A 72,089-nucleotide genomic window follows, 5' to 3' on the forward strand; every position below is an offset into this window, starting at 1 on the left:
CAGAACCAGGGGTAATCTGCAAAGCCAGATCTTCTGAAAACAAACACCAACGGCTTTTCACTGTGGTGCTGCTCTCAACAGCCCCTCACAATGTAGAGAAACTTCTGGTTTAAAAAACCCTTGACAAATTGAGGGAGCATGAAGCAGGTGATTTTATTTTATAGATGGGGAAACTGAAGACCATGATCACCTGCCTAGCAAGTGACAGAACCCAAATCATGTCCAAGTTCTGGAAACAAGGCAAAGGCTAGTTCCTCCACAAAACAATCATCTGCAGTTAGTCCACTTTGTCCCCTGGCACTGATCCAAATTCCATATCTGGAAGCCAAGACCACCAAACAACTTGAAGCCCCCACTTCTCTGCTGTACCTCTGACAGGCCAGGTATGTGAGTTCAATTTACCCCTTTCTCCTGCCCAAAGGAACAAACTCCCTTGCTAACCTGTCTAGCTTTCTGCCATATACCTCAGCAAGGTTACAGACTTCATAGGAAGGTGTTAATAACAGGCAACAGCTAGAGGTGCTATTACACTAGGGTTATTTGTATTTTAAAAGAAGCCCATTTTGGCCTAAGTACTTTCACCTTTTCCTCCCTAATCTGTAGGCGGAAGTGATTACAAGGAGCCTGCAAACCCTGAAGGCTCACATTTCAACCATTTTTCAAATGTACATTGCTGATGTTTAAAATTGTAAATAACATTTTAAAGTGGTACTGAATTTATGGGAGTTCTTATGTTGTAGAGGCAGAAGCTGCTGAAACGTTTAATGGGAAATACTCAAGGAGGGGAACCTAACCCTCACAAAGAGGCAGCGAAGTGTGATTATTTTCATTTTTAAAATGATGAAAATGAAGCAGAGAGGGTATGTAACTTACAAAGATCATCCAGCTACAGAGCCAGGCTTCAAATGTGGTTCCAGGCCTGTGCTCCCAGCCGCTTTTTTATATTGCTTTTAATTTCACCTGATTTTCATTTTCCAAAAGGGTGTGATTTATATGCAGGCTTATAGCAGAAAACACCTCATGCCAACCCTGCTCATCCATAGGAGGGTCCAGCAATAAAGAAAACTTTTGAGGGGTGAAATGCTACTATAGAAAAGCAACCCAGGCTTATGGAGACTGGGAAACATTTGAGAGAGGAAAAGATGGAACTGTATTTTACCAACTGTAACACTTTGACTCTAAGACGTACCATTATTTTATCTATCACTCAGGAAGTAAACTGCCCATTAAACAATGGTCATGCTAATATGCAACTGACTATAAGTAACACCCTGAAAGATTTGTTAAATGCAAAATAAAAATGTACATTTTTAGAATTGATGAAATATGGTAACACACAGGCAGGCAGCCCAGGCCATCGTCTAAGTTTGAGATCCCAGGGGAAGGGAGAGCATCTTTCACGATTTCTCTTGCAGAAACTGACTTGATGTTATTACATTCAACAGTAGGCAGCAGATGTTTTAGCCAGAGAACTGTAAGGGCTCTGGTTTCAGTCTCATGCCAGATCCTGATATGGTGCTACTTAGTATTAAGAGTACAGACTGTCCTCGACTTATAATAGATCAACTTAGGATATTTTTTTTCTTTTGAGACAAAGTCTTGTTCTGTCACCCAGGCTGGAGTGCAGGGACGCTATCTCGGCTCACTGCAACCTCCACCTCCCAAGTTCAAGTGATTCTCCTGCCTCGGCCTCTCGAGTAGCTGGATTATGGGCATGTGCCACCACACTCAGCTAATTTTTGTGTATTCGGTAGAGACAGAGTTTCACCATGCTGGCCAGGCTGGTTTTGAACTCCTGACCTTAAGTGATCCCCCAACCTTGGCCCCTCAAAGTGCTGGGATTACAGGTGTGAGCCACTGTGCCCAGCCTACTTAAGATTTTTCAACTTTGCAAAAGTCAAAATGATGAAGCAAAGTGATATCAATTCAGAATGCTTTTCAACTTACCATGGGACATGTATACTTTATCCATTAACTAATCACGGTGGCCAAGGGAGTGCTGTGGTTCAGAGGCCACAGTCACATGCCACTGTGGTCGAGGAAAATCGTAATTCCACCCCACCCAAATGAGGTGACTGAAATGTAGAAGGAGGTGAACCTGCAGAAAGGTGCCACACAGATCAAAGTGTATGTCCACCATGGTATTATTACCAAAAGAGTGGATTCCAACAGATATTTAGAACTGGACTCAGAGATTGGGGGCCAAACAGTTGATCTGGTAAGAACAACTGAACCCAGGTCTTGTCTTCAAACGCATATTCCTGCTGCTCCAGGTCTTTAAGATTCAGTTTTCCTATCACTGCATACTGCTGAATGTGATAACATCAAATCAGTACCTGCTTACTGGTAGGTGTATCAAATAAGAACCTAAGTTTTAAATGCAAGAGGATTTCTATCTAAAAGGAAAGTCTGTTGTCAAGCATCTGAAAGTCATTTGAAGATATCTAAATTAGTCATTATGTTTAATTATAGTCATCAAGAGCTCAAAGTCAGATGATTCCCATGACCTTAACAGACTCCTCTCAGCTTTCACTCAAGTAGTCATCACATATCAAGCACAACTCAGAGCTAATCATCTCCTCCCAAGGTACAATTAACTCCCTAAGAACAAGAGCACAAAGACCAAAATTTCTCATTCCCATGTTTTTGCAACTCTATCTGTCCACCTACATTCAGCCATGGGCATAAGCCCATGTTTAAAAACTGGATAAAACATTTTGATGAAAAATATTCCAAACACTGTTCTTTTATAGGGTGTAATCTGTGGTATCTTCCAGGGCACTGCTGTGGGTACAAACATACATAGCAATCAGCATCTGTCTGCACACTCTGGAATGCAGAGCAGCCATTTAGTTACCATTCATAAAAGACACACAATCCAAAGAGCATACTGTATCTCCTGGTTAAGCCTATTAAAAAATTTACTAATGCATTTGGGGAAGTTAGAGGACTTAGAGCACTTTGGTGGAGGTGTTTCTAAGTTTAAAAAAGATGAAGATGATCATAAACTTAGTTTCCTTAAGCAATATTAAAAGGTAAGACAAGAGTTCAAGTCTCAAATTTTTATGTTTGTTGAGGTCATTAATTTTGGCTTAGAAATAGTTTGATTATGGGCTCCATGCTAACAGCTGCTGCTTTGAGATCTTGTGTTCTCTTAACCGTTATTCTAAATACATACATCCAAAAATTTGCCAGACTTAAAAGTGACTAATCTGCTAAAATTAAGATGCAACTTTTTCAAAATTACACTGAAATAGAAAGAGAAATGCCATCTCATATTTTCAAGAGTGAATCCTTTGAGTTTGGTAAAGTAGGAAGCCATTTCCTCTGAGGCCTTTATTCTGTTTTGCAAACACTTATTACACCAGACGTTAGTGGAAAATGGGGTTCTCCTTCCTTCTAACAACAGCTGATTCCTAGGAAAAGCAGAGTTTGATGCAAACTGAAAACTAAAACAAGCTGTCTTTTCAAGCAAAAAACTTTCTCAGATCCACTAAGTTCATTCATGGAAAAGATGATCACCATGAAGCCAGGTAGGTTGTTTTGTCTGTTTAAAGCCATTTGTGGATTTCTGCTTAAAAATGGTGTATTGTTGAGTTTATCTCTGTTCCTTCCAGAACGAGTAAGACTAGAAAAATAAAACTGTACAAACTCACAGAAACAAAGTAGACAGTGGGTGATGGCAGCAAGTATGTGGAAGAACAGGAAGCAGTAACGAAGGCAGAGCTGCGAAAGCGGAACCCCTCACGCATGGAGAGAAGCAAGCAGTTCTCACCGTGATAGACCAGAAAATCCCAGCAGCCAGAGGTGCTAGGTACTGGAGAAGGCTGGGGTGAGCCTTGGAATGTAAGACAGGGGGATTGGCCCAAACTGCTTGACTACCACTCCCAACCCTGGCCACAGGCTGAGGATGTGTTTTGTGGACTTATGTTGGCTCATTTTCTCAAGACTAGGGGCCCCAGATATGAGCGCATAAGGGAGAGGCACTGTGCTGAAAGCAGGTAGGTAAATGAAAATCTGCACGCTGACTACTGAGCAACTGAATGCTGGCTGCAGGTGGATTTCTCTCAGAGGCACTGAATGGACCACAGGAAAGGCCTACAGGTACTGACATCTGGAGGGCCCCAGTGAAACAGCAGGATCCACACCTAATCACTGGTAAAGTCAACATGCAAGAACAAGAAAATAATGCCCTCTTTCTCATCATTGTAAGGTGTTAAGTGTCTTAAGTATATAAGAGAGCTAAAGACCTCTCCAGGAAAGTCTCAAACAGAGACCAAAGCAAACAGAAAGAGCACATGACAGAAAAGAAGGCAAGCGAAGTAAAACAAAGCAATCCACCAGTCAACCAGAACACACAATATCCCTAGGAGACATAAGAGACAATGCATAGAAGAAAGAAAAGGACACTTTAATAAAAGGCTGGGAGTGGCAGGCCATGGTAGTTCATGCATTCAGGACTAGCCTTGGCAACATGGTGAAACCCTGTCTCACAAAAAAAAATGCAAAAATTAGCCAGGCATGGTGGTGCATGCCTGTAGTTCCTGACACTTGGGAGGCTGAGGTGGTAGGATCGCTTGAGCCAAGGAGGCAAAGGTTGCAGTGAGTTCAAGTTGCACAGCTACACTCCCGCCCAGGCGACAGAGCAAGACCCTGTCTCAAAAACAAACAAACAAACAAACCCAAAACACAAAAGGCTGGCAGAGAAGGTAGAGAAAACATCTCACTCAGAAAGCAAAGCAAAAAACCAAAAATATTAAAAATAGGGAAAAGAAAGATTAGAGGCTCAAATCATTTCAACTCTTAATAATAGCTCCAAAGAGAAATAATAGAGAAAACAGGGGGTTGGGGGTCCATTTAAAAAAATCAGAGGCCGAGCGCGGTGGCTCACGCCTGTAATCCTAGCACTTTGGGAGGCCGAGGTGGGCGGATCACGAGGTCAAGAGATTGAGACCATCCTGGCCATGGTGAAACCCCGTCTCTACTAAAAATACAAAAATTAGCTGGGTGTGGTGGCATGCGCCTGTGGTCCCAGCTACTCGGGAGGCTGAGGCGGAAGAATCGCTTGAACCCAGGTGGAGATTGCAGTGAGCCGATCGCGCCACTGCACTCCAGCCTGGGGACAGAGTAAGACTCCGTCTCAAAAAAAAAAAAAAAAAAAAGGAAAAACATCTTCCAGGAAGTCAGGCTTTGGCTCTTCTGACTAAAATGGTTCACCAAGTGCCTAGCATAAAAAATAAAAGGAAAACATACATAACACATTCCAATGCACACAATCCTGAAATACGAGAAAGCTGGAGACTCAAAAAAAAAAGCGCCGTAAACTTGCAGATTGAGAGAATAAGGATGGCACTGGACATTAAACTTCTACTACAACTTTGCAGGCTAAAGACAATATTGACCAGCATCTTCAAATTCAGAGGCAAAATTCGTTTTAAACTAGAATCCTATATCCAGCTAAACTAGATATCTGGGTGTGAGAGTAGAATAAAGACACTCAGATTTGCAAGGTCCTTAGAATACATTTTCTCAGGAAGCTATTAGAGGTGGTGCCCCACTGAGAAAAGGGTGTTAAGCAAGAGAGAGATGCATGGGATCTGAGACATGGGCTTTTCACAGGAGAGAAATGAAGGGAAGGCTCAGGATGACGATGGTGGAGGAGTGCAGTTACAGTTCTTCAGGACATCCTGAAAGCCAGGACAGTGTCTCCAGGAAAAGGTGGAAATGCTCACCAACTTGACATGTTGAATAGAGTGGAAATTGGTATTTAGAGACAGTCAGGTTAGCATACTTTTGGCTGCAAATTTCAAAAGATCCAACTCAAAACTGACTTAAAATGGAAAACGGGTTTATTCTCACATAATCAGAAGTCCAGGGCTAGCGCAGCTCCAGGAGTTAGCTGGTTAAGCAGCTTAACATCATCAATGTTCCCTTTTCGCAAACCCTTGCTCAGCCGTCCTTGGTATATTTGCTATTTCCTGTCAGGCTCCTAGCTTACAGGTTGGGCTGAGTCCTGCATACACCAAAGCTGAGGGGAAGGAAGGGGACTTTCTACAACCCAAGAGACCTAAGAAACCTCTCCCAGGAATACCATCTGTCTTCCAATTTTCACTGGCCAGGCTCTTTCCTAAATCCACCACTGATTTAAGAAATAGGCCCTCCGGACTGGTTCATACCAGTGCTCTTCTGCATACAACACACAAGGGAAACAGGTGTACAGCTGGGTGGAGTAATGGATGAAATTGTCAAAAATCTCAACACATTCACAACCCACTCGAGAAATACTAAATTATAACAGTTAGGATAGTTAAGCCACCTGGAAAGGAGTAGACACCAGAATAACATAGGAGCCTTGGTGGGCTAAAAAAAGAGGAAAATGCTGTTGAGTAATTGCTAAGGGTGCCTTCAAAAGAAGAATTTAAGCAATTCTGATGAAAAGTTTAGGAAAAATCAATAGAGATGTAGAAACTAAGCAAATGAAAATAAATGAGGCAATGACTAATTCCAGAAAAATTAGCAATGTAATGGCTGCTCACTGCTTGAATCAATATTTAACAACATTTATGTAGGTATAATAAGGTAAACCCGGAACACTGATTTCATCAAATATGATGCAATTCTATTGGGAAGGGGGAGGGAAGAGGAGTGGGGAACAGTGATGGTAAAGTTCTTAATCTGCATTTCCTGTAATAGGAAGTCAAAAGAAAATACCTGCAACTGATAGATTAAAAAAAATTACACACACTGTATTTAGACATTTAGTAGAGCAAAGCGTAATTAGACGTAGTCTGGAGAGGGCAAGGCAGGGGTGCGGAGGAATGGGGCAGAGGAAGGACTGCTGCTTCTGCTATAAGCTTTATAAAAGTACTCCCCAAATTATGTACACATTATTGTACTTTAGTTTCAAGGATGAAACAAAGAGCATAAGTTCTTTCCTCCTTTCTCTGAATGGCTCCTTTATACAGAGAACACAAATCACAACCTATTAGTCAAACGGAGAACACAAATCACAATGTATTAATCAAACAAATGCAAGTTCTACTGTTGACTTTTCCTCATTCACCTCCTCATCCCATCCCAGTTCCTCCAGCTGTCCACCTACACCCTATTTGGGTGATAGGAGAATCCATGTCGAAAGTTACAGGCATCAGTGCTTTTACTCTTTGGGAAGGATTTGATACATTGTGGCAGGAGGGGTCTTGGTAGTTGGTAGGCTGGAGTAGTCCTGGGACCCCACAGTACGGGCAGCAAAGGCACAGCCAATTCCCCAGCAGGTGTAACTGTAGTGACAGATTTGAATGAGTATCCCGTTACATTAAACTACTTAGAGAAAGCAGCCAGATATTCACAGGCATGACTACATGAGCTTGACTGAGCCAACAATCCTTCTAACCTTTGTTGCTCAGACAACTGCAGTTTTAAAATACAAACATCCTACCTGCAGTTACACTTCTGCACCATCAAAGTTTCCATCTTCTTCCTGCTTATTTAAACTCTATAGGATTTGACATTTCAGGGACAATCTCAAGGGAGAAAGTCTAACCGCAAGGAGCTATTTACTTGGAAGGTCCAAAATCAGAGACAGGGAGAATTTCCCCATGACCCTGATTTTAACACTGCAATCCACTGTGATCCCACAATTCATTTCCTCCTAGGAGCTTAACTTATCTGAGTGGCTTTCAAACAACATCTAGAAGGGAACCTAATCCATAAAACAGCTAGGAAGGCAGCTGTGGTCCCCCATCCCCACCCCAGTACCCGTTAACTTCCACTTTACTGTGCCCACGACTCCTTCTTGCTCTTCTTTTCCACATCCTGCCTTCCTCATGAAAGTCGTCTCAAGTCCCACCTTCTCCAGAAAGCCTTCTCAGACTACGCTCACTAAAGATGTCTTCTTCCCTAAAGTCAACTCATTGAACTATACTTTTTATATTTGGTTGGTCCCACCATATATGAGTGTTAAATCTTCCGCATTATTGCCTCACATAGTGATACGCTTACTATGCAGTGTAACAGAGGAGACAGCTGAGATTTTTTACAAGACCATTTTTTAAAACAATTTATATAAATAGATTCATAAACAAAGAAACACATATACAGAGCACCCCAATTACCAGTATGGTGCACCCTAGCCCTTCTTTTCTGCATTGGCAAACAGAACAGAGAACAGCACAAATGAGTCCATCTTGCTCTTAACTCTTTCCACCTATGTAGTCAGTTTTTCAAGCAGAGCTTCTACTCCTTTGCTGGTGCTTTTGGTTTTTTCTAATGCAGGAATCAAGCTTTTCAGTGCAGCTTTGACTTTGTTTGCAACTTCTGGGTCGCAACTCTGGAGGAGGCTGAAGAGAAGGAAAAAATTAAATTTCATAAGAACTCCTACGTTATCTCCAATACTACCTGTACCCCATAGCATAAGAGTTCGTTAACTGTAACACATGTCTTTTAACTATATACACATGATTTTTCACTCAAAGGATGAATGATGAGGACCAGCAGTCTATATTATAAAACCACAGAAAAAAATGTTTTAGAATCTTGCTGGTGGAGTCATGCAACCAAAGACATTTGTAGGACCCCAACTCCATTCCATACAGTTAGTCCCACCTTCACTTTATCCTAGGACTTACCTACAGCCTGTCTTAAAATGATTCTACATGTATTCTGTCTTCCCTTCTCCATCTCAAGATTGTAAGCTCAACAGCAGGGACTTTATTTATTTCACGGTGCTACATGTATGGAGCAGAGAGCCAAAAAATCCCCACCATGTGGGTGAATGAACATGTGTAAACAGAGGCGCAGAGAAGTCAGAGTTAGCAGACCTTTGCGCTGAACTCTACAGCACTAACGTTTAGTGAAGGGGCAAAGAGCTTCACTGCCTGGGTGTGAAACCTGCCTCTGCCACTAAGTAACAGTACAACCAAGAGCATGCTTTTAAATTCTCTCGAGACTCAGTTTCCTGAACTGTAGAACAGGGTTCACAACAGAGTCCGCTTTCACCTCATAGAGTCGTTTTCTTAGGCCCAAATGACCCTGTAAAGCACCCAGTCAGAGCCTGACACTTAGTAAGCACTCACTAAATGTTAGCCATTCATCAAAATAACTCTGGCCTCTGCATTCTGAAACTCTGCCCAAGTACCCTATTACAAGTGAAGGGAGTCCCAGAGGTTGGTAACAGCAGGCCCACTTCTCTGTGAACAGGACCTACAGCTCTGACTGCAGAGCACAAGGCCTGAATGTTTTCTTCTTTTTTGGGACCATATGTAAAAGTGGACCTCTGAAACACATTCTAGAAATGAGGTACTAGGTATTTTCCAAAGTCCCCGGTCCCAATAACTTCCATTATGTCAATAAAGAGGAGGATAAATTATCAGCACCAAGCAGCATTCTACTGCTTGTGGGAAACAAGCAACACATTCAGCTTCCCACCTGCGATGCTCAAAAAGCTAAAAGGTAAAGTTCCCTTGTAGCCGGGTGTGGTGGTTCACGCCTATAATCCCAGCACTTTGGGAGGTCAAGGCCGGTGGATCAGAAGGTCAAGAGATCGAGACCATCCTGGTCAACATGGTGAAACCCTGTCTCTACTAAAGATACAAAAATTAGCTGGGCATGGTGGCGCACGCCTGTAGTCCCAGCTACTCAGGAGGCTGAGGCAGGAGAATTGCTTGAACCCAGGAGGCAGAGGTTGCGGCGAGCCAAGATCGCACCATTGCACTCCAGCCTGGGAAACAAGCGCCAAACTCTGTCTCAAAAAAAAAAATAAAAAAAAAGCAAAGTTCCCTTGTAATGAATTTGTGACTTACTAGGTGTTATTTCATACATCCTGGCTAAACACAGTTATATAACACATCACAGTCAGTTATTACTGAGGACATGCCACGTATCAGACGTAACGCTAGGCATTTTATACGCATCATCCAATCTAGTTTTCATAACAACCATAGGGTTATTATTAATCTCATTTTACAACCTAGAAAAGCTGAATAATTTTCCCAAGGCTAGACACTTTGCCGGGACTGAGGCAGTCTGTCAAGAATCAATGCTCTCAAATGTTACAATTCTGCTTCTCCAAGTTATTTTTCAGCCAACATACAAGGTTGATTTTCTTTTCACCCAAAATTTACAAAAACAATTTTTTGAATTAATTCTTGTTATATATAGCTCAACTTCCATTTAGAACTTCAAATATCTCCTGTGCTCCTGTTCCAATTCTAAATAGGGCTGCATAATAAACCTATGATGTCCTTCCTGTGTTTGAAATCCACCTAATGGGAGTTCTGATTGATGAGCAACCTTTATAAATTAATTTCATGGCATTGCTGAAATTTCCAGTTAATTGAGTGTAATGAAAGAATATGTCAGTAGGTATTAACACTCCAAATACCTAGTAAATAAACATTCATAACAAAAAAGTTCATGTATCAGTTAATGAATTCTGACTGTTTAACATCAACTGGAAAATTAACTAATTTTAAGCAGAAATGAACAAAATGATCTGTAACACTTATATTTGGAGACACTGACATACCTGAATATATGACTGTTCCTGTGTGTATTTGTGAGCATATGTGTATCAGATCACATATATGTTGAAGAAACATTTAAAATAACATTTACAAACAATATAGATTTACATAGCATGTTGCAAGTGAAATATCTCCAGAAATTCAGACTAGGGTTGGTATCTGTTTTCCCAAACCTTAGTAACATAGCAAGGGAAAATTCAACAGTAATTGTTTCAAAGCAACACACAAATCTTTTTTCAAATGAATGCTCTTAACAGAAGGTTTTCATCTGCACATAGCATGTATGGAAATTTCAATGACTGGTGGATTGATTATAAACTCAACTAAGTCCAGAGAATAGTACAAAAGAGGCCACAGTTCATCACTGTTTTTTTCACACTTTAAGTCAGAAATCAACAATTAGCATACAGACTTCAGCAGCAAATGCTCTTCCGATCCCTTTAGAATCTTTTCACAATAATGAAGGAAATTACACGTAGAATTAGGCATGATTTAAAAAACAACATCGTCATTAAAAAGTACAATTATGTTTTGGTCAAAACCATAATGGGGTGAAGCCCCCTGATACCTTGTGAATGTTATAATTTGTCAAAAAGATGGTAGTTAAAAAAATCCTAAAGGCCAGGTGCAATGGCTCATGCCTATAATCCCTGCACTTTGGGAGGTCAACATGAGAGAACTGCTTGAGCCTAGAAGTCTGAGATCAGCCTGGGCAACATAGGAGACTCCATCTCTACAAAAAATAAAAAAAAATTAGCTGGGTGTGATGGCATGTGCCTGTAGTCTCAGCTACAGAGGCTGAGGTGGGAGGATTACTTGAGCCCAGGAGGTTGAAGCTGAAGGAAGCTGAGATCATGCCATTGCACTCCAGCCTGGGTGACAGAGCAAGACCCTGTCTTTAAAAAAAAAACCTAGGAACTGACTGAAAGAGTGACATTTGCTTTCTAATATTTGGCATGCTTGTCTAGACCATGAGTGACTGGGAGTAATACTAGACTACTGAGGACAAATATTAGAACTGAGAAATGTGAAGGAAGTATGTCTTCTGCATTACCAGGCCCTGCTCCGAGAAAGGCACACATTATACATACCTGGAAAGAATAATGGCACCTCGATTTATGCTAGCCCAAGACTTTAGGCTCTTCATACCGACATGCTCTACAAGTGTTTTTGCAAAACAACCTGTAAAATAGACTGAAACTTAGTGAACATCATATAACAAGATTTATACTCCCTACCCCCTTCTCTGCTGCCATTAAACCTGCAAATATCTTTTTTAAAGAAAGCTAATAAAAGTAGCTTTCACCCAATCTCCCCTTTAACACTAAAAATTCCAGTGCAGGTTTATCTAATGCATTTTTAAAACAGGCATTTCTTTTAACTCTGACCCAAAACTTAAGCTATGTTTAGCAGTAATTACTCAGGATAAAAAAGGAATTCTAATAAAACACTCACTTGGTTATGTCTGCATTTCTTTGGACAATTTAATGATTTAACTTTGACCTGAAAGCTATTCAGGAAATAAATGTTTCACAGTAGCACCTCATGCGTGGTTGAAATCAAGTTCTTCCTTGTAGAGAAATGCTCACCCAGAAGGTGCCATGAACACCACACAGTGTTCACGTGTTCGACAGTGAATAAATGACTGTGCTAGCTTATATTTGGCAATTCTCTTTACCATGCTTACATATTCACAAATCAAAACTACCATTTGTCTCCTGTTATTCTAGTACTTCTGATTCCCGAGGTCTTGGTATTAGCTTATTCACTGTGCAATTAATGCTTGGACAAAGGAGAAATTCTGATAGCTAAGATTTAGTGCAGATGGAGGTAGGGACAACCTATCTTGAAGACAAATGTCATAGTCAGGTAGCATGTACTACATAATTCATTCAAAGACACCTGAATGTGAGGACTCTTTAAAAACCAAGAGGCCTATAGCTATTCAGCCTTTTAGGGTATCTGCTAAAGAGGGACAGGATTCAGCTAGTGAGGTAAATTGTTTTCCAAAGCTGACCACAAGAATATCTCCTGTCCTGTGTGTTCTTCTAGAATGCAGCCACTCCATCTACACGGGGAATCCATGTCTTCTTTTGAATCACAGTGTGCCTCTGTGATTGACTCGGCCAAGACAGCATGGTAAAAGTGGCATTAAATGATGCTAAGGATAAATCATGAAAGTGCCAGTCATTTACTTTGTTCTCTTGGGATGCTCACTCTTAAAAAAGCAACCACCATCTCATGAAGGAGCCCAAGCAGCCTAGAAAGGGAAACTGAGGCTGTTGGTTCCCAGCCAAAAGCCAGTACTCATGGGCCAGCCATGTGAGTGAGTAATTTGAGAAGTGGACACTCCAACCATAAACCAAGCAGCCCTAGATGACTCTGACTCTGAGAAGAGACAAGCTGCACCAGACCCTGATCAAGCCATTGTTTTGAAAATTACTAAGTTTTAAGGTGGCTGCTATACAGCAACAGAAAATCAAAACAGCTAGACATGCAGCAAGACAAACTCATTTGGTGCTGTATGAAAATGCCAAGACAAACACATCAGACCCAAACAGGCTGCTTTTAGGGTTCTCAGCACATTTCAATCAAGAGGGAGAAAAACCACTGGATATTAAGCCAGACAACCTTTCTGGCATAAATTCAACTATACATCAACTTTTTAAATAATGAACAAGATGATTCCATACATTACTTTTTCTTTAATATTTATCACAAAGCTTCTCTTTTACAAAAAACAAATTTACAGTGAAAAATGGCCCCGGGTCCCTATTCCTAAAGGTAAAGTGAGAAGTGACAGCTCTACTGCTATACTGATTGCCTCACTAGCCATTAGACTGCCACTTGACCTAAGACATGAATTCATGATCTGTCACATTTTTCAGACACTGTAATGGAAAGCTCAAACTGTTTTAACTCAGTAGGGGAAAAAAAATCTCTCTAGTGGTTTAAATACTGGATGGAATCTGCATTTCCTATCTCTGGTTGGAGATAGGATGGAGAGAGGAATGACATGCAAATGCTAACGCTATCCTTCTCTAGAGAGCTGAGTTTCTACAGAGCAGCTGTAAGGCTTACAAAATCCAGAAAGTGCCAAAGACTGGCTTACTCTTTGGTGACATGTATTTCAATGCCAAATAAAAAGGCACTAGTCCAAAATGTCCAAAATTCTCTGACGAGGATAATCTTCTTCGCTTATTCTTTCCTCAAACATAGAGATAAACATCGTGCCTTTCTACTGAGGTAATGATACTCAACAATTAGAATAGCATTTTAGGGCATTGACCAAGCCCGGTTAGAAGCCTGCAGTAGCAGAGGAAGGAAAACAGAAAGAGTGAGGGAGGGCGGAAAAAAGAAAATTAAGAGTTCTCGGACACAAATTTCCAGGGAACAAAGCATTACCAGCAACCACGGAATCATTTCTTATCTACAGACATGATTTCCAAACACTTGACAAACTTCATTTGCGCTTAAATGGCTGGTATAAAGTTCAGGGATGCCAGGAATTACTAGAATTCCTTATAAGATACAAGAAAAGGTCAAATGGCACAGCCTACCTTCTCTCCCATTTTCTTTCATCTTTTTATCTTGCTCTATTAACCACTTCAGAACTAGATGTCCTGCAGGGTGTTCTGCAATGTGAAGCTGAGGGGTCAAGAACAGTTCATTTTAAAAGCTGTTTTCATTCATGCAAATACATTTGAATGGATACATACAATTTATGTCACCACATAGAGCCACTTTTAAAGTTCCACAGGCTTAAGAGGTCTTTATCTAAACAACCACCATACTTGGGGGGACCAGAGATCTATTCTAATCCCCAGACTGAAAGATGGTTATGTCAGATAGCACAGCCACTGCATAGCACTTCCGTCTCAGCTTCATGAAACCTGCTCTGAACAGCAGCAGCACAATGCTCACCTTAGTGCTAGTCATGTCTTAGGTTGCAATATGCCATTCTCAGACAGGAATAAACCTACTATGGCACAAACATCAAAACCCAATGCTGCATGCTCTTTAAGTACACATAACTACCTAAGGGAATTATCTGATGAGCAAATCAAGAAAGCATCTCTTCAGCTCAACCTTACTCCTTTTCAAGAGCCATACCAATTGTTCCCTCAATTATTTGGGCCTCTCCTTAGCGAGTATGGGAGGCAACTGGCTCAGTCTCCTTATAGAGAAACTTTGAAAATGCATGCAGCTTTCCAGTTTGTTAATACGGTCAGGAGCCAGGGCTTCTCTAAGATCCCTGGCCCACTTCTCTTCCCCAGTCTTAGGTATCAAAAGCACCTTGGGCACTCAACACTTGGCGTTGATTTCATCCATAACCAAATACGTCTGTAAAACATTCCCAAGTGCCAGGCTTTGACCCAGATGGCTAGAGAAAATTAAAGTTGAATATAATGTAACTGCTGCTGTGAGAGGTTCTTGGTAACAGGCATCTCCCCCGGCCAGCTTTCTTACTGACTGACACCACACCTCCTCCTCCTGCATTTTCTAAAGTTTCCTCCGTGATCAGGATACATCCTCACTGGTTTGAACGAGTTCTGGTAATCCAATCGCTTCTGCCAGATTGGTCCAGAATTAGTTATGGGACTCATTTCTGCCCAGTAAAACGTCAGGGAAGCCTGTTTGGATATTTCCTTACCAGTGCCAGGAGAAAAAGCCTTCTGGCTCTTTTATTCCTGCTTGAGACAGCGATGTGGAGAAGTGGGTGAGCCAGGGAGATGAGATGACACTGAGCTGCTGCACCACACCTGGCACTGTGTACCACTGTTTTTCTTAAAATGGTAATTATGCACCTAACTGCTACCGTGAGACACTGTATTTGCAGCAAAGCATTCCTCGCTAAAACAATCCATAGTACTAATCAGAAGTCCTTAGATTTGGACTAAAATTTGGATGTTACTATTCAGTTCCCATTGCATGCTTAACATAACTCAATGCAACAATACCTTGCTGTACATGTCTTGTCTGCATGGGTCTCTCCAATGGATCCCAGACCCTTTAAGGGCAGAGACCCTGTCATTTCATCTTTGAACACGTTTGCAGGCATTCAATATAGGTTTACTATATTTCTGATAAATGAATGAAATGCATGGAACTTGAATAAATTATGCAGATCTTCAAACTGTAACACTGGGGATTATAATGAAAGGCTGTTAGGAGAATTAAGTGAAAGCAGAGGCCACTGCCCCTACTATATGGGGAAATAGTAGATTCCCCAAAACTGTCTATTTGTCAGGATCTTACAACCCAGCCCAGGAAGAAGGCCCCATGTGACCTGGTATCTGTTTTCCTGTTCCCTTTGCTAACTCACTTCCAACCCCCTGAGCCTTCTGCTCTCAAACATGCCCGGCTCCTTCCCTCCTTAGCACTTCTGCACAGCCTGTTCCCTTAGCCTGGAATTTTCACAGAACTACAAGGCCTTGGGGTCTCAACTTGCTGAGGGAAAAAGTGTCCACAGCAAATTCAAATTTAAACCTAGGAGTTATGTGGAGCAAGCTCCCGAGACAGATGAAGGCTACAACAGGGTTGTGTTGTGAATTCACAATCTCTACATGTACTGTTGGTGTAAGGTGAGTTGAGACAATCACGGTTACAATTCTCTTTATAGTGACTGAAGTTTTTGCGGCCTTTGCAGCATTCCCGCCTGTCCTTTAACAGTACATCACCTCTCCGTCCTTGCCACCAGGATGCAGTTCTGTTGCTGCCAAGCTGGCGATGGCATTCATGGCAGGCTGAACATCTCCAGTGGCAGATCCCAGAATGTCAGACACCAACACACAGGCAGACTTATCTAGCACCACCTCTTGGGTGTGTTCTTGCAGGTAGCTTAACAAAGCTGGAGAAATGGATTCTAGGAGTTCCCGTCTGCGGACCTCTGTGTCTTTCTTACTGTTAAATATATTGAATGAGGTATTAAGGTAAGATAAATGGCAAACAAAATGTGGTGATCTTATTATCACAAAAACCTCTAAAAGCTTATCATAGACTGTATCACACTCCATCATTATTATCTCTTTCTGTTAAGCACAGAGACAATGTGTGATTTGAGGGTGTGTTGTTTTTCATGTTTGGGTCTCCAGGATCTTAATAGTTTCTGGCACAGAACAAGTGCTCAATAAAGAGAGTCTGGCTCGTGTAATACCAAAAAAAAGAAAAAAAAATTCAAAAACCAAATAGCATAACCATGAAACAACACATTTACACTGCTTTATGGATACCACACTCTAAGGTACTTAAATATGTAGTATCGGTAGCATTGAAAATAAATCAAAACAGAAGCCAAACCACACACTTAAATGCCAGGTGCTCAGAGGTGTTCTTTTGGCAGGACACTTCTATTTCCTTTTCAAGATAAAAACTTTAAGAATCTGTCAAAAATACAAGCTTAAAAATGGAATCCACCTTTTGAGCAGTTTTAGAGAGAGGGTATGGACACAGGAGTGGATTTCTGGAAGCATGCGCTACTCAATATCAGCAGACAACTAGAGCAAAGGAATGAAGTCGAGCCATTCTAGTTGCTTTTACCTGTGTGCATTTCCATCTCCTTTTTGCAGAACTTCAATGATTTCTCGAACTGTATGTGCAGGATCTCTGGGGCTTAGTAAGTACAATAGGACCTTCCTTCCATATTTGTCATTTACTATGCTAGGCAATGAACTGATAATTTCCTATAAAATTGTAAACAAAAAGAAGAATCAATATCTGCTTTCTTAAAGTACCACAGGATCTTCCTTCCGTATTTGTCATTTACTATGCTAGGCAACAAACTGATAATTTCCTATAAAATTATAGTATGTGTGGCTGGCTTGATGGCTCACGCCTGTAATCCCAACCTTGGGGAGGTGGAGGTGGGTGGATCACGAGGTCAGGAGTTTGAGACCAGCCTAACCAACATGGTGAAGCCCCGTCTCTATGAAAAAATACAAAAAAATTAGCTGGGCGTGGTGCTGTGCGCCTATAATCCCAGCTACTCAGGAAGCTGGGGCAGGAGAATCCCTTGAATCCAGGAGGCGGAGGCTGCAGTGAGCCGATATTGTTCTACTGCACTCCAGCCTGGGCAACAGAGTGAGACTCTGTCTCAAAAAACCAAAAAATTATAGTATATGTGCTGCTGAAGTAAGCACAGTGTCCTATAAAATTATAAACAAAAAATGGTAGCTACATTCTTAAAGTACGCCTGGAATTTGAATAGTGAAGAATACATATTTAACTAATATTTTTCCCAGCGTACTTCATGGAAAATGTAGAGATAGTTCTGAAATTGTCTCATTAAAGGACATAGAAATTTACATTTAGAACACAGAATCAATTCTCTTTTGTGACTAGCATAAGTGAACAACTCAATTGTATTAAGTGACCAAACCCAAGGACCTAAAAAATATTTAAAGGTGTTACCTTAATTCATTATGGCCAGTATTTCTTGGGCATCTATTACTAGGGACATGACTTGCTGAGGGCACTGAGCAGAGACAGTTAATTTGCAGCTGCATTTAAATGTAGCATCAGCATGAATGAAGAACATTTCTATTAGAATTTCCCTGCTGAGATGTATGTGAAAAGAGGTAAAGAAACTCTGTTGAATCAAACAAGTGGATAAAGGCTTTTAAAGTTAGGTTGCTTATTCATAGCAAATGAAGGCTGTTTAGCTACTGCACTGAAAAACAAAAACAGAGGAGGAGGGGAAGACAAATCCAGAAAGACTCAACTGAGCAGTTACAAATTATACCATGACATTTTCCATCAACATCCCCAAGAACAGTAACCTCCTTTCTAGTTGTTCGAATTTAAGGGACAAAAGCAATGTCATCCCCACCCTAACTAAATTCCTGTATCAATCTGATGTTTTCAAAGACAGAAAAGTCACTTAACATTTAAAAAAAATTCCTTTATTCTTAATAGAGAAGATGCAACAGAACAGTCATCGATTTGTTTCCCCACCTCTAATATTCCTATTTCTTGTAACGAACTTTATAATATTCAAATGCTTATCTGAGCACCCCATATTCGTTAGAACTGGCTGGGCCTCAGAAAGAGTTCTGTCCAGCTGGCCAGGTTTACAGATGAGACATCCAGAAAGAGGAGAGGATCTGCCAGAGGACTCACAGGGGCAGTTTCGGGGCTCACCTAGTTCTGGTCCTCCAACTCCAAAACCACTTCTTTCAAAGAAAATGTAAAACCTCCTCTTAAGGAAAGGAATTCTCTCTGGGATGATATATTCAGATCTGTTCTTCTTAAAAGGGCCTATTTACTAAGATGAGTTTAGTAATTTTAGTGTGAGGAACCGAGCTCAAAATCAAGTCATCAACCATGAGACCAGGAATCTCACTGTGTCATAATCATATTCCCGGCTGATGATGCCACTCCAGGTTCTACACACCATGTTTCTCTCTTTAAAATCCCAACTTTCCCTCATTTTTTGCACAAAAGATAGCACACTTCCAATAATAGTAGCTAACACTCATTAAGTGCTTCCTAGGAGTCAGGCACTACTGAGAGCCGCACACTGCTCATCTTACATAATCTTTTGACCACCATGTCCTGTTTCCACCAATCCAATCCCCACTATGCTCTCCTAACTACTGCTGAAGTTTAAGATCACACTGTAAAGATTCCCATATAAAACATGAAAGTTTTCAGAGAGCAGATTCAATAGCTCTAACCACCTTAAAATAAATATATAATTTTAAACACCCGGGGAAAATGAATTTAAAAATTCAGTAATAAACGGAAAGACACACAAAAAACATACAGAACTTATTACAAGGTAGGGAACTTTCTCAAGGCAAACAAGCTCCAAAGTGAACTCAATCTATGTGTATTTTTTTTTTTTTATTCTCACTCTGTCACCCAGGCTGGAGTGCAGTGGTGCAATCTTGGCTTACTGCTACCTCTGCCTCCTGGGTTCAAGTAATTCTTGTGCTTCAGCCTCTGGAGTAGCTGGGACTATAGGATGCACCATCACACCCAGCTAATTTTTGTATTTTTAGTATAGACAGGGTTTAGTCATGTTGGCCAGGCTGGTCTCCAACTCCTGACCTCGTGATCCACCCACCTTGGCCTTCCAAACTGTTGGGATTACAGGCATGAGCCACCACACCCAACCAATCTATGTGTTTTTGATAATGAAGTATTTAGTGCCCCAAACATGGGGTACCTTGAGTGTGCCTTCAGTGTACCTTTAGGTACATACATTAAGCTTTAATTAACTCACAAAAGAGGACAAATGCTTTAATTGTTGTAAAATTTGTTAATTTGCTGAAAGAAAGAGGTGAGTATAATCTCCTTGTCTCACACCTGGCCTGGCCACTCATTTACCTATCTGGTCAGTGAAGGTCTGCAGGTTTGTGAGGCCTGGGTCAGACCATGATCAACTACTCCAGGAAAGGATGGCAAAGACAAAGACTACAGTAGCTGAGTGGATGGGGAGACCACATCTGACTGGGAGATCACTATCTGATGATTACACTAGAGTTTAGTCTAAACAGAAAACAAGGAGTGATTATTGGGCTATGATATCAACCTGACATTTTGTGAACCCTAGTTACACTCATGGAATGCTTAGCAACACACTAAGCTTTCTTGGCTATTTTCAAAAGCAGTGCGTAAGGCAATAGTTTTGTAATGGCTGAGCAGGAAACAGGAACACATGACTCTATATAAATATATGTGCAGCAGATTTGGCAGTCCAGCAATTCTGCTAAGTGCCTTAGGGAAACTTAACATGTACCCAAGGAGACATATACAAGAATGTTCATGGATTTGGATTAGCAAAAACTAATAAGAATTAAAGATAATTTTTAAAATTGTAAACACCCTAAACATCCATCACCAGGAAACGAAAATAAATCGCAGTATAGTCATATGTAATAAATTACTATTTGGCAGCGAAAAATAAATTATTTAGAATAGGGACGGGTAAACTATGGCCCATTGGTCAAAATCAGCCTATAGCCTGCTTTTGTCCATCCTGCAAACTGATAATGGTTTTTACATTTCAAAAGGGTCCTAAAAAACAAAAACAAAATGAACAAGAATACATGACAGGACCATATATATAGCCCACAAAGGCTAAAATAATTATTATCTGGCCCTTTACAAAAAAGTCTTGCTGACCCCTGATGATAAATCTCACAAACATGACAAAAGAAAAAAAGCAAGATGTTGAAGAATACATGTAAGACATCATTTACACAGACCTTGTAAACATGTAAAATCAGATGCATGTTTTGCAAAATAAAAAATGTTTACAAATAGTGAAAGGATAAGGGAATGCATATGAATAATAAATTCCAAATTTATCATAGCAGATATGGGCCGATGATAGGATATCAGGGATGGGTCCACAAAAGGCTCAAACTTGAACTGTATTTGTCACATTTTATGTCATGTCAGATGCCAGGAGGCTGGGTGTTCACTGTATTATTCATACCTTTCTGTATATTTTAAAGACGATGCCTTTAAAAATATGCATTAATATTTATTCACCCTCAAACAGCAATTGGCTAGTGTACTTATTTACTTTCCAATGAACATTGCTGCCAAACCACCTGCATATCAATGACTGCATGGTAAACTGGATGAAACTTTATGTTTATTTTGGAAAGTAAACTAGGTAAGAAAGAGCTCATAACCATTTTGAAAGGTGAAAGGCTCAACTGACCAGGCTGTGATTTCAACCTGACATTATGGGAAGTCTAGGTGCCCTGAACAGAGTGCTTAGCAACACTTAACTTTTTAGGTTATTTTTAAAAAGCATTGCATACTGCAACCATTATTGTGGTAGACGAGGGGTAGGAAAAATCCAAGAGCAATTAGCATTCCAGAATTTTATCACGAGCTACACAGTTTAATAATACACAGAACCTGTTGAATATTGTCAGTTACAGGCAAGAGAACAGCAAATCAGGCCATTCAGGGAAAGCTGCCCTAAGCATGAGAAAGTCATTAAGAATGTGGGTTAAGCAGTCGTGGGAATCAAAGTGATAAGCATAAGGAATTAAAACTGTTTCAACGGCAACTTTAAGTGGCATACATCTTTGGAAAAAATTAACAGATCATTCTGGCAAATCGTGAAGGAAATTTGGTTTCTCTTGAAATTCATTTGGAACAGTTATGCAAATTTTAGTTGCCATCAAAATATTAAACAAAAGCAAACTTTCAATATCCCAGCCTGTTTCCATTTCTGTGAAACAACTTTATTCATTAGCTAATTCTATGGCCTCACATCTCTGGTCGCAAGAATGAAAAACAATCATTATTGATTGGAGTCAAAAGGGTAATAAAGTCACAAGGAACATGTCAAAATACTCAGTTTGTAACATGAAAGTCTTGCCAACTTGTTTCTTCCCACAATTCTATCCCAAAGAAAGTCATCACAATCTTAAAATAGTCAAGGGTAAAGTTGGAAAATGACAGCAAGGGCATGAGAAATTCACACACACTGGGACCTACAGCTGGCATCTAAGAAAACAATCTTCCCTTCCACTGGCTGGTACGGTTTTTATACTACACCCAGCTCTATTGATCCCGAAAGGCTACAAAGAGACACCACAGCACCACCACCTGACAATAGGTAAATTCTCTTTTTGAATCATCCATATTCTTCCTTCTTGCCGATGTAAAAGTATCACTTGTTGGCACTAAGATTTATCTAAGGGCTCCATTCATGTATATCAAACAGAAAGCCCTGTGTAATTTTCAGATGAATAACCTATATCTATATAGATGTGGTTTTCAAAATGTTTCCAAGTTGGTCACTACTATCAAAGCTTGCATTTTCTTATCCCCACCCTGCTGCAACATCTACCATATACTCAACAGCACTCATACATTAAAAGGAAGGGAAAAGACAATCGTAGAATGAGAAAAAGAGGCTTTCACTGCAGAATGACGAAAACAGAAACAGTTTATAATGCAATTTTTACTTTGGAGTACTTCCTTTAAGAGGAGAATTGGTTTTTCTGAAGGCAAGTTTAGGGATAAATACGCTACATTCAAGTATTACCATTTTATATGGTCATTATACTAGACTAGAAGGAATTGCTGAAGTGAAAAAAGGAAGTTACAATTTTAATTCTAGTAATAACTTTTAATCTGATCCTACAAAATCTCTAAGGAGCATCACAACTGAGAGTTTTGTACACTTTTCTTCTCTATCGGCTCGATCCAGCATATATATATTGATTAACTGGGTAACTGTGCAGAGGTAATTGTTTCTCCACAGGGAGAGAGATAATTTAATAGGTCACAGACATCCTCTGCCTGTATTGGAGTTCTGGAATAACTGAGGAATTCCTATGCTGACTGATTTCTGATCATATCTAAATATCACTTTGCTAATTTTTCATAGTTTATAATTGCATATGATCTAAAGTCCATGTTATCCTAATCTAAAATACAAGTGTTAAATCTTAATTTGACCAGTTTTAAATATTTAAAACAGTATTAATATCAAGTTACAGGGTTAAGATACAGGAACAAAAACAAATCTCCAAAATAAAACATAATTAACTTAAAAGTAAGCAGAAATCCTGATAGAAAGCACAGCTGAAAGTCTTTACACATGCATAGTGAAATCAAGCTTACATCCGCAACTGGTTTATTAATGTAACTTAAATTCAAGACCATCAGAATTACTTACTGATACGATTATCTGCTTCACAAGCTTGGTATCATCAATACAATCAAATGCCGCCAGTAAAACCAAATGGGAGTACTGGCCCTACAAGAATTGGAAGCCAATAGGTTAAAAACAAGTGCATAGGTTTTCCCTCTTATTCCATACACAGAATACCTTCATCAATGTTATCTACAATGACAACTTGTCTAACATAATATAAGCAAAATGAATAAAAGTCATTATAATGAATTTCCTCTCTTATCAAGACCTCATTAATTATATTCTAGAGGCAATGTTGACTTTTTTAAAAGCACATTCTTTATTACCAAATATCCTAAAACTAATACCTGTTAGCTACTTGAAAATTATAGTTAAAAGTTCAAGTTGTAAGATTAAATTAAAAAAACCTACATACAGAAACACATATATAAGATATTCCAACATAAAAATATAAACTCATACAATTTTACATACACACACGATATACATAATACATGTACACAGAAAATCCCGGAAGGCAAAGCATTGTAATAGTCATCTCTGGGTTTACAAATGATTTTTAATTTTCTTTTCTATTGTCTCAATTTCTTTAAAGTGAACTCACAAAATTAGAAAATAAAAATGAAAAAAACTAGTAAGGTATAATTGTATATTGAATGAGATAAAAATCATTACTTAAAGTACAGCTGCATGAGATCACAGAAATACACATGTGGCTTTCACAACACTCATCCTTTGAAATAATAAAATTATTTCCATGATGCTAATACTATTCCAAACATTTAAAGAACACCTACTTTATGTTAAGAACAAAAACACGAAAACAAAAGCCTGATTCCAGAGTGTGTGGCCTTAGTGTCCTGGATGTTGATACAATTGTTTTAAATTTTGGTAGGAATTTGATTTTTGATTATAGCCCACAATCATTCAAAGCCAGATCTGATGAATATCACAGATAATACAATTTCAACCAGAAACAATAACAAAATTGGTAATTGTAAGGTCAAAAAGACAAACTGAAGATAAACAACAAAGGTCCAAAACCCTTACCACACAAAGACCAACAACCAACTAAAAATGGGCAAAGAACACGAAGAGTCAGTTCACAGAAAAGAGAAGTACAAATGTCTTTAAATGTGTGAAATAATGCTGTACTAACTAATTAAGGATAATAATTAAAACAATGAAATGCCATTTGCCGTTTGTCCCATAGGGGATGGTGAAGACCTCTGACAGACTAATTTACCAAAGGTTTAGGGAAAAGCAGGTACACTCGAACGTTGGTGAGAATGTAAAGTAGTTCAACTTCTTTGAAGAGCAATTGACAACACCTATAAAAATTTAAAATGCAGGTATGACCTGATCCAGCAATTCTAGTTCTAAGGATTTATTTCTTGCACAAATGTTTCCATGTAAGTACAAAGACTTTCATATGAGTATATTCACTGGAGTACTAATTGTAATTAAAAAAAAAATCTAGAAACTACCAAAATGCCCCAAAATAGGGACTTATTAAATAAATCATGGCACAGGTGTATGATGAAATATTACAATCACTGAGAAGAGTGAGGTAGACAGATGTATATATACTGAAATAAAATGACCCCTAATATGAATTAAGTGAAGGAAACAAAATAGAGAACAATGTGCCTAGCACAAAATCACTGGTTTCAGTTCTCTGAAGTTGGACACACATAAGCGTAACCAAACATAAAATATTTCTGGATGAATACAACAGAAGCTGGTACCAAATTGAATATAAGTGAGAAACAGACAAATCCACAAGTACAGTTGGAAATTTTAACATGTTTGTCTCAGCAACTGACAGAACTAGAAAATAATAGGTCAGTAAAAACATTGATGGTATAAACACTATCAATTACTTTGGTCTAACTGACATAATACCCCACCAAACAACTCCACAATATATTATTTCAAAAACACTTAGACCAGATGTTAGGCCACAAAACAGGTCTCAATACATTTAAAAGGAACAAGATAATGTAGCCTGTATCAAGAAACCCTCAGTATCTGGAAATTAATAATTCTAAATAATCCATGGATCAAATCCATTGGTAATGTTAGTTTATCACCCCCTTAGAAATAACTCTTAGAGGTTTAAAAAGATATGCATTGTTAATTTCTGTTACCATCATGATGTCATGCTGAGATTAGGTTCTCAAAAAACTTAGTGCTGAACTACCTGACATAACCAAACTGTAGAACTAAAACAATCTAATTTTATTATTTAAAAATGTCATACTACTAATACTCCTGTGAATTTTCTATTAACATTCTAGTTTTTACTCATTTTAATGTAAAGTATTCAAATTAGAATATCAGATTAAAACTTATGCATAAAAATTTACTTAACAATAAATTATGAATCATAAAAAATCACACACTTGAAACAACTCATCAGAGAATGCGATACTTCACTTTGTTATAGGAAAGCTAGCCGCCTTCTGAATTTCTCTAATCTCTATTCCAACAGAAGACAATAGTTACGTACACAATCACACAGCATTAATTTTTAATTGTTTGACTTAGTATTTCAAACAAGTTGAAGTATTCACCAGATGCTAGTAGTTCTCACTGTATTTTTTTCAAAGGACAAAGTAGTTGATTATGAAATAATTTTAGTTCTTCAATAAATTAGAACTTTACTGATGAACTGTTATCCATCAAATATATAAAATTTAACTCAAAAATTAAAATTTTATTTACTACATATATTCTAGTTGTAGTACTCCGCAGTACCAGTATGAAAAATTATTTAATATCTAATTATATATAAACACTATTTATAAAGCAACAAATCTCCCCGATAAAACTTCTTGCCCCCATGAATTTCATTAGGAAAACTGTTATTGCATTTCTAAAGAACTATAAAATTTAACTCAAAATTTCCATAACGACACTGCAAATTTATTCTTAAAAAATAAAAAGATACATTTTAATTTCTTTTATGGTTTTGGTCGTAAGGAAAAACTACTATCAAGTTTCTGAAGTGCAATCTGGCATCATTTACCCAAAGACTAAAATAAAATATGTACCTACCTTATCCAGGCAGTAATTCCCATGTTTAATTAACATGACTGGACAAATTCCCCAAAGATGCTAGTAAATATCAAAGAATATCTAAGAAAGGTAGAGAACTATCACAATACAATGTTAAATTTAAAAAGAAGAAAAGAATGCATGTGGCATGATTCCCATTTTGTGTAAATAAAATATGAAAATACATGAACATGTACAGAAAAATATAATAAGACAACTAATAATTTTCTTCTTGGTAATTTTCTGAATTTTTCAAAATTTTCTCTAATAGATATGAATTCATCTTAAAAATAATTAGAAAAAATATGTAGTTCTATTATACTTACATTAGCCACCTTTTCAATGTAAGTCTTCATTGTTTTCACAATCACTTTCCTGTCCTTAAAAAGTAAAGATTGTCTCACTGAGCTTTCAGTTATGTATTAAGGATATTTCATAAACATTTTAATATAATATTTATTAAGTTTTCATTGGAGTGGCATATTTTTCATTATTAAAATAATAGTTATGTAGCCAGAATGAAAAACTGTAACATACCAAAGAAGTTCTCTTAGAGCTATTATAAGCTTAGATGTGTATATGACAATCCATTCAGACATAAATATAGAATTATTAAGTTGCAAGTTGCAAGGCAAACCCAGTGAAGCCACCTTTCACAGAGGGACCTGACAGATCCCTCTTCCAAGGTCTGAACTGTCCTCAAATGCAGAGTCTAGCATAGTTAGTACTCGTATGCATTTGTTGAACAAAATTAAATTTGCATTAAAAAAGTAGATACAGTACAACTATCTTTTAAAGGCAGAATTATGCTGACCAAGGAAATAATGATCATTTCTGCTAAACTTCTGTGATTAATAAGGATCTTTACCTTTCCCCTCAAGTACTTAACACCCACAGGAGCAAATGTGTGTGGCCAGCTGTTTGTTATCCCTTCCTATTTCCCCCTACCATAGTATGATTATTAAATGAGGAATGAAGAGCCCAATGGGTACCAAAACCTCTACAAACTAAGCTTAAATACATATTATGTTTACTTGCTTGACAGATCTCTTCCCATCCTTAATGAAACTTCAAGGTTTCTACTAAAGCAGAGAAGAAACACTAGGCCTAAAGAAGATGGCTCATTCCCATCAGACCCAGAGGCACAACTTTTAGAAGATAATGTTGCCAAGCACAATATGGCAAAGACCAAAGGGGATTAAAAGTCTCAGGACAGCTAAGTCCAGCCTGAAGATAAAGCATGGCCCTGACTTGTACAGTTTAAACGCACAAGTGCTGTCACACTTACCTTGGGGGTACCGTGCCACAGGCAGTGCATGGCCACTCTGGCGCCATCGTGTGTGTGTGCCAGGTATACCACCGCTTCGCGGATGGCTTCAATCATTTCCTAGGAAACAAATACTGTCAGGAACAGGGCTTTGCTTTATTTTCTTCTTTCTGCTGTTTTAACTGTCTGTCTACAGGGGCGGTTATGCAGAGAGAAGGAAAGGAAGAGAGTGCAGGTAGCAAACAATGTCATTTTAGACAATCAAACAGAAACAACAACCTCTTTCTAGAAACGTTCTTTTCCATCAAGAGCAGTAAATACTGCTGGCAGACAATTTCTATTAAACACAATATCTGACTTTAACCAATGTCTGTTAAAAAAAAAAGTCACAGGCTGTATGTGCAGTATATTTTAAATAATTTTCCTAGAAAAAGATGCCTAGGAGGTGGTGGTGATAAGAAAGCAACTTTTAACAGAATAGCAAGATAAAATGCTCTTCCCTAAAAGAGACACATACACAATAAACAGAGTCAAAACACTCATTTTGACTGAAAAAGTTTCCTGTTTAGTTTATAACTACATTATCACCAAAAATTATATTCTTTACCATCAACCTGCTTACATAACATTTCCTTATGAAAAATTTCTATACTAACATTTAGACTAAGACCTTACCTAAAAATGACCCATTAGTAAAAAATCATTTAATTTCTCATAGGTAGCTTAGCTTAATTTCATCTTTAGCCTTTGTTTTCCATGTCTATAATTTCTTCTTTATATTTTCAAAGTCTAAGCACATAGGATGTAAATGAGTTCCGGCAACTCACAGCAGCAGGGCCCCATTTTAGTCTATTCCCAATTAAAAGATGTATGTTAAATAAATAAATATGAAGCCTTATGAAGGAACAAGAGGGTAGATGCCTAATTTCATCAATAAGGAACAAACAATTTCACCCTAAAGTATCTTACAATCCTTTCCAACATGACTCTTAAGAGCAGTTTCAACTAACATACCTGAACTTAGGAATCTCTTCAAAGCTACCCAGATGGATAGCCACGCATATATTCTAATTATGCTTCAGTTTTCCCCAAAGGTTTTTTTTTTAAGTCTGTTTTGAAAATGCCCCCAGTACCAGAAAAGACAACCTGTCTCATTACTTTACATGCATGCTAAGTTCCAAATGATTTTTTGCTGTGACTAAAACATTCAACACTAAAAAGATACTTTCTACCACTGAATATATTCAAATGATCATTGTGTCATTTCTGAACATACACTCCTGCCTAGTAAATCCAGAACTGTGGGACACTCTGTTTTGCAGGAAATGAAGAGAAATCCTCAGAAGAGAAGGTACTGCTATGGTCACTGAATCATAAGCTTAGGTGGGTGGCTACCGCTGGGAAATTATTTGGCATGCCAATTTTCAGAGGGTCAAAACTCCAATGAATGTATAGTCTGGCATATTTGTTAAGTCAGTCTCATTATTTTCGTTATCCCCGGTGACTGGAAAATGAGGACAAATGGACAATGAGCTCACTGTACGATGAGACAAGCAAAGTTCAGGGAACTAAATGATGAATTCTCATTTTTATTCCCATGACTGACTGGAAGGACAGTGCAATTTACCTTCACTCTCTGTTCTTCTATCACATAAAGCCCAGGTTTTCATGGTCCATTTCGTTTTACAAACGTATCCTCCTCTAACTTTCTAATGTCAACCTATATATATATTTTTTGTATTGCACAGTTGAATTTAAAACTATCCAAATGCTTGAATATTCCTCCACAAGTTAGTTAATTTTCAGATTAGGTCAGCTAGTGGATACTCTCCGGGTTATAATTAAGATAGAAAAATTCAATATGATTAGTAGACAACATACATCAAAGCAGTTTTTCAAATTTCTAGTCCTCTTCCACCATGTTTTTGTTTAAAAACAAAAACCAAGAACTTACTGATCTGAGTTTGGGGGGCGCATAGGTAAAAAAGTCCAAGAATACTTTATGCACCAGAGAGTGCTTAATCACAGCTTCCCTGAAAACAGAAACAAAAAACAAAAACAAGAGATACATCAGATCTGGCACTACAGTCATACAAAGATAGGTAATCTCAGAAGTCCTAAAGTAATCTAAACATGTGAAATGGTTTTATTGAATATAGTTTGTCATAAAATAGACTGCGTCTTTCAGAAATACTAAGATTTAAAAAAACTTTAGATGGTAAAATTGATTCAGTGCCATCTACAACCAAGACCAGAATACAAACTTCTAGGATCTAATCAGCAAACCTTCAAAATACACTCTATTCTGTTAAATGAGGCTACCTACATTTTCTTCCCCAGCACTGGGCATAATGATTAGAAATCCACATGTGGACCTTTTTTTTTTTTTTTTAAATAGTTGTTTTATTTCTGCCAACACTATTCACAATCCACCTGCTTCACAAATAATTTTAGCATTCAAGTTTCATTAAAACTTGAATGAACCAAACATTGTCAGCAATTGCAACAACACCTACTTAATCCAGACCCCTTAGTGCGACACATCCAGGTATACAGTGGAGGCTGACGGTCAAGCATCAAAGACCTAAAGTTCACAGGCCATATCCAAGTAGACAGCAAAAACTAACACTGCCTTCATGGGCAAAGCATTGTTCTGAGTGTTTTGGAACAACTAACCCATTTAATCTTCATAAACATCCTATGAAGTCTATACTATTATTATCCCAATTTTATAGATATGGAAACTGAGGCACAGAGAGGTTAAGTTGCCTGAGGTTACATAGTAATAGTAGGGGGAGTGGAGAACCAAGAGTCATACCCAGGCAGTCTGGTTCCCAAAGCTATGCTCAGCCACTCCACAATGGGAAACATGCCACGAAGGGCACATGCACAGGCTTCTAAGTCTTAAAATTCATTGTTAAATTTTTTTTTATTTTTTTAAGGCAAGGTCTCACTTTGTTGCCTAGGCTGGAATGCAGTGGCTCACTGCAGCCTTGACCTTCTGGGCTCAAGCAAGCCTCCTGTCTCAGCTTCCTGAGTAGCCAAGACTAAAGATGCACACCACCAAGCCTGGCTAATTTTCTTATTTTTTTTTGTAGAGATAGAGCCTTGCTATATTGCCCCAGCTGGTCTTGAACTCTTGGCCTCAAGTGATTCTCCCACCTTGGTCCCCCAAAGTGCTAGGATTATAGGCGTGAGCCACTGCGCCTTGCCTACAACCAAATTTAAATAACAGATTATATTTGCGAAACTGTTTAGTATACATGGTTTCCATGTAACATTTTATTTGGAAAAAGAATGTTTCATTGCTTAAAAAAGCTCATAAATCATGACTGCATGTTAGATACCATTTTATAGGGTATGATAACAGAAAAAGAAATCTTCTTTTGCACCAAGAATGGTTTCAAACCAACGTTTTTGCATTCTTATTTAGGACAGATTAGTAATTGTAAGCAGGAAATATCCATCTCTTCTGGGCAACAGTTACGTAAAAACTTCGTCCTTTGAATGTCATTTATTAAGAAGAAAACAAAAACAACTTTCTTACTTTTGGGCCATTGGAGTTAGAATCTGTTTCATTTCATCCATAATAAGCTCTAATTTTTCTGGCCGTACCTCTAACACTTTGTCCAGAGTTGGGTGATCTGCTGACTGGAACAAAAGAAAAATCAAACCCCAATAAATTTAACGAAGTATTTCACTTCAGGACAAAGAAAAGCAATTATAGTCATTTTAAAGTAAGTTTTAACAAATATAAGATTTTCCATATTTACATAATGAAAGCTCTGCTGTATATCCCTGTGGAGTAACCTGATCAGCTGATTCTCAGTCTGTATATCTATCATTGTATTTAAAGAGCCAGGCTAAACACCAACCAAGTTAACCAGCCCATAGTTACTCGTCAAGCACCTGGCTCTTGCCTAATTATGAGATCAAGTAGTCACCTCATAAATTCTTGCCACAGTATGTTTTATAATTAGTTAGATATTCCTATTAATATAATGAAGTGTTAACAAAATTAGTACAGCAACAAATTCAACCCAAGAATTCCTGACTAATGGAGGCAACCTTCATTCATATTCCTTCAGACCAATGTATGCATTTATGTTCCAAGGTTTGAAACAGATTCTTTAACATCTAGTCCAACTGCTAGCCATTCTCAAATTCAGTCCTTGTATTCTATCCAAGGCTAGGTCTCTCTATTCCCCTTCATCTCCGGATACAATCTGAAGGGCAATGCATGCACATGAAAAAACACAGGAGAAGCTACCAACAGAGAGCCCAATACTCTTCGGCCAGAGCTGGGTGGGGTGGTTACGCGATTCTGATAACTATGAGGAGTCTTCTCCCTCAGTCTGACTGTAAAAACAGACGTACTGAAGCGCTCTACACAGAGCACTCAGGAGGGGAATCAAAGCTTTAATTGACAGGGATTTAAAGCCAATGCTCTGGAGAAAGACAAGCCTCAGTATGATTACTTGCTCACTACACCAGAGACAAAATAAAGCATAAGGGAAAATCAAGGGCATAAGACGGTCTCTTAAAGCACCAGCCAAGGTAAAAATACATTCTAAAAATAGGGCACTGGAAGTTAAGGAAGAACATATCAAAAAAGTAAAAATACTAGAAAAAAACTTCCGGAGATGTCACCTTGTAAAGCTGAAATGTGTTCCCATAGAGCTCTTCCGTCAGCATGTTCCTCTGCTCCAAAATGGCTTTGTCATTGTATGCATACTCCACGATGGCTGACGCTTCCGCATGCCGCAGCATCTTCCTCACGTGGCCTTTAAAACTTCTGATTATCTCTGCAATTTGTGGTTTACTTCTACACGCAACACAATCATGGAAAAAATAAATAACAGAAGGAGAAAGCTGGGTGGCAATAAAACACAACTTCTCCCAAGACCAACTCATCAATCCGTGTGTATGTGAGTCTCCCACAGAGACAGGCTTATCAGTAGAAAAATAAACTGCCTTGTATTTCCACTTCAAACTTTAAGCAGCTCCACAGCCAGCTTGCCTAGGTTTGAAACCTGGTTTTGCTCACCAGCTGAAAGATGCAGGAAGTTATTCAACCTCTGTGCCTCAGCTCCTTCATTCATAAAACAAAAATAAGGTTGCTCTGAGGAGTATATGAGCTAGCATGCATTGAGAAGTATGACTAGCACATAGTAAATGCTCAATAAATGTCAGTTCCTATTAACCTGTTCTGCTTGGAAAAAAAAAGGGCAGGAAAAAAGATAAAAGCCATATATTCAGGGAAATAGAAAATCATATTCTAAGATTCTTTTTGGGAAAATGGGACTTAGTCACAAGTATTTTAACTGTATCCTAAAAGAATCAAACAGCTGGTAATATCAGCTAGGAATACATTTCTGAAAATTTTGTCAACTGCATATATTATACTTTTCTGTTGTTGATTATCATATTCTAGCACATTAGTATACTCAAAAAGATTGGTCAAGACAAGTATTAACTCCATTTAATTTAGGAAATTCTCACATCTTGACATGTTCTAACCTACTGGCCCTGTATTCGTCTACTCACCTGGCCCTCCCCAGTCTCTACCCTCTTAATACTGGTGGCTAATTACAAGTCAATTATTCCATTTTTCCTCTTCCAAAGGTTCAAGATAAACATCCATAAATCATCCATCAAGCAAAATTATTTTTACAATACTACAGTACCAGTCTATTTCAAAAGTGCTTATTTGTTGTTCACTCTGTCTTTAAAACTTTTGAATTCCAACAAATCAGAAGCTGAGGATATACCTCCATCAAAGTCACAAATTACAAGGAGATTTGCAAGACATCTCTGATGTATCTTTTTAGGAATGAAGACAGTACTATAGTTTTAAATTAATTTCAATAATTGTATGTAAGATGATACTCTCTAAAAACAAAACAAGCATCTGCTGAGCACTATTACAACTGCTTATAAAGACCACAGGCATACTATCTCACATCTGAGCACAGTTGGAATTTATGCCTTCAGAAGACAAAGAAGAAATGTATTTTCTAAACACAACAACTTACCCATACATAAGAAATTTCTTAACAATATTTCTGGAATATTTTGCTTTACTTAATTCAATCAAATCACCTGAAAAACAAAAATACATTACAATGACTTGAGATCTCATTTCAGCTCTCTGGAAACAAAGGAAGGAACTACATAAATGCACAATCCTGGAAACACAAATAATTCTCAATTTGTACCAGGCAAGGAAAAAATAAAAACAAAAAAGGATCTGAGAAGACACACCTAAACAAAAATTATTTTCTAGAACACTGTTGAGTATTTCAAGAGAAAACAAATGACTTAATACAAATGATAACACAATCTTCACTATGTAACAAATACCTTGCAATTCTTCAAAAGCCTGTTTTCTCTGTTTGTCATCACCATACTGAATGTAACACTGGATCACACGAGTTGAATCATGTGCGAATGCAATCTGTAGGAATAAGTTTGAGTTAGACTAATTCTCTTTTAAGAGTTATGTTTCTCATTAATTTTTTATTGTGACCTCTTCTGGAATTTCTTTTTAGAAAAATGGTACTCTTCATGGATAAAATCAAACCTACATTACTGAGAACTACTTGTTTCAATTATCAGAACATCACTCCTTTGTTTTGATGCCTACCATATTTAATAGGTACAATTAATAGTGACACTCAGGCAAGGATAAATGTAACCATTTTACAAAACTCCTATCACTATAATTAAAACCAGATCAATCTAAACTATCTGATGATTATACAGATTATACTTCTCATTGCTTTGATAGTTACCATCCCTAAAAGGGAAATATTTCTGTTTAAAAGGTCTATTACACTGTATGATTTTTATGTAACTGACCTAAGAATGTCTGGCTTTGGCAATCAGAAGTATACCTGTAAGATCAATCTAAAAGTCTTCCTATAGAAATAAATATAACCATAGTCGTACTCATTGGCAATTATATAAGTTAATCATCCATTTGTCATATTTTCATTATAATTCCTGCACATATACTCAGTTATATTTCTAGAAGAATTGTTGTGGTTTGAATCTCATTTTCTAACCCATTCCTCCTCATGACTATTGGAAGGATCCACTGATCAATTTTCTAGAGCACCGTCTACAAATCATCTGTCATGCAAAATTATTTTTACTATGCTACAGTACCAGTCCACTTCAAAAGTGCTTATTTGTTGCTCGCTCTGTCTAAAATTTTTGAATTCCAAAAATCAGAAGGTGAGGGTATACTTCCATCAAAGTCATAAATTTCAAGATTTGTAAGACATCTGTGAAGTATCTTTGTAAAAAATAAGTCTGTTTTTGTGCATATATTAAGCACCTATTATATAACTAACATAGGTACCTTAAACATAGTGTTCTCATTCATATCTCAAAGCAACCATAAGAATGAGCTGTTATTATTCCCACTTTACAGATAAGGAAAGTAAGGTTATCAGAAGGAACTTGATCCTTCTGTGACCCCAAGGAAGAACCTTTACTTCTCTGAGTCCTGGACACATTAAATATACAACAGGGATAATGTAGTAAATGACATAATGCATGTGCTAGTTAACACAATTCCCAGCCTATAATAAATAATAAATACATTATTGTTATTGTTCAAAGGCATGCATATTTTAAGCAGCCCCGTCAGGATTTAAATACCAAACTCACTTCTTTTTTTTTTTTTTTGAGACAGAGTTTCGCTCTTGTTACCCAGGCTGGAGTGCAATGGCGCGATCTTGGCTCACTGCAACCTCCGCCTCCTGGGTTCAGGCAATTCTCCTGCCTCAGCCTCCTGAGTAGCTGGGATTACAGGCCAAACTCACTTCTAAGACCATGGTCATACAGCTGTGACCTCGGGGTAGTTGCGGAAGAATCCTGAGTGAAATATTTATAAATTACAAGAGCTGAGAGGGCAGTTCTATCCTAAAAAGATTCTGCTGAATTTATAGGAAAGCAGCAGCTGATGACTTGCTATTTTCCTTCAAACTGTAATATAGGATCTGGTTAAACCTATGCATCTGATTTGGCAAAGGCTGCCCCTTTAGGTGTTGTAAAACTATTAGATCTGTTGTCTTCCAAGCCATTATATATTAATCCAAATATACAAAAGTCACTGGAAATTTATTACAAGACAGGATTAAGCAGCAATAATGAAAACTACTTTAGAATTCTCAAATGATTTTATATATATATATATATATATACACACACACTCTTTTTTTTTTTTTTTTGAGAAGGAGTTTCCCTCGTTACCCAGACTGGAGTGCAACGGCGCGATCTCGGCTCACCGCAACCTCCGCCTCCTGGGTTCAGGCAATTCTCCTGCCTCAGCCTCCTGAGTAGCTGGGATTACAGGCACGCGCCACCATGCCCAGTTAATTTTTTTGTATTTTTAGTAGAGACGGGGTTTCACCATGTTGACCAGGATGGTCTCGATCTCTTGACCTCGTGATCCACCCACCTCGGCCTCCCAAAGTGCTGGGATTACAGGCGTGAGCCACCGTACCCAGCTCTCAAATGATTATATTTTAAAGATCTTTGCATGTTTACAAAAGCATGAAAAAAACAAAGAATATGATTATATTATAAATATTAAAAAGTTGGCAATTGAGAACATAATAAATTATATGGAGTTTAGAGTAAGAGACCTAAACAAATACTATTGAAGTAATAAACTCCACAAGATAACTTTAAGAAAACAATGGTTTATTTTATGTTACTTATTTAAAAACGACACAGCCAACTAATAATCTTTTCAAAACTCCCCAGCAGCAAGGTCCCCCACAATTAAATTTTTATGTAGTCAGTGTTATGGAATGTATTTGAAATTTTTGGCCAAATAAACTGGAAGCAATGACATCACCTGTCATGAATGGTCAGCTACTCCTGAGAGTCAGGCGACCTCAATTGTTTAAAATTGCATCGATGAGTATGTCCTACTTACAGTTTTAATTTTCCCTTGAATCAACTTCTGCAAGTCACTCATTAACTTTACTCTTTTTTCTTTGTCACAGTCTTTTCTACAAATGAGAAGAGGAAGCAAACACAGTTTAAGTAAAAAAAGTTATTTTAAACACACAAAATTAAAAAGCATGCCAGTATATGTTCTCCAAGTTCAGCATGATTTTCTTTTCTAAGGCAGCAAATCTCTGACATTAAAATTACTATTCCAGAGCAGCCAGACAAAAGTAATTTTCTCAAAGGCAGAAACTCATCTCACAAGGTATAATTTTATGTATCAATCCAAACTTAACAGCCAGAACTTCCGAAGTAAAAAAAACAATAAAACAAATCTAAGATACCGAAGACTTAAGTATCTCAAAACCTAGCTGGTAAGAAATTGTCCTTTGTTTTCTCAGATCTCTCTCAGGAAGAATGTCAAATTTATTTCAACCTCATACATTTTCATAAGCATATCCAATGCCATTGTAATGATTCTACACATTTCTGCAATGGGCAGACATCCAAATACTGATGTTTCTACTGGGGTGTTATGAAGACTCCCTCAATAACGCAAGTGTTACGTCATTTATTTTAAGATATCTCACTATTTACAAGGTACACTTACTTCTACACTGTTGAAAAGGGACTAACAGAGATGTCTTTAGGTAGAATTACCTTCTTAAAATCTCCCAAATCTGCTTTGCCCGAACAACAATGTCATAGTTGGTTTTATCACTGAGTTGTCTGCTTTGCTTCAGTTCCTTCTTCTTCTTTTTGAAGTCATCCCATTTGGGTTTCTTGGCTGCTGATTCTAGTTATTATAGAAATCATTTTCAATTACATTTAACATTCTGAGTGCCATAAACCAATACAAATTAGGTATAAAGCACAATCACTAATCAGGATCAATGCTCAGTCTGGAAGCTAGAAAGGGGAACATACCATCCCCCATAAACTTATGCTTTACTTCACTTTCTGAGCAGTTTGTACATTTATGTTTGGTTCAATTTAAATCTTTCTTAATTCTTCTAACAGGATATCCTTAAGAGAAAAGGACATTAGAAGAATTATAAAAGTAACTATAATATTTTAAGTATCTTTTTCAATTGTAAAATAAAATTCTACTTTTTAAGATTAAGATCACTGGACTTTAGGTATAATCAACTTTCAATGAAAACAAAAATTAGACCTATTTCCTATAGGAAATAGGAAAACAAAAATTACCTATTTCCAATGCGAATAGGAAAAACAACTTCAAAAAATTCACTGTTCTGAGTGCTGTTGTATATTAAGCTATTTATTTCTTACAACAATCCCAAGAGGTAGGTACAAGTATTGTCGTCCCTTGTATGGTGAGGAAAAAGAACCAAGCTGTCGAGTCCCTATCTGAGGCCACACAACCTGCGGTGATAGAACTAGGATTCAAACCTAGAAACAATCCTCTGCTGTCTTAGTCATAGCAATGCACAAGCAAAATTTTCAAGTCTGCCACAAACACAGTGATATGATAAAAGTCGAGTGTCTATCACTACATTTTTGTCTTCAAAATCCAAATACTTACCAATTGAACTAATGATGCCAAACGAAGAACGACTTACTAAAAATGGGTATTTTTTACATGAGTATCCTGCACAGACTCCTTTGGGGGAATAGTCACTTCTAAATATCTCCCATTCTCTATTAAAAAAACTTAGAAAAATGCAAAAAAGAGAGCCCTATAAAACCAAAACCTAGCTATAACCACTTATTATTTTCCTCTTTATTTTTCTCCATGTATGTTTTAATCTTTAAAAATGTGGCTGGGTACAATGGCTTACGCTAATCCCAGCACTTTGGAAGGCCGAGGTAGAAGGATCACTTGAGGGCAGGGGTTTGAGACCAACCTGGGCAAAATAGTGAGACACTGTCTCTACAAAAAATTAAGTTAAAAAATTAGCCAGGTGTGGTGGCACACGCCTGTAATCACAGCTACTTCGGAGGCTGAGGCAGGAGGATCACTTGAGCCCAGGAGGTCAAGGATGCAGTGAGCCATCATCATGACATTGCAATTCAGTTTGGGCAACAAAGTGAGACCCTATCTCAAAAAAAGAAAAAAATTCAGAATGTATCTTCACTTAGTATGATTAGATTATGTGTTCTCATGACATTAACATTCCTCAATAACATAATTTTTAACGGCTACAATTAAATGCTACAATGTATTTATTAGTCCCTTATTGTTTACTTGTATATTCCCTGCCTGGTAATACAAAAGATTATAGGAAACAGAGGACATATTTACCATTAGATTAATATAGTATCCTCTACTATACAACAGAGGATAGTAACTGATCCAGGGCTAATTTAATTCCATAAATATTTGGGTACCCTTGACATATGCCATGCTAGGCTGCAGGACATTTATCAGTGTGGGAGTTGTCTAATACCCAATCTCTCATATTATTCTATCAGTCTAGTTACTGATACAAAAATATGAGAAAATGAAATCAAGAGTCCCATTTTGAGATATCAGGAATGTATCTCCTATAGCAAAAGAAATCACGGTTTTTCTCACATCAATGTGAGAAATGAATGTATATGTTTTTAAAATGCAGGTGTCAAAAACTCCAGTAGAGAAAGGAAGATTTGGGATATATTAGAGAGGCTAGGAAAGAGAAAGTGAAAAGAGAGGCTGGAAGAGAAACTACTGGTGGTCAGAAAGGAGGAAGATGAGGGAATGAGAAAAAATGAAAAGAGAAGATAGAAACTGGAGCCTGAGAAGATCCTACAGCCCTCAGGAGAAACAATGAGACCATCCCCAGTAGTCTCAGCTGGTAATAAAGGAGCAGTGTTCAGATATGCTGTGCTGGAGAAAAAGAGAATAAAAGGCACCAGAAAAATTCTCAGGATGTTGCAAAGAAAATAATATGTCAATCCATGTGACACGGATGCTGCTTGTTTGAGATCCGTGTAGAATAATGCACAACACTGGAATGTTACACAATAGAGAGCAAAGCTCCGGGTTAGAAACGACCCACTGAACATCATGACAGAGATGAGCAATTTGTTTCAACAGACAAGCAGGAGACCTGCCAATACTGCCTATCAGTGACCAACTTGTCCTGAACCAATTAAAATCAAATCTGTCATGTGTACACAACACCTTCTCTGGAACTGCTATGGATCTGCGCCATCAGATGGGTTGACTGTATTAGACTGGCCTACATTCTATGAAGGCAGGGTCTGTATGTTTCTTGCTCACCTAGGCATCCTTAGCCAAGGCTGACACTTAGCTGGGGACAGACTGATTCTTTAAGGCCAGAATTCTATGATGATTAGCTGGGGCTTGTATCTTTACTTACTCTGTGTGTGTGCGCGCGTGTGCACACACTTGTCCTATCTCCTGGTACAATGCATAGAAAACTCAAATACTTGTTGAATGAATAAATGAATACATTTTAGCTTATAGAAAGAAATGCTTTATTGAGGTTTCACGGTATAAAGCCATTACAATTTATTATAATTTAGCTTCACTCCATGGCTAAAGTAATTCAGAAAAGGGCTAAGAAATAAACTCTTAAGCACCAGAGAGAAATTCTGAGCATGAAAGATGCTCTGCTGTTTATTTAAGCCCATCTACCTGTCCCAAAACGTCACAAGAATGGGAGCTCTCTAAGGCACCTCCAGAGTACCTGCGCACAATGGTTCTAGCTAATTCAGGCAGTGCGAGGACTCTGCAAAGACCATGCTGAACCAATCCGTACTTACCATCGCTTTTACTATCTGGCTGAAATTTTCTCTTCTTGTTGAATTTATTTGCCTTCTGGAATTTGTTCTTTGGTGATTTGTCCCCTTGCTGCTTATTCTTGAATTGTTTCACACCCTTTTTCCCAGGTTTTGTGATATTTTTCTCAAAGTTGTTAGATGTGATTTTAGATCCACCTTCCTTAGCAACTTTTCTTGGAAATTTCTTTGAAGAACCAGAATCTAATGACAATAATAATTACAAGTTCAGTGATTCTGGGCCCAAGTCTCTTTTATCCATTGAACTATATTCATTACAGAAAATAACACTCTTTAATCCTAATACCTTGTCTTAATCTCAAATACACAACATATAGCCTTTTGAGTAGAACTGGATGAAACAATCAAAACCAAATTAAAAATTTCCCTGATTATAAAACTAATGCGGGTTCATGATTAAGAAACCTAGAGAGTAGAGAAATAGAAAATAAAAGCTATGCGTGATTCTGCCACTGGAGATAACCACTGGGGTCAATTTGGTATACTTCTCTACCTTTAAGCAAACAGCAGAGATATTATTTCTACACCTTTGTCTTCTGCTGTAATGATGGCCTACACAGAATTTTCAGTAGTTCACTAACTTAAGTCCAAGAATAAAATGAATATTCTTGAATTTGGAAAGTATATAACAAGGACATCTAAAATGTTAATTTTCAAATTTTCTAGTATTAAGAAAACAAAATTTTAAAGCCTATAATAAAAATATTTGATACAAACTTTTGGTCAAGAAGGCTTACAAATTAGTACCTAACAAACGAGATGCAAACGGAACCGGCTACACTTTAAGGAAACATTAGTCATTGGTACAGTTGCCTGACTTTTCTATTTTACAATACTGACACCTGATGGAATAATAAAGACATCACTGTTATAAATTCGGAACCTAAAAGTATTTGGCTTATAAGCAGTATGTATTCAACAGTCCTAATTTATCAAACGTTAAAATAAAACGTATGGTGAACTAGTGAGAATAAAATGTGGCAACAGCAGCAATGACTGAGATCAGGAGTCTTTCATGACTAAAGCATTTCTCAATTATTCTGGCAATTTCCTTTTTTTTTTTTTTTTTTGAGACGGGCATGATCTCGGCTCACCGCAACCTCCGCCTCCCAGGTTCAAGCAATTCTCCTGCCTCAGCCGTCCAAGTAGTTGGGACTACAGGCGCCACCATGCCCAGCTAATTTTTGCATTTTTTTTTTAGTAGAGACGGGGTTTCAAAATAATTGACCAGGATGGTCTCGATCTCTTGATCTTGTGATCCACCTGCCTCGGCCTCCCAAAGTGCTGAGATTACAGGCGTGAGCCACCGCGCCCGGCTGGCAATTTCTTAAGTGTCTAAATGTCATGAGCAACATGTTAACTCATACACAGTAACACGTACTTCTTCCTACTCTTTTAATCCTAATCCTAGCCAATGAACACAAATTGAAATTTGCTACATGCCCCCCATCCCCCAATTATAATAGCCAAACACCCACACCGGAAGCATGTTTTGTATGCCTATCTTACCACTATTTTTATGAAATCTGGGTTTTTCTTGTGATGTCTTTGTACTCTTTCCTGTGAATTGCTTTTTCCCTTTGACTTCCATTGCAGCAACTCTGGAAAACAAAAACCAAAACCAGAATCAATCACTGCATTTCTCCTCATCAGGTAAGAGTCGTTAAGTAGTCATTGCCACATTTAATCCTTCAGTTTACAAACACAATACACATCAGCCAGATACAGAAGGGCAACTACTTAAATCCAGTAGTTACGCAATCAGTGCCTCAGATTTTAAAACTGAAAATGAACAAGGTACCAATACAAAAACTAAGAACACACACCCTGGCCAGTGTTTGATACATACGGAAGCAACACTTCACTTCCAATACAGTACTGGCTAACGTAGACCATTACTGACACTAACTCAAATAAGCATCAGAGTTTGCATTTTGTAACCCGGAAAGCCTAGGGGATGAGTAACTGCCAAAATTACAGCTTGATTTCTTGGAGCCTAAAACGCCAGAAACAAACAACAGGCTGCAGGTACCACTACACACATTTAATATAAGAAAATAAAGGATTATCTGAAAGATCCCTATGTAACCTAACATAGCTAAAACAAAGATTAGCATTCAATGTTCAATGGGTGCTTGTTTTAGAGGCAGTTAAGTAATTGGCAGTGAACTCCAAAATAAGATTATGTTGAAATATCTAATATTTCATGGAAAGGAATTTGTCTAATAGGTGATTTATAGGCTACTGAGACACCACGGTACGCAGGATAAACAAGTTATAATCCCTCACCTACCCAAGGTCCCTGAAAGCTGCAGAACAGATCCAGAGCAAAAGCCATTTGGCTCATTTCACCACTTTCCAAAGTTGGATGATCAACTCATTTCAAAGCTGACTCTAAACAACAGATGTTAGGATCTCCAGACAATACCAGATATTACTAGATTAGAACTTCCCATTCAAGAAAACTAATTTCTCAGGATATCAGCATAAGAGAAAAGACGGGTTCAGGGAAAAATATATTTGGGCCACAGTAAGTTAAATGACAACAATCACCCTGTAAGAAAATACCTAAATTTTAGATTCTTTAACTTGCTAATATAAACTATCAATTGCCAAGCCAAGGCTAAAGGATGCAGCATTTTCCAACTCCAGCTGAACCACCTTCTCCTGGAACATCATAAAGGAAAAGCAGGGCTGCAAGGAGTACTCTGGAAAGTGCTGTTCTAATCTAGACTTTTCTAATGATTCTGAAAAATGGACAGCCCTGAATTACTCAGCTGCCTCAGGGCAGTTAGGACGGAAGGGCCACATTACTACTTGGCTATAGCCATCATCACCACACCTGCATCTCTTAGCTCTTCTACGCAGAAGAAGAGGTCTTCTAGTTTTCTAAGAATCCACTCTTTAGTATTTTCTCTGTATGTTTGTTCTAATCTTTATTTTGAAATAATTTTAGCTTTACAAAAGAGTTGAAAAGATACAGTTACCGTACACCCTATTCTCAGCTCCCCTCATGTTAACATATACTACTACCAACTAAGCTACAGTGTTGAGTTGGAGCTCACCAGTTTTTCCACTAATATCCTCTTTCTGCACCAGGATACACTGAAGCTGGCCATGAAGTCTCCTTTGTACTTTGTGGAGTCTTCCTCATTTGGGGTTTGCCTGATGTTTTCTCATGATTAGGCTAAGGCTACCAATTTTTGGGAAGACTACCCGAGGTCAAGTTCTCTTCTCATAGTATCCTATCAGGAGGTACATTACATTAACACGACTTATTACTGTTTATGTTAACTTTGATCACTTGGTCATAGTGTTTTCCAGGTTTCTCCACTGTAAAGTTGCCATCTTTACCTTTCCATCTTCATTACATGCAAGCCACCAAGTCCAGCCCAAACTCAGAGGAAAATAAAGCTCCACTTCTCAGAGGGAGGGGTACTGAAAAAGCCAGGCCTATGTTAAACCACCACAGCAATTAATAAACATTTTAGACAAGATGTTTGGAGAATACGTAGACATCCTATGTCCTCTTAAGTCTTACCTGCTAACTTTAGCATTAGTCAGTGGACTTTGCCTGCAGCAATGACTGCGTTTGTTTAAATGATGATCTTCTATTTCCCTTATTATTTTTACGTTTGTTATTTTGAACTTTTCTGTAGGGAAGACTTGTCCCATCTTTTCCATCTATTTACTTGTATCATATAGTCTCAGACATTTATTTCATTCCTTGGTTATAATCCATTACCATTGTTGTTTTGTTGCTCAAATAATTTCAGCTCCAGATAGTGGGAGTTTTTCAGGTTGCTTCTGTGTCCTTCTGTCATGGCCCACGTTTTACTTTGTTTTTTAACGCACAGCCTCATTTCCTGGCACTAGCTCCAGGTTCATTCTGTATTTTCCTTAACCTAGCCCTGAAATCAGCCACTTCTCTAAGGAATCCTGGTTTCTTTCATTGAGAAGGGTATTTAAAAACCAAGATGTGAGTGCTAGGTGTGCTTGTTGTCACTGAGGTATCCCTGTTTCTAAGTCCTTTCAGCAGACAGACTCAGGAAATACATATATGTATATTAACCTATGCATATGCACATACCTATATTTATTTTTATATCTATTAAAATAACATGAAGCTCGTATTGATGTCTCCAAACCTAATCGAGCACCACAGATTTTATTCCAGGCATCTCCTCTTGCTCATGTGTAACTTCTTTCTCTGACAGTGAGCAACTTGCTTCCCACCATCTACAACTTATTATACCTATGTTCAACCCTACTATACACGTATGGTTTCAGAATTGCTAACCTGTACCCCACGAGAAACAAATTTACAATGACAGTACAGTGTTGATGTACAGTTCTTTTTTGTGGCCATTTAAAACATTTTTCTAAAGTTACTTAGAGGCTTGCATGGTAGCTCACACCTGTAATCACAATACTTTGGGAGGCCAAGGAGTGTGGATCATTGAGACCAGAAATTTGAGACCAGCCTTGCCAACATAGCAAGACCTCATCTCTAGAAAAAAAATTTAAAAATTAGTCTGGTGTGGCAGTGCACGCCTGTAGTCCCATGTACTTGGGAAGCTGAGGCAGGAGAAGGGCTTAATTTAAGGAAATAGATGCTGCAGAGAGTCATGATTGTGCCACTCCACTCCAATCTGGGCAACAGAGACCCTGTTCTGTTTTTTTTTTTAAAAAAAAAAACAAAACGACTTAGGGCCAAGTGTAGTGGCTCATGCCTGTAATCCCAGCACTCTGGGAGGGTTAAGCGGGTGAGTTACCTGAGGTCAGGAGTACAAGACCAGCCTGGCTAAACCCTGTCTCTACAAAAAATACATAAATTAGCTGGGCATGGTCGGGCACACATGCAATCCTGCTACTCAGGAGGATGAGGCAAGAGAATCACTTGAACCCAGGAGGCTGCAGCGAGCTGAAATTGCACCACTGCATTCCAGCCTGGATGACATAGTGAGACTTCGTTTCAAAAAAAAAAAAGCTACTTAGATCACCCCTTCACTCCCTCATTCTCTTTAGTGACGTTGTATGTTTATAATATAGCTTAACTGATTGTCACAGTCTGCATTCCAGCCTCAGAAATGCTGGCAGGTTTGTTAAATGGGCATATAGTCAACTTCACTCTTCCTGGTGTATAATTCTATGGGCTTCAACAAACAGCTAAGAGTCATGTATCCACTACCACAGTATCTTACAGAGAAGTCCTATCCCTCTAAAAAATCCCTTGGTGCTGCTCCTTTGTAATCAACTTCTTCCCTGACTGCCACCAATCAGGTTTTCATTCCTGTTTTGCCTTTTCCAGAATGTCATTCATATACATGGAATTCTACAATATGTAACTTTTCAGGATTTGCTTCTTGCACTCCGCAAATGCAATTCATAACCAGTCATCACATTCCATAGTGTCTCTCAGAATTGGCCCCTTTGTCCTTTCCTTCTATTACCCCATTCGGGCTCTGGTTACCTCTTGCTCAGACTGTTTTCTTTAGATCTAATCTATCTTGAGCCACTTTCTGTGGCCTGATTAATCTTCCACTAGCAAACCTATTTCACGTCATTTCCATGCTCCGATAGCTTCAAAGCTTTCCCACTGCCTTCAGGAAAAAGTTCCAACTCAGGCATTCAGTCATTCAAAATGTGGACCTATTTCACCTCACTCATCCACACGACAGAGGAGCCGATCTTTCTCATTATCCTTTATCAGCATAGTGAAGTTTAAAGCCATTCTCTCTGCCAACACAATTCCTACCCGTTTTTCTCAAATTCAGTTCAAACGACATTTTCTTATAGACCAACATCTAAAATGTCAGCATTCCTCAAATCTTTGTCCTGGTGAACTTCCCTTCTCTCTCCACACTTCTCCCTGGGTGGTCTCATCCAATCTCCTGGCTTTTTATGCTTAGTACTCCCAAATCGTGTCTCCATTATGAATTTCTCCTTGGGCTCCAAATCTGTGTATAACTGCTTATCTGACACCTCTAATTATGTGTCTAACAGGCACCTTACACTTAATATGTACAAAACATAATTCTCTATATTTCTACTGCAAACCACCCACAAACAACATACTATTTTCCCCTCCCCTATGGTCCCTCATCTCAGCCAATGGCACATCGTCTACTTCACTGCTCAAGTAAGAAACCTAAGAGTTACCCTTGACATTTTCCTCTCCCTTGTTTGCCACACTGAACCATAAGTTCTCTTAAATCCCCCTTAAGTCACTCCCTAATACAAATAATATAATCTCTTGAAATTCCAAATTAAATACATTTATTAATACAATGCAATCTCTTGAGCTTCCAAATTAAACACATTTTCTAAAGAGAACCAGGGCCTATTCATGATTCTAACTTGTTTATAAGCCTTCAATGTTTTCTACACATGGTAACGGAACAGAAATGTTTTGCTACTGTATAGAAAAAAAAAATCCCCATCATGACCCTCAAGGCCCTACAGAACCTAGTTCCACTCTATCCCTCTAACTTTATTTTGTACTCTAACTTTCACTGTACTTCTTCCTAGCTCCCACCTCAGGGACTTAGCCCATTACTGCCTCTGCTTGAAATACTCCCTGGGCTTCCAGATCTCCGGGTTGCCTCTCTCCATACTTCAGATTTCCGCTTAAAGATCACTTCTTTAGACTTCACTATCTCCCAAATCAGCACCCAGTTCGTTTCCTTCCAAGCACTTACAACCTGCAACTGTTCATTCAGACTGTAAACTCAGCACCTAGCTTGGAGTAGGTGTTTGTGAAACAGCACAGGCTGATCAGACCGAGCACGGGCTGGGATTCTAGAGTGAAGCTAGTTCAATCTAAGCCAGCACTAGGGCAACCTGCTGGGGGAGAGATCGGAGCCCCGCCCTCCTTGCCAGGCTCCTGTCAGTCCCGAACTCCTGACCCAGAAAGAGGTCACAGAAGATTGCCCAGTGGAAAACAGCCCGGAGAGACCTTCCCGACTCCAGCGCCCGGCAGGATGCGAACCCCTCCCAGGAGGGACCGCTGAGCCGGCCAAACTCACCGCACACGTGGGGCAGAAGCAGCTCGCGCGCCGGATACCGATCACCGCTTCGCTTCCGCTTCCTTGCTTTGCTCCGCCCTCGGGCCGCTTTTTTTCTTCTTCCCCAGAAGATCAGTGACTAATAGGTGGAGCTTCCCAGAAAAATACAAAAATTCGGAGTTTCCATTGGTCCGCTGCTGTTAAGCCGGCTCTTGAGCCGTGAGGGTTTTGGCCCTTAAAAGGATCCGTCGGGCAGAGGATGAGACCAAGGCTACGGGAAATGACGTCATTAACCCTGTCGTTTCCGTGCTGGAAAGAAAGGGAGAGCTTTTGCGAAGGCGAACTTCGGCAGCTGAAGGAGAGACTTCGCTGGCGCAGTTAATAAAGGACAGTTAATCCCGTAGTCTGAACTAATATTGAAGTAGCTGAAGTTTTTAAAGTGTGTTAATTTGCGTAATTTCTGAATACTCCAGCATGGAGGATAAAAGGGGTATCTTGTGAGTCTATTTGAACTGTCATCCCGTTTTTTTCACTTGCTGTGTGGCTCTGGGAAAATTACTAAATTTTTCCGAGCCTTGGTTTCCCGATCAATAAAACAGAAATAATTAAGTTATACGAGCAAAGCACTTAGTATGGAACGCTCTCCATAAATGTTTGCCATTTTAATGTCTACTCGTGCCTGTATAGTGCTGTTATTCCATATTCTACCTCAGGAAATAAGATTGTGGTTAGGATATATGCCACGTTTTCTAGATGAAGAAACTGACACCACAACCTTGGTCGTGTCAAACAACAAAATTTTATTCTCTAACAGTTCTAGAAGCGAGAAATCCAAAATCAAGCTGTTGGCAGAGCCTGCACCTTTTGAAGGCTCTATGCTTCTTCGGCTTCTGATGGTTCAGGCGGCCCGTGGCTTGTTTTTGCATGACTCCAATCTCTGCCTGTCTTCTGATGGACTTCTGTGCCTGCGTCATCTCTCTTCGTGTTTTTAGGACACTGAATATTGTAATTTAGAGTCCACGGAGATAATCCAAGATCATCAGATTCATCCGGAAGTCCTTAACTTAATCACATCTCCAAAGGCCCTATATCCACTTTCACACGTTCTCGGAGTTAGGACGTTGACATATCTTTTGGAGACTATTCAACCCACCACATCTGGAAAGTTGAGGAACTGGCACTTGGTCCCAGGTGCCAGACTTGAGATTTTCCTATCTTCCAACTTACTCCGTTTTCTGCCCACTAAGGAGTTAGTGTTGAAACTGGTAATTTACTAGACTCTATGCTTCTTGATACCAGGGGCCATCATTACTTCCCAGGTACTTACCTCACTATGCAGCACATAGCTACTTGATAAGTTCTTGTCTACCTTAACTGTTACTAGTTTGTTTATATTTCAGCTCATTTAAGTCTCATAAGAACAGTTTTGAAGTAGGTCTTTCCTCATTTTACAGAGAAAGGCAAAACATAGTAGCTATGGTTCGGTGAGGTGAGCCTGACTCTAAAATCAACGTGGCTGCCTCTGTACTCCTTTCAATAATTCGGTAAATGCTAAGAAAATATGGAACAGGAATTGGAGGAGGCCCGTCAGCAGTGCCTTTTGGGCAAATAGTACAGTAGTGGGGATATTAGACACCTGAAAGCACCAGAGAAGTAAATGTTGGCCAAAAAGAAAAAGAAATCACAAAACACAACCTATCATACAACCCTGGGAAGGGATACATTTATGTTTCAACTTGACAGATAACAGCCCCCCATATCCTTGAAGATATGTCCATGTAGTTGCCTTAAACATCTACGCTAAAACCCTACTATTAATTTGCTTTTTTACCATGGAGAAAAAAAAAATGTTACCACATACCAAAGCCCTCAATTATTATTAATAATATTTTTATCAAGTCTTCTGTGAAAGTGGATTGATTTGGACTGTTTTTTTGAGTGACTTGAAAGTATCTTGTGGTTTTGCAGAACAGCACAAAAAATGTTCATCCTGTAATTTTGTTTTTTGTCAAGTAAGCTCATCAATTCTTCAAGTATTTAATGATGTAATGTAGACCACCAGGTGTACTTGAAGCCTAAGACTCTTCTTGCATGATACACAATTTAATCACAGCAACTAGACTTGCACACGTCCAAGAGGTTAATAACAGTACCAAAGCAATGCAATGAAGAGCATTGAGATTAGAATCAAAGGAACCTGGCTTAAAATCTAAATTTCTATATGGCCATGGACAAGATAGTTGTATGGGCCTCACTTTCTGCATATGTAAAATGGAAATGAGAATACTTGTTTTTAGAGTTGCTGTGAGGCTTAAAAGTGATAATATCTTAAAGTTCTTCGCCAATAGTAAATGTTGAGTGATTCGTAGCTTAAGAGTGAACCAAAGTGTATCCCTTTGAAATACTTTAGGGCTGGGCACTGTATCTCATGCCTGTAATCCCAGCACGTTGAGAGGCCAAGGGAGGCAGATCACTTGAGGCCAGGAATTCAAGGCCAGACTGGCTAACGTGGCAAAACCTCATCTCTACTAAAAATGCAAAAATTAGCTGGGTGTGATGATGCATGCCTTTACTCTCTGCTACTCCAGAGGCTGAAACACGGAGAATTGCTTGAACTGGGGAGGCGGAGGTGCAGTGAGCAGAGATTGGGCTGCTGTACTCCAGCCTGAGTGACAGAGCAAGACTCTATCTTAAAAAAATTAAAAAAAAAAAAAAAAAAGGAATATGTTTGACTTCAAATGATGGAAAGTTCAGCTAATGGTAGCTTAAGCAATCATTTTCTTAACATAAACATTCAGAAGGTAGTTGGTTGCTGTGGTTTAACGATACAGCAATGTCAGCAAAGACCCAAGCTCTTCCAGTCTCTGTTCTACCGCCATCCTCAGCATGTTGACTGTTTATTCTCCCACTTACTGCTTTTTGATTGGAAGATGTACTCCTCAGTTTCTGTATTTATCTAAGAGTTGAGGGCTAGTGAAAGTGAAGAAAGAAATGAAATCCACTTCTCCTTCCCAGTGGGTCTCTGTCCTTTTATCCCAGAAGGAAAAAACCCAGCGGGGACTCCTATTTCAATGCCAAGAACTAGATTACATGGCCACCCCAGAATTGAAAGACCATCAGATATAATATTAAATAGGCATTTGGATTTCATTCTTTTTCTAGTACTCTGGTAAAGTTAAAGTTCACTTAGCAAAAATGCTTTTCTCCAGCAGTAGAGATTTAGTTTGTGACTTAAACTAATCTGGTTTAAAACTTAAAATAACCATAGTATCCCATGTGGTGGATAGCAATCTGGGCAGCACACTGAATCACCTGTGGAGTTTTTGTTTCTGTTTCTTTAAATAGCAGTAATTTTGATTTAATTGGTCTGGAGTAGGACCAGAACATTGAGAATTTGGTGCCTAGATCATGCTAACATGCAGCTAAGGCTAAGACTCAGTTATTTAAGGAATGCAGTTCAAGTTGTTGAGTTTTTCTTTTTGAGACAGCCTTGTGTTCTCACCCAGGCTGGAGTGCAGTGGCATGGTCTCGGGTCACTGCAACCTCCACCTCCAGGGTTCAAGCAATTCTCCTGCCTCAGCCTCCTGAGTAGCTAGGACTACAGGCGTGTGCCACCACATCTGGCTCATTTTTCTATTTTTAGTAGAAGCGAGGTTTCACCATGTTGGGCAGGCTGGTCTCAAACTCCTGACCTCAGGTGATCCACCCACCTTGGCCTCCCAAAGTGCTGGGATTACAGGCATGAACCATAGCACCTGGCCTGTTGATTTGATTTTTTAGTTCACTAGGATTTGAATCTCCTGGTTCCTCCTTGTATTGAAGGCACCAGAATTTAAGAATTAAATGTTCAATATACCTCTTTCTGTGAGTAGAACATATTGGACAGAAGTGTATCTTTCTTGCTGATTGAGTTCTCCTAAAGTGATTTAATGCCATTAGATGTTTTAAAAAATGGTTTAAATTTGAACTGTACAGCTTCAAACATATTCTAGAAAATGTTTGCTTCTTTTTTCAGTTTCACATAATTTTGTGCAATTTTCTTTTTTTCATAAAAATAAAGTAGGTTAGGTGTCAGCTCCTACATCTTCCCCTCCCTAAAATCAGTTCTTTTGGGTTCTAATTAGTGGATTTTTAACAAATTGTGTTGTTTTTCTGTTTCTCAAATGCGTAAGCAGGGATAAAGGGCATGTTACTGATATAAAGCATAAGTGAGATTTTGGCAAGGATTTGGTTTTATTTTCAGGACTTATTAGAATCATAAATCCATGGAAACGGAGCAGTTGCCAACACATTTTTCTTTAGTGAAAAATAACTGCTTCTGAATAGTGTGTATTATGTTTTCCAATAACATACATTTGCCACAAAGTACGCTAATGTAGTCTAAACGTTAATTGAGCATTCATAATGCTCTAGTTGCTATCTAGTAAACACAGTATTAACCTTGTCCTATGTTGCTTCCTTTGGTGACATACTTTGGAGCAGCAGAAAATTATATGGCCAAGATATAAGTTTATCTGATTGTAGTAGTCTCACCTTAATAAAAGATTGTGTCAGCCCATGATGGAGAAATGAAATAAAAGGTAGGTAGTATCACTTAAAGCCCAAGAACTGTCACTTACACACAGTGCATTTGTAATGCACTATGGTGTTATAAAACAAAGCTCCTCAAGCAACACATACCAGCTTCAGTTTTTTGTCTAGGTTAAGAACGATCAATATGTTGGCATTTTAAGTTTTTAAAATCCTGCTTTCAGGCTTGACAATTTCCTTTGAAAGTATCGATTTTTTTCCTGTGAGTTCCTTAGTGAGCAATAAAGACTTGATAACCAAGCATACATTTTATGTGGTGAAAAAATAAGAAACTTGTTTCAAATATGAATAAAGAATGGTAATTTTCTAATTATTCCTCCCACTTCTAAAAACTATAGAAATTTCAAGGTTGTACTTAGAATAATGATCTAGCTCTATTTACCTACCCAATATGCCTCTTTTTCTTTTTGTAGAAACATAGGTTTTGCTCTGTTGCCCAGACTGGTCTTGAACTCCTGACCTCAAGTGATCCTGCCACCTCTGTCTTCCAAAGTGCTGGGATTAATGGGCATGAGCAGCTGTGCTCAGAATACCTCTTTCTTTTTAAATGAAGAAAAAATTAACCCACTTTTTCAAACCTATTATGTCAGTTTGAATTCTCCAGCAAGCAGATGCCAAGATAGAATTAGGAGGCCAAGAGACATATTGTGAGAAAAACCTCACAGTCAGATGAGGGGAAAGGAAATAGCAGTAAATAGGGGGAGGCTGAGACCATGATACAGATCTGATGTGTCAAGAGAGAGGCAGAAGGAAGGAGGTTGTGGTAGAAAGTCTTCAGGCTGTAGTAAAGCTCTGAGAAAGCCTTGGTGAGGCCAGCATGGCACTGCAGAGCAAAGATTTCTCCTTAAAGAAAACCCAAATTGAGTAGGAAAGGTCCAGCTCAAGTACCCCGGCTGTGCTCAGTCATTGGCTGGGAGCAGCCCAGGGAGAGCATGGCCTCAGCATGAATGCTGTGGTGGATGTTGACGTTGTGGCAGCTGGAGGCGTCAGCTAACTACACCTTTCACAGCAGGATCTCTCTTGAAAGGAGATTGGAGCAGTTCACTTCATGGCTGCCAGGGTCTACCACTCACACAGCACAGAGCTATTTCTCCATCTGTGTTTGGGGAGCAGCTCCTCCATTGTTCCTGTGGTCCTCTGCTGGGGAGAGGAAAGTTAGAAGAGGGAGACCAGGGGGACAGTACATAGTCTCCTGGGGCTGCGGCAAGTACTCATCATCTCACTCCATCACTATCCATTCTAAATTCACCTCATCGTTGGCTATTAGCTTGACACATCTTGATGGCTAGCCTGCTGGTGTGACTTAAACCACTGGTTGTACAGGGTCTGAGACTAGTAATCGTAGCCTCTAAGGCAAGGGTTACTTCCCATGTTCATTTACCATCAGAGTGGAGGCTAAGGAGAGCTGAGAGGTACCTAAGTGGATCATCTGGGTTCTACATGTATTCCTCCATGTCCCAGTTGACTAAAAGCCATCCTATCTTCTCTAGTTATTGGAGTTAAACACACTGGCCCAGAGGAGACACCCCTTACTTGTTGATCTTGGACACAAAGAGTCCAAAATGTCCAGGAGGCATCCATAGTTCAGTGAAACTCTTGCTCTGTCCCCTGGCAAGAATGTGTCTCCTTTGAAGACAAGGACTTTTAAGCCTGCTGACCCCAGAGTTATGGGGACAGGAAAAATGCATTTCCTCAGGGGGTCATTGAGAATAATGGCAAGAATGATGATTCCTGCTTCTTTCCCTTGGTTCCTAGGGAGCACAGCGCTCTATAGAGATCTCTAATTTATTTATTCTGCCTTCTGAAGGATAGAATCTCCTTTTTATAGACTATTGCCTGTAAACTGGTGCTCCAGCTGTGCCTTCGATAGGCCACTGCAATGTTCTATTGAGGGTTCGTTGCCTCTTGATGGAGCATCTGTGATGTGATCTGGGAATCACATGACGATGGACTCACTCCCGCACCCACTTTGCTGTGAGCTGTGCTGCCCATTTGGATGTTATGTTATGAAGGATTACATGCTTATGGATCAGACACTGCTTAAGTGTCTGGATATTGATGCTGTCTGAGGCTCGGTGGGTGAGAAAGGCAAATTCATACCTGGAATAAGACTACCCCACTGAGGAGAAACTGCTGGCTCTTCCAGAATAAAAGGAGCCCAAATGTTGTCAAGTTGCCACTAAGTGTCTTGTTGGTCTCTTTGGGAAATAGGGCCATATCAGGAGTACTGCATGTGTTCCTGTTTCTGGAAGGCTCTATATTTAGAGGAAGCAGCAGTTAGATTGGCCTTGGTGAGTATCAGTTTATGCTGTTGGGCACATGTGTAGCCCTAACCTCTGCCATTGTGGCCACTCTATTCATGTGTCCACCATGCCCAATGCTGAAGACTGACTAACGTTAACTGGCTCCAATACTTTGTCTACTTAATTGTTCAATATTTCTCCCTTAGTGGATACTTTTTGATGGGTATTATCATGTGAAAATGTCTATATTTTGTGTACATTCTCATCCAACTCCTGGAAGCTTCACCAAAGTGGCCTGTACATGAATTTTTGTAAGGTTTCTCTCCTACCCTTTGGAACACATGTTTCTTAACAAGATTCCTAGCATAGCAGCCATGTCTTCATTTTATTGATGTAATGGATCAAATGTGATATTCTACAGGATGTCCAGATGGTCCAGATCTCTTCGGACTATATTAAGACAGAGGGTGGGCGAGCTAACATAGCCCTGGTGCAAAACTGTAAATGAATATCGTTGTTCATTCCAAGGAATGTGAACTGTTTCTGATCTTATTTTCCATCTATTTTTTTTTCCATCCTTTTCACCATCTGCTGTGGCAACTCAGGCATTTCACCTTTGCTCAGCAATTGGGTACTGCTTTTTCTAGGTGTTGGAAAGCCACATGACAGTGTGTTTGTCCCATCTCTGGGGCCTTACCACGGTGCTAAAAACCATGTCCTGAGAAAGTGACCCCAGGTCAAGGCACTCCTGCTTGTTCACTTTGGTCTTTCAGTCCTTTGGCCAAGAACTCTCACAGTCCTATCCCTGAGAACTCCCCCACTCTTGAAAGAACATGCTGTAGGTAATTATTGCAGGTCCTTGCAACTGGGGTAGCTCTGGGTGGGGAAAGAGGGCAGATGTTGTCTTTCAGGAAGAGACCTCTGTGTTGTCTTTCTGCAGCAGGGAAGTTTAGATATTAATAAGGTCCTAAAACAAAGATTTAAGTGCAAATAGCTTAGTCTGGAAATGTCTGTATGGGAATGGGGAGTCGTGAGGCAGGGAACAGAAGATAGCCAACAAAGTGTTCATTGTCAAACGATTTACCATTGTGGATGATTGAAGAGTCATCTTATTGGGGACCTTTGGGAGCCACTGTAGTACATATACCTCAGAGACAAGTTGGGGTATGTTCATTTATACATGAACTCCCATCAGTCATGGCCGAGGACTGCTGCTGAGGGTGAGTGCAGGGGTAGTACTTCCCTAACATTTCCATCAGTGTGGCATCTGGTGGCATCAGAGAAACCTTCGGAAAAAGATCCATCTGCTGGCAATGGAGGCCCGGACAATGTGCACTGAAGAGGTGAGAGTGGGCGCTCGGACCGTCTACTGGCAGGACCCACTACAGAGTTGTTAACAGCGGATTATTTCAGTCCCCTCAGCAGAAAGTCGCAAGGGCCCAGACCAGTGTTGTGATAGAAGGGAGTGAAAAGAAAGATTTTATACGAGATTTATACAAGATTTTCTGAGTTTGTATAAAGGAATACTTGCACAGATTGACCCTTGTCTTATAAGGCAACAAGGGATTTCGGCCATTTAATGACTTTGGAGTTAGCCTGTAAAGAAGTGTTGTCCTGGTTCCACATGCCTTATTTTTAATACAAGGAAAATAAATAGTCATAAGATTGACGTTTTAAAATATGTATATATTACACACATTGGGAGAGGGTCTGGGGAAAGGTGGAATAAACACTAATGGAATAGTAGTGTAACATACAGTCATGAGCTACATAATGCCATTTTAATCAACAACCATCCACATACACAACAGGGGTTCCACAAGATTACAAATGGAGCTAAAAATTCCTCTCACCTAGTGATGTCATTGCAGTTATAATGTCATAGCACAATTGTTGCATTGAACTTAGCACAGAAAGTCAACACCAGAACAAAAGTATGCCAAATTGCAGGGTTTATTGCCGGCGACCACGGAGGACTCACGTCTCTCCAACCCGTGGCAGAGAAAGAAGAGTGACAAGACCTTTTTATACCCACAAAACCACCTTGGGAGTGCGGGTGAGGAGCTGGGAATGAAAGCTGTCAATCACCTCCTAGGCTGAGACTAGGGTGAGGGGGCTCCAGACATTCCAAGGGCCAGGGGACTTTTGTCATTCCGATTGCCACTTAAGTGGTTTACAGAGGTCAAGATAAACATTAGTTTATACATTATTTGGACAGTTGTGGGGTCCACATAATTTTAGGTTACTTGGCGCCAGGATGGAATTATCTGGGGTGCTTACTTTGGTAAACAAAGGCCAGCAATTCTGGCAGTACAGATAGAGAAAGTATGCAGCTTGTCCTCTCTTTGCATTTTGCAAGGTAATCTTAGTAGTTTACAGAAGCCATGGCTAGCAGTCATTGTGAGGAGAATGGAAACAGTTTTCCCATTTTAAAATGGCATTGTACAGGTTCTAATTCTAGGCCAGCTATAAAACACAATTACTTAAAAAATTAATGTAGCCTAAGTGTGCAGTATTTATAACATCTACAGTAGAATACTGTACTGTCCTAGGCCTTTCCCTTCACTTGTCACTCACTCAGTGACTCACCCAGAGCAATTTCCAGTCTTGCAAACTCAATTCATGGTAAGTACCCGAGGCAGGAGTACTATTTTTTATCTATTGTACCATATTTTTACTATACTTTTTCTGTTTACATACGTTTAAATACAGATGTGCTGACCATTGTGTTACAGTTGCCTACAGTTCTGTAGTACAGTAGCATCCTGCACAGGCGTGTAGCCCAGAAGCAACAGGCTGTACCATATACCTTAGTGTATGGTAGGCTGTACCCTGTAGGTTTGCGTCAGTGCATCCTGTTGTCCCCACACAATGATGAAACACATTTCTAACAACACATTTCTCAGAATGTATTCTTGTCTTTAAGTGACACACAACTGTACCTCAAACTCCAGGCATGCTCGTTTTACCCATTCTGTCTTTTCAAGGAGATGAAACCAAAAATAAGAAATAATGGAAATCAATAAACATTACTAAGAATAAATGAAAAAAAAATTTAAAGTACATTCTAACAGTTTGTCCAAATATTTCCAGCAGGAGCTTTTGAGAAAACCTCGTCAAGTCTGAAAATAAAAAAAATAGAAGCATGGGAGACTAATATACTGAGGCATTAATTCAGTCTCATTCTCATAGCTGTAACAAAAAGAATGAGAGGTATTTTCCTTTTTGTTACCCCTTTGCTCCTCAGCAAGACAGAACAGACTTTAAAAGAAAAGAAAATAAAAGCAAGATAAAGGAAAGCTGTGCTCCTTGAAGAATGGACCTGAGATGTCCAAGAGGGAAAGCATTCCAGGTGTCAGAGAGCAGTGCAGGTGGTGATGGGACTGCAGTGGAGGTGGAAGGGGGTGGGCAGAGGCAGGACTCCTGCATGTAGGGGAATACAAGACGGAGCAGAAGGGAATGCCTCTGAGGGTCTCGAGGGCTTGGGGAATGAGCATTTCCTTGACAACCATAATAAACCAAAGATTAAAGGCTCCGTTTCTTGATTTTTTCCCTGGCAGCCAAAGCCCTGTGGGACTCTTCATGATGCATGAGGGAAGGAAGGGCTTCTAGAGACACCACTGAAAATATTCCACCACCTCTAGCAGGTGGCAGCTTAGCCAAATCTTTTCGATTTAGAAAAAAAAAAAAAGCTGATTCTTGCAGCAAATTCATATCTGCAATAGAAAGGATAACTAAGACATACCCTATACTTCTTTTAAAAAAAGAAAAATTGCTTTTTTTTCCAATCATGTACTGAGAAGCACCATACCTGGAAGGGTGATGAGTGATATTTTGCCAGGTTTATGGATGGAACTATCCTCTCCATGACTATTCTCAGACCTTGTCCATCGGTGTAGGCACCTAGACATTCTCAGCAACCTAAGAAGAATTTATTTTACCCACTCTTTTTCTGAATTCTTTTCTATCCTCTAGAAATGGACATGTGAACGAGAATGGGTACATATGACCAATGGGAAGAATGGAAAAGGGAAGTGGAGAAAAAGAAAGGAAGAGGAAGAAGAGAGGGAAGAGAGGCTAGGCTGGGCTCAGGCCTGTAATCTCAGCACTTTGGGAGGCTGAGATTGGAGAATCACTTGGTGCCAGGAGTTTGAGACCAGCCTAGGCAACACAGTGAGAACTCACTCAGCTCTACAAAAAAATATTAAAAGAAAAAAATTATCCAGGTGTGCTGGTGCCTGTCAATAGTCCCAGATACTTGGGAGGCTGAGGCAGGAGGGTCACTTGAGCCCAGTTTGAGGTATAGTAAGCAATAATTGTGCCTCTGCATTCCAGCCTGGGTGATAAAGCAAGACCTTGTCTCAAAGAAAGAAAGGAAAGGAGAGGAGAAGAGGGGAGGGGAGGAGAGGGGAGAAGAGTGGAGAAGGGAAGAAGGGAGGAAGGGAGGAAGGGAGGGATGGAGGGAGGGAGGGAGGAAGGTAGAAAGGGAAGGATGGAAGGAGAGAGGATTAGCAAATACTATATAAGCTTGAATATACAGGGCACCTCCCTTCCATTAGTTGAAGAAGCCCCAAAAGTATCTTTGGGCCAAATTGGTTAACTAAATTTTTATAGACATAAGTGAACTAGTCAAATGTCTCTTTCTGATGTTAATTTATATAGTGACATGGACACATTTCAAATCACTTAAAAATAACATACACATTTATAAATATTGCTTGCTCTTACTTTGACATTTCATTTAGTAAGCTTTGCACGTTCATTTTTGCTAGAAGTATCTTCATTATCAATAGACCCACTTTTTGAGTCATCCGATGCTATTTTCAGAAAGGTCATTCAACAGTAAGATTTGTAACTCAGGAATGATGCTTTGATGCCATCAGCAGCAGAGAAAACTGCCGTAGCTCAGAACATGCCTAAGAATCATCTAGTGACCCTCACAGGCCAGGAGAGTACAGGTAGAACAGGTCTCACAGCAGGCACAGTAAAATAAAGTAAATCTAACAGGTCGATTGGGATGTCATCATGGCAGGAAATATGAGTCTTATTCAACCAGCATTTGCTTTCTCCATGACCGGCATTTTTTTTTTTTTTTTTTTTTTTGACATAGGGATACTGTAAGAAGAAAAGATGACAACCTCTATACTCAGGGAGATTATGCTTTAGCAAGAGGAAGAAAACAAGAATTAATAAGTAAAACACATCAAAATTTAGATAGTGATAAGGACTATGGAGAAAAATAAAGGAAGAGCTACACAGTTTCTGGGCCCTTAAAATAAGTAAGACAATGCAGAATGCACCATGTTAGTAACTGGAGGAACAGTGTTTTAGGCAAAGGGAACAGAAAGTGCTGTTGTCCTGAGGCAGAGGCATGCTTTGCTTGAAGAACAGCATGAAGGCCAGTTCTACTGGTGAGGGTAAGTGGAGCAGGAGGTGGGTCTGGTGAGTTATCTGTGAGCCTGATTACTGCATCAGGTGGGATATTGCAAATACTTCTATTCTTTCTCTGAAGAAAAAGGATTGTGAGCAGAGGAGTGGGTACAATTTAACTTGTGGTTTTACAGGATCATTCTGGCTGCCATGAGGAGAACAGACTTGGCGGGGCACGTGTGGAAGAAGGTAGACCAGTTAGGAGACTGTTTCAATCATCTGAGGAAAAGGGCTGGTAGCTTGGACCAAGGAGCAGTGCAAGTTGTAAACAGCAGTCAGGTGGGGAGAAGTAGCAGAGCCCAGGTGCAGAGCCAGAATCCAAATCATAACTGCCAAATAAAGGGCAAGTTGACCAAAATATGAAAGAAAATCCAGGGTCAGTGTGTCAGAAACCCTGGGAGTCCACTAACATCAACACTACCTGAAGCCATGCAGATAGCACACCCCACTCACAATGCCGCAGCCCTGTCTCTTTGTACACCTTGTGTTTGGAATGATCCAGGCATTATCACAAATGAAAATGCTATTTTAAGGGAAGAGGGACCTTTACAATTATTGAAGCCTTGTGAGAAATGGAATTCAAATATTGCCAATCACTGTCTGCTACTGAACATTTCTAAAAAGGAGACAACAATGTGATTCTGCAGAACACTGAGCATTATCACTCATTGAGTCTGTGAGATTTGCGAATTGACAAAACTAAACCCATGTAGTGGACGGAAATGGGGAAGAGCTATGCGCTGATACTTCTAAATGCTACTGTGTTTCTCTATGAGTGTTTCTAATTACAAGACAAACAGAAGTGTGCGCTGGAGGAGGAGCATCAGCCACCAGATGGCACTATTTCCCCTGAAATGCCCAGTGGTACCAAAAGTCTCCAGGATGGCACATTCTCCAAGGTTAGGGAATACTCTCCAGGTGAGAAAGGAGAGTTTTTCATTATTAACAACATCTTGTCTATAGTCAGGGCCTAGAACCACAGTGGCAAAGTTTCTGTCTGTTCTGAGGCAATTAGGCTCCCCTGGCATGGGATGGCCTGAAGGGTTCTGTTTTTCCCAGCAAAGCTCTCTAAACAGTTTAATGCAGGAGCTCTTAATCCCTGTGGCAGTGTGGTGAAACTTCTCAACTTCTTCTCAGCATTGTGGTTTTTAAATGCAAAAAATAGGATGCATAGGATTACAACAGAAGCCAGTTAAATTGAAATGCTGCTACTGAAATATTTAAGCAAATGTGAGACATAGTAATATATGTGCCTCTTTATTAATGCAGTAAATAATAAAAACCAGAGGCAGGTATCCTATCCATTGTAATTTTGCAATAGCAATAAGCAAAACAAATATGTCAAAATACCTGCAACAACTATAATGGGATGTTTGTGGCTTACAATCATATTTTATAAAGTATAATTTTAGTTAAAAGTTAGTAAAAAATAAAGATATATTTTCTTTGCCCTTCTCTCTTTCTCTTCCTCCCTTCTTTGGTTTCTTTAAAAAAGATTTAAAAAAACTGTTTCAGTCCATGACCCTCTCGATTTCAGTCCATGAATCTCTTGAATAGTGGAAGACTCCATGTTAATAACCTTTGCTTTAATGCCTTTTTCATGACTGTATCACACATTTTTGCCGGCTGAAGGAAGTAAAGCCTCCCTCAAGCTGGCCACACTCAAGTTAAAGAAGAAATGAGTTAATTAAAGAGGTCTTTTAAAAAAATACATTTTAATAAAAAGGCCAGGGGCAGTGGCCTACATCTCTAATTCCAGTGCTTTGGGAGGCTAAGGTGGGAGTATCACTTGAGGCCAGGAGTTTGAAAGCAGCCTGGCCAATATAGTGAGACCCTGTTTCTACAAAATATTTAAAAATTAGCCTGGTGTTATGGCTCCTGCCTGTAGCTCCACCTACTTGAGGGACTGAGGCACAAGGATTGCTTAAGTCCAGGAGATCGAGGTTACTGTGAGCCGTGATCACACCACTGCACTCCAGCCTGGGCAACAGAGTGAGGCCCTGTATTTAAAAAACAACCTCCACCACTCAAAACCAACTGCATTTTATACTGTCTCTATAAAATATTTGTTGTGGGTCATGAGCAAATTTCTATTGCTTTCAAATAGAATATACATATTTGTGTATGTGTGTGTGTGTATATACGTGTGTGTGTGTATGTAGCTAAATACTCTAGAGGCTGGGATAAACCATATGAGGAAGGGTTTATACATGTTAACTAACCTTCTTTTTGTTTTTTGAGATGGAGTCTTGCTCTGTCGCCCAGGCTGGAGTGCAGTGGCACGATCTTGAGTCACTGCAACCTCTGCCTCCCGGGTTCAAGTGATTCTTTTGTCTCAGCCTCCCAAGTAGCCAGGATAATTTTTTTTTTTTTTTTTTTTTTTGTATTTTTAGTAGAGACGGGGTTTCACTGTGTTAGCCAGGATGGTCTCTATCTCCTGACCTCGTGATCCGCCCACCTGAGCCTCCCAAAGTACCGGGATTACAAGTGTGAGCCACCGCACCCAACCTTTAACTAACTTTCAATAGTATGAATGAAAGTAGTTTTGTAATTAATAATTTGATTTTTTGTAAACTGCCTTAATTTTCTCATCAAGAACAACATGGATAAGAATATTAATCATTTTACCTTTGTGCCTCATGGCCCAGGCAAATCAAAGTTGTAGTTTACTGACATAATATGCAAATGAGACCACAGAACTGCTGATAGTGGGACTTTTTTAACCTCGCGGGTAACAAGAGCCTGCGAGCAAGAACTTCACATCCTTTAAATTTTCTAAGCTGGGAAGAACACAAACTCTACGAACTGCAGATTGGGGGTTTCAGTCTTTGTTCCCAAGAGTATACCAACCTGGCGAAACTAAATGTTAAGAGACACTGATCCCAGTAGGTGGCGCCAGCAAGCAGTCACCGAGGACAAATCCCAGCACAGTGGCGCCACTCTTTTTTTTCTGGAGCTTACTAGGCTGGACTGGCGTTTTAAGAGGATGTGTGACTCCTCCGAAAGGCGTTTGAGGAACTTGCTAATGGTATACTTTCTGACAAGTGGAGAGGTGCAGGCCAAGCACAAATGAGGTGAATTCAGAGCATTTAAAAATAAATAATCAGCCATTCTCATCTTATCAGTTTGTAAGATCAGCCATCCTCTCCTTTTTCCTATGGGAAACCAGTCTTCTAAATTCACAGTGGCATATGAACTTGTTTTCATCAAATAGGATAATAGGAATGGGAGAATTGATTTGGGAAATTTTAGGCTACATCGAAGGAAGAAGTTGAATGTCTCGAACAAAAGAGACGGTGCGTTTACTCTATTTTGGGTGAAGCAAACCAACCTGGAAAGTTGTACTCTGTTTGGAAAATCGCATTTTAAAATTAGATATAGACAAACTGGAACACCTCAAACAGAGAGGCAAGGATGCTTACTATTCGGGATATGCATAGGAAATAGTACTGGGGATTTGAGCTGTTTCAATATGAGGAGGAGCAGGGGTCATGGCAGGGAGGGGGATAAAGCGTGTTGCTCACAGGTTGAGGCTCACATGTAGAAGACTGTATGGTATAGACAGTAAGTGCAGTCACTGGTCTTAGACCACAAGTGAAGGGAAAATAATTAGGTTCAACAGCAGAAGAGCATTCAGTCACAAATGTTCTGAGAGGAAGAGACGATAACATCTGTAGTAGTGAGTTCACATTCACCAGAAGTATGCAAGCATAGGCAAGCTCTAGTTCCACCTTTTATGGATTTGGGGAAGATTCAAGTATTGGATGAATGGTAGGTGAGGTCGAAGTTTCTCATACACCAACTAGTCTAGGAATTGGTGGCAGTTTATTTAAAATTTTTTACTTGTCAGGCATGGTGGCTCATGCCTGTAATCCCAGCACTTTGTGAGGCAGAGGCAGGCGGATCACCTGAGGTCATCAGTTCAAGACCAGCCTGAACAACATGATGAAACCCAATCTCTACTAAAAATACAAAAAGTCAGGCATGGTGGCAGGTGCCTATAATCCTGGCTACTCAGAAAGCTGAAGCAGGAGAATTGTTTGAACCCAGAGGTTGCAGTGAGCCGAGATAACACCGTTGCACTCCAGCCTGGGCAACAAGAACAAAACTCTGTCTCAAAAAAATTTTTTTTTTTTTTACTAAGTACCTGGAAATAAATAGGCAAAATGGTTCATAAATCTAAATTTATTCAATGTAAAGGGCTATCATTTATTCTAAAATTACTTCTTACTTTGTGAGGGTGACATGCCTTCTGTTTTTATGAAATAATTATCAATGATAGATTGTAGTAGGTGTGTAAATATACCTTATCTATTGGAATATAGTTTGGAAATCCTCTATTGAACACCCCAATTTCTCTTGAAATATAATAATATAAAAATGTAAACAAATTAAAAGGTCACTAATTTTAGTGATTTTTTTTTTTTTTTTTGAGATGGAGTCTCGCTCTGCTGCCCAAGCTGGAGTGCAGTGGCACGATCTCGGCTCACTGCAACCTCCGCCTCCTGGGTTCAAGCGATTCTCCTTTCTCAACCTCCCGAGTAGCTGGGACTACAAGCACATGCCACCATGCCCGGCTAATTTTTTTTTATTTTTAGTAGAGATAGGTTTTCACCATGTTTGCCAGGATGGTCTCCATCTCCTGATCTAGTGATCCGCCTGCCTGGGCCTCCCAAAGCGCTGGGATTACAGATGTGAGCCACCGTGCCCAGCCCCAATCTTTAAGCTCCTTTCAGTCCTGAGATGCTGTGAGTCTAGACACTAATTATTTGGCGTCCTTAAGGAGCAAGAGTCTTCCATTTGATTTGTCTTCCCAGTCAGCCTGGACTGGGGCTGGCCCACGTGAGGCCCTGCCTTCCTTGCTCACTCCTTCTGTGCTCATCACTGTCTGGCTTCTCCTCACACTTTGACCATATAAGTGCATACCCATAAACACTATAATTTATGCTTTTTATGTATTTGGCCTTTATAAAAACAAAATCATAGAAAATGTGTGCTTTTATTTCTGTTCTCTTCTGCCCAACCCTTGAAAAAAGATTGATTTGGATGTTGCGGGAAGCTTTTATTTTGTGGCTGAATATAGCCAGAATATAGCATATTTATCAATTTTACACTGATGGACACCTTTTCTATTTTGGTTATTTTGAATAATGCTGCTTCAAGCCTTCTTATTCATATCCCCTCATGCAGAGTAGAGAAGAACTGATGCAAGTTGAATATTTTATATGAAATATAACCTTTGTGAAAATCAGATATCCTTCCCATGCACAACCACTGACCCAATCCTTATTGCCCAAAATGGACCTATGATTGAAATTCTTTCAACCTATTCACAAAAGCAGGGAATGAATATCCAAAAGTATCAAGTATGTTGTTTGAAATATGAAGAGGTCAATTGCTAATTTCCTGCCTACTTCAGATACATCTGTCTGAACTGGGTCTCTCTCTCTCTCTCTTGCTCTCGCTCTCTCTCCCTCCCTCCGTCCCTCCGTCCCTCCGTCCCTCCCTCCCTCCCTCCCTCCCTCCCTCCCTCCCTCCCTCCCTCTCTCTCTTTGTGGATGAGGGTGTGTTCAGTTGTTTTTCCTTTTCATTCTTAGTTGGAAAATGACTAACATATACAAAAAGGTACAAAATATGCAGCTTAATGAATAAGTGTAAGGTGACCATCTGGGTAACTACTGCTCATGTCAATAAATACACAACATTTTCAGCACCCTAAAAGTCCCCACAGGAGTCTCCTGGCTGTCCTTTGCCCTTTACTTTTGTATTGAATCTTTAGTAATTAAACATAGATTTATCTAGTTTCATTCTTTTCTCTCCTTCCTCTTCCCCCTAACTGCTTGCTACTAGGACGTCTTTTTATCCAAATTTATTTTATTACAGCATACTTGCTTATGTAATTCCTGTTGCTTTCTTTCAGGCTCAAAAAATGTGGGATTATAAAAAAATTACCCTCTTTAATTTTTCAGTGTTTTTTTTCCTACATATTTAATAGAGTGGAAAAGGGAATGGAAAATAAATGAACTCAGCAGATCATTCAAAGTAAATTTACATGTCGTGAATTTAAACAAGATGACTAAACCAGCAGAGCACCAGAGTGCCACCATGCCTTCAGCTTTATCACAGCTCTGCCAGCCTCGTTAGTGGTGCTGGCCACCTCCTCTTCTCCTCCCAACCTTTCTTCCCCTATTTGGTAATATTTGGCCCCAAATATATATACACACACACACACACACACACACACACATATATATATACACACACACAAGTACACTCATTCCTTCTAAGTTTTCTACCAAGTCCCCATTTCAGATACTACACTAAAATCTGTATCAATAAGACCCACAGCTCTCCCAATGATATTTGTATTTAAATAATTATCAAAAACATCCAACAGAATTTTATAAGCTCTAAATAGTATTTGTATCCAGGCTTCGTATAAAAATATTGACGTAACCTATCCCATGAGTCAACCTGTAGGAATGCTACACTGAAATATAAAAGCTGTGCATCCCCAAGGGAATCTTGATAGGTACAACGAATATGGAAATTAAGCATTTTGTTTCCTCAAACAATGTCCCAAAAGACAAGAGAGAAATCTCTTAAAAATAAGAAATCACACCAGGCCAGGTGGTAAAGAAACTTTAAATATAAATCATATTAATAAACTTGATCTTGTAAACATTTCTAACGACAGGGAGGTAAGAGTAGGATATGGCTTGGATCTGTGTCCCTGCCCAAATCTCATGTCGAATTGTAATCTCTAACGTTGGAGTGGGGGTCTGGTAGGGGGTGACGGGATCATGGAGGTGGATTTCTCATGAATGGTTTAGCACCATCCCCTTGGTGCTGTTCTTGTTATAGTGAGTGGGTTCTTCTAAGATCAGGTCATTTATTTAAAAGTGTGTGGTGCCTTCCCCCTTACTGTTTCTTGCTCCTGCTCCTGCCATGTAAGACGCCTGCTTCCCCTTTGACTTCTGCCATGATTGGCATATTCCTGAGTCCTCCCCAAAAGCAGAAGCAGCTATGATTCCTTTACAACATATAGAAATGTGAGCCAATTAATTTTCTTTATAAATTACTCAGTGTCAGCTATTTTTTATAGCAATGTAAGAACAAATGTGAGCCAATTAATTTTCTTTATAAATTACCCAGTCTCAGGTATTTCTTTATAGCAATGCAAGAACAGATGAATACAGAGTGGGAAGAATTTACAAAGGGAAGATTTGATTAATGATATATTGATGATATCAAGAGCAACATGTATAAAGAAAATGTGGTACCTATATATCATGGAATAGCATGCAGACATAAAAAAGAATGAGATCATGTCCTTTGCAGGAACATGGATGGCACTGGAGGCCATTATCCTTGGCAAACTAACACAAGAACAGAAAACTAAATACTGCATTCTCACTTACAAGTGAGAGCTAAATGAAAACACAGGGATACATAGAGGGGAACAACACACACTGGGGCCTCTTGGAGGGTGAAGGATAGGAGGAGGGAGGGGATTGGGAAAAGTAACCAGTGGGTACTAGGCTTAATACCTGGGTGATGAAATAATCTGTACAACAAACCCCCATCACACAAGTTTACCTCTACAACAAACCTGCACTTGTATCCCTGAACCTACAAGTTAAAAAAAAAGTAACATTAAAAAAAGAGCAATATGTAAAGCTAGTAACCATCAATCTCAGAGCTGCTGCTTTTTGATTAGAAGTCCCTTCTAAATTCATCAGCTCTATGTGGTGGGTTCTAGCAATGAACTTAATCACCTTGGGTATCCTTATCAATTGGAACTTTTTCCCTCTAGCTCCTTCCCAACAAAGATCTAAGTAAAATGATAACGATTCATGGAAGGAAGCCTAGGCACCAGCTTAAGATGGCCTAGAAGAAGCAAACACTACTTCTGAGGGCTGCTCTGCCTTACCCCTTCTGTTTTTTTTTTTGTTTTTTTTTTTTTGAGATGGAGTCTTGTTCTGTCACCAGGCTGGAATGCAGTGGTGCAATCTTGGCTCACTGCAACCTCCACCTCCTGGGTTCAAGCGACTCTTCCACCTCAGCCTCCAGAGTAGCTGGGGTTACAGACACATGCCACCATGCCCGGCTATTTTTTGTATTTTTAGTAGAGATGGGGTTTCACCATGTTGGCCAGGATGGTCTCGATCTCTTGACCTAGTGATCCGCCCACCTCGGCCTCCCAAAGTGCTGGGATTACAGGCATGAGTCACTGCACCTGGCCACCCCTTCTGTTTAGGTAACCCCTGTGTTAGGCCACTGATGCTGGTCTGGCCCATCTTTTACCAGGCCCTTCCCATAAATTTGGAGGTCAATATGTTTCATTAAGAGGAGATTGAGTTACATTTGGAAAGCTGGAGAAAATATATTTTACAGATGGTCTTTCCATTTTAACTGTTAAAGCCCACATCTGCTCACTCTTGTGTGTTACTTGCACAAGACCTCCCTACACATCATCATCCACCTGCTCCAGAGTTGCTGAACAACTGGATTTTAGAGATTAAACTAGAAAATTAACTACTCGATAAGTAAGGAAAGTTTCATATATATCAGGAAATGGTCGTCAGTCTTTAAATACAATAAATTCATGGCCAGTGTGCTAGCGAATAGAGCTAACTAACCTCAAAAGCTTTATTAAAAATTTTTAGCTTTGAATTTCATCTGACTGCTGGTAACTAGAGACCTAATCTAAGAGGCTTAAACAGATAAGGGGTATATATTTTGATATTAAAAAAAAAAAACAGAGGTAGACAGGACAAAGCTTGTATGATGACCACCACCGTCGAGAATGCAGACACCTTCCTCCTTTCTGCCTCACCACCCAGAAGGCAGCCACTCTTCTTGCAGTTTAGTGAAGCGTGAACAGTGTAAACAGTTAACAGTGAGTTTCAGAGTGGGAGGATGGAGAGGCTTTGCCTTTGAGGGCAACAAGAGAGGAGTTAAGGAATATTTCCCCTGAAAGAGCAGAGGTTGGAAGTCAATGGCTCCCACATGTTTTTGTGCACATTTCTTACAGATTTCTGGACTACTCATAGATCAAAACATCTTGATTCATATTTTAAAACTGCTCTCCAGGGAGGCTGTACACCACGAGGGTGTACCTCACTGCCCCTCCTCGCTGATGCCTGCTCTCATCTCCCTTTGTACCCCATGCACTCATGCCTTCTCTCTTGTTTTCTATCAAGTCTCAGTTTTGGGTATTACAGTAAAATATGATCACTGATAAAAAATGTAACTCTTTTAATGATATTTGTATTTCAACAGTTGTTGAGGACGTCCAAAACTGACCACTGTAATTGCTTTACCTCTTCTAGTTTGGGATTAAAAAAACAATACTTCATTTTGTTTTATTTTATTTTAATATATTACCAGTAAGTTGGATTTTTAAAATGTTTATTGGACTTTTGCATTTCTGCTGGAAATTCTTGTCCATATCCTTAGCATATTTAAAATTTGGAGGGTTAGGTTTTTTGTTTTTTTTATTTTGGATTTACACAGGCTCTTCATGTGTTAAAGATACCAGTCCATTGTCTACTATATTTGTTACATGCTGATCTTCCAACTCATTGATTCATTCTTCAGTTATATTGATCCTATTATTTATTCTATCTCGTGTTCTCTATTTAGAATAGTATAGCTTTCACTTGGTTCCTTTTTTATTTCTTGCTCTTGTTTCATATATCTAATATCTTCTCTAATCTTGAGCACTTTTTTTTCCCTGAGATAAGTCTTGCACTGTTGCCTGGGCTGGAGTGCAGTGGCGCGAGCTCGGCTCATGGTGACCTCTGCTTCCTGGATTCAAGTGATTCTTCTGCCTCAGCCTCTCAAGTAGCTGGGATTACAGGCACCCACCACCACACCTGGCTAATTTTTTGTATTTTTAGTGGAGATGGGGTTTCCCTATGGTGGCCAGGCTGGTCTCAAACTCTTGATCTTGTGATCCACCCACCTCAGCCTTCCAAAGCACTGGGATTACATGCATGAGCCACTGTACCCAGCCAAGCATTTTTGACGTTCACTTTTTATTCTTATTTCCACAATTCTGCTTCAGAAGAAATAGGAAGGGCGCATCTGTGTGAGTTCAAGTGAGTCGGAGGAGAGGGGAGGGTTGAGCCCCAGGGTGGAGCCCTGTGTACCCACAGAACCACTGTTGATCTTTGCTGTTTGTTGTCAACTCACTATGCAGCTCCTTCGGTCAGGGCTGCATCATTGAAAACATAGGGAGAAGGGCCCCTGTGGGGAGGGAGTCTCCCCTCTTGGTTGTCAGCAATAGCTCTGTGATTGAAGGAGAGCAGAGCAGTACTCAGCCTTGTGTCACTTTTTATTCAATGTCATCTTCCTACACGGCTTAGTGCCTGCATCCAAACCATCCTGTAGACACTGGCAGAGGAAGTGTGGATAATTGCAGGGGTTTCTTTGTTTTTTTTTTGTTTTTGTGGGTTTTTTTGTTTTGTTTTTTTATTTTTATTTTTATTTTTTTGAGATGGAGTTTCGCTCTTGTTACCCAGGCTGAAGTGCAATGGCGCGATCTCGGCTCACTGCAACCTCCGCCTCCTGGGTTCAGGCAATTCTCCTGCCTCAGCCTCCTGAGTAGCTGGGATTACAGGCACGTGCCACCATGCCCAGCTCATTTTTTGTAATTGCAGTGTTTTTTTTGAAGTAAAGAGTCAGTCGCTCTCAGAAAATGTCTAATTTACATTAAACATCAATGGGCACATAGTTCTTTTTAAGATGAGAAGATGATAGAAAATAGAGAGAGCAAATGAAATATAAAAAGAAAAAGAAAAAAATGAGTCAGTTGGTGGTTGCTCCAAGTAACCTATGCAAGAGGTCTGTGTAGAATTTAATCAGCTTTTCTGCAATTCCTGTTTTCACTATTTCCTTGGGTCACCCTTCCTTTCAGCTGTAGCCACCCACCTATCCTAGCACAAAACAAGTCAACCTTGTCTATTTAGGGGCACCTTGCTTTTTTTTTTTTTTTTTGATCACTAGTTTCTAGAGTTCTTGTTTCCTCTTGGGTCTGGGGTTTCTCCAGGGTTGGTTTTGGAGGAACCAGACAGCAGCCTGGGTGGTTGGTCATTTAATTAGTTTCCTAGGGCTGCTAGGAAATTGCCACCAACTGGGTGGCTTCACAACAGAATTGTATTCTTTCACAGTTCAAGAGGCCAGAAGTCCAAAATCCAGATGTTGGCAGGACTGGTTCTTTCCGGGGCTCTAAGGGAGAATCTGTTCCATGCCTGTTGCCTCATTTCTGGTGTTTGCTGCCAATCCCTGGTGCTCCTTGGCTTGCAGATGCATTGTTCCAATCTCTGTCTCCGTCTGCACATTGTCACTTCCCCTGTGTCTGTCTTCGAAGTGCATTTGTTGTTGGATTTATGGCCACCCAGATAATCCAAGATGATCACATCTTGAGATCCTTAATTTATATATCTGCAAAGACTCTTTTTTAAAGTAAGTTCATCTTTACAGTTTCTGGTAGACATAGCTTTTTTCCATTTATTTATTTATTTATGTATTACCTTTATTTTAGGTTCAGGGGTGCATGTGCAGGTTTTTTACATAGGTAAATTGCACGTTGCAGGATTTTGGTGTACATATTATTTTGTTATCCAGATAATAAGCATGGTACCACATAGGTAGTTTTTCAGTTCTCATCCTCCTCCCACCTTCTACCCTCATGTAGGCCCCGGCGTCTGTTGTTTCCTTCTTTGCATCCATATATACTTAGTGTTTACCTCCCACTTGTAACTGAGAACATGCGGTATTTGGTTTTCTGTTCCTGTGTTAGACATAGCTTTTTGGGGGCTGCTCTTCAATCCACTGTTGTTGAGCTAAAAACTCCAGGGCAGCTGGTTCACCTGCATTTGTTTTCATTAATTCATCACAGCAGGGCATTTGTGTTATCGGATACACTATCTTCGCCTCTTGTGAGACATGCATTCCTGAGCTTTGGAGCCAAATTCCCCTAGAATCCACCAAAAGGGTCTTCTTTCTCCCTCGAGTCTTCAGGAGGTCATAAGAACTCTTATTAAGAAGACATTTCTCAGCCTGGCTTGGAGGAAAGCCATGCATTTGTCCCAGGCCCTTTGACCTTCTCTCTCCTCTGTCAACCATAATAGAGACTTAATAGACATGCCTAGCAGGGCTAGACTATATAAAAATCTATAAGCCATTAGCCATAGCTATATTAAACTAATAAGAATCAATTCCCACACTTGCTTTCAAAGCATGCTGGGCTTCAGAAGTGACCTGAAAACTGACAGTCTGCAGCTGGGCAGTGATCAGAGGGGGCTGGCCGGGAGCAGTCAACTCCCCAGAGTTTCCAAATTGTCTGGCCCTCAGGAGAAGGCTCTTGGCGTAACCTTAGGAGGATCCATCAGCAGTCGAGGAGACCATTCCTTAACAGGGACAGGGAATGAAGGTCCAGGAAAGACTGAAAAGGGAATTAGTAATGACCCAGCTCCCAAAGTCATTGGGCTTTGAAAACCCGAGTTTTGCTTTGCCGAACAGCTCCGGGTTGCATTATGCCTATTGATCTTCCTGAGCTTTCGCAGCCTGTAAATGATGAGCCTTTTAGCG

At 39.4% G+C, this 72,089-nt stretch overlaps 1 protein-coding gene across 3 annotated transcripts; it reads right to left on the reverse strand.

The window, feature by feature from the left end:
- Positions 1-5,831: 5,831 nt before the first annotated feature.
- On the reverse strand, positions 5,832-47,298 carry PUM3 (pumilio RNA binding family member 3). Of its 3 annotated transcripts, none has more exons than XM_002742896.7 (18): positions 47,248-47,298; positions 41,729-41,820; positions 40,184-40,402; positions 37,112-37,247; positions 36,438-36,513; positions 33,848-33,941; positions 33,520-33,586; positions 32,135-32,309; positions 31,032-31,135; positions 29,439-29,517; positions 27,506-27,604; positions 26,544-26,597; positions 23,179-23,259; positions 17,064-17,206; positions 16,205-16,427; positions 14,084-14,171; positions 11,615-11,705; positions 5,832-8,339 (listed from the first exon to the last, which is right to left on the reverse strand). In XM_002742896.7, exons 2-18 carry the CDS (start codon positions 41,808-41,810, stop codon positions 8,207-8,209), a joined length of 1,944 nt encoding a protein of 647 aa, XP_002742942.3. In that variant the 5' UTR covers positions 41,811-41,820; positions 47,248-47,298; the 3' UTR covers positions 5,832-8,206. The 3 variants fall into 3 exon arrangements, with proteins under 3 accessions (XP_002742942.3, XP_078205523.1, XP_017828855.3); XM_078349397.1 differs by having other exon boundaries at positions 47,128-47,298; XM_017973366.4 differs by having other exon boundaries at positions 43,761-47,298.
- Between the last annotated feature and the right edge of the window lie 24,791 nt (positions 47,299-72,089).

The sequence above is a fragment of the Callithrix jacchus genome, chromosome 1, assembly GCF_049354715.1.
Source record: "Callithrix jacchus isolate 240 chromosome 1, calJac240_pri, whole genome shotgun sequence".
Taxonomy (NCBI): Eukaryota; Metazoa; Chordata; class Mammalia; order Primates; family Cebidae; genus Callithrix; species Callithrix jacchus.

Bases quoted from the DNA above. Each gene is read 5' to 3' on its own strand.
- PUM3 (XM_017973366.4), bottom strand. From the start codon at position 43,903: ATGGAAAAGATGGGACAAGTCTTCCCTACAGAAAAGTTCAAAATAACA. The intron at 29,518-31,031 runs GTAAGAAAGTTG...TTCTGTTTTCAG, and splicing joins CTAACTCCAATGGCCCAAAA to GGAAGCTGTGATTAAGCACT. The intron at 8,340-11,614 runs GTATGTATAATG...CCTTCTCTTCAG, and splicing joins GGTGCCATTATTCTTTCCAG to CCTCCTCCAGAGTTGCGACC.